This window comes from Sorex fumeus, unplaced genomic scaffold, assembly GCF_029834395.1.
Source record: "Sorex fumeus unplaced genomic scaffold, SorFum_2.1 ptg000169l, whole genome shotgun sequence".
In the NCBI taxonomy this organism is placed as follows: domain Eukaryota; kingdom Metazoa; phylum Chordata; class Mammalia; order Eulipotyphla; family Soricidae; genus Sorex; species Sorex fumeus.
Genome location: NW_026606226.1, coordinates 12,062,558 through 12,134,646, shown reverse-complemented (window position 1 = coordinate 12,134,646; position 72,089 = coordinate 12,062,558). Strand labels below are relative to the sequence as shown.

Sequence of the window (72,089 nt, the reverse complement as noted above, 5' to 3'; positions counted from 1 at the left end):
AGGCATAGGCTTCCGAGCCCCTGCAGAGTGTGTGAGGGCTAGAGGACCTCTGGGTGGGAATGCATTGGGTAGATCTGCACAAATGTAGTTGCATTTTTGTAGAGTAAACATTAAGTTGCTCTTGCTGGTGGTTTGCATCAAGAGAGACGGATCCCCAAAGTTCCGACACAGCGTGGGTGGTATATTAGGGCCAGACAGTCCTGGCTGTAAGGAAGGTACATGCCTTGTATGTGAAAAAACCCTAGTTTGGTCCCCAGGACCACATGGTACCCTCAATAGCACCAGGTATAGTCTTGGAGGCCCCCAGTGCTGATAGGTTGTCCTTGGGGACTTCAGGAATGGCAGTACCTGAGCAGGATCTTCAGGCCCTCGTGCTTGGTGAGTGGAAAATTGCCTGAGTGAGACCCCTGAGTGCCACTTGAGAGACCCCCATGGACATAAAGACGCTGAGGGTCCCATTCCTTAAACACTGCTGTCTTGTTGTTGGAGTAAGTCACACAGAAGATGAAAGGATCAGGTCCCTTTCCGCGACCCTCTGGGCTCTGACCTCTCATCACCATGTGACTGTGGAAAGGAACCCAGGTTCTTGGATCTTTGTTAGTTTCCAACAGGAAACTAATTCCTGTTCTTCCTGAGGGGCCGCAGGATTCCAACCTGGGGCCCCGCAGGTCTGAGTTAGGAGAAAGCAGCATTGTGAGTCCTCTTTGCTCTAGCAATAGGAAAGGGCCCAGCACAGCCTCCCTTTGATATTCAGGACAGCTCCAAATAATGAGGTGCTATTTCAGTTCCAGCCTTTCTTTGTTCTAAAGATAGAAGTCAAGGTCCCCCTTGGACATTAATCTTCATTACTCTCCGGAGAGGTCTGCAAAGGCCTAATTGGGGACTTGAGACATGAATGTGTAAACAATTAGCAGAGACTTATCCAAGGTCACCCTGTGAGTGAGTGGGGGAGGAAGCTCTCGATATGGCACCGGCCCGCAGGTAGCAGTGGGGAAGTGCTGGCAGGACGGGCGTGTGCAAGAGCATCTGTGTTTTCGAGCCCATGGTCTACCCCTGTCGCCTATCTATTCCTATCTGCTTTCATTATGCGGCTCGGGCTCCAGTGTGATAAGGCCTCCCATATGGTACTTGTATTAACATTAAAGAATGGCCATTGTATTGTGTATACTATCACCGTCGAAATATTTACTTAGCTGAACGCAGATGCCTGGTCAAGCACGGTGATTGAAAACAAGCTAATCATAAAAACCATTCAGGCTCGAGTCTATTTATAAAATCTGTTTCACTTGTGCCAGTTAAGTAGAGGCTTTGTTCCAAACAAACACACGCAGGCCCTCTGCACACCCGGAGACATGAAAGACGCCCCCACTGCCCCCTCCTCCTCTGCAGAGAGCAGGGTCCAGGGAGGGGAACCGGAGAAATGTCAGGTCTGCTTTGTGGGGGTTTTTGGTTTTCTCTCCCACCTGACTTCTTTGGGGCCCCCCAGGCCTCAGCATCTTACACCGTGGGTGTGCTCACAAGGAGATGTGTGTGTGTGTGTGTGTGTGTGTGTGTGTGTGTGTGTGTGTGTGTGTGTATGCGTGATGCATGTCTCTGTGTATAAATGTAGTTCCCAGCCCTGTGATGCAGATTCTTTTGTAGAATTAAGGAGTGAGCTAAGATTTCGAAAGACCTGGGATGCTCTGTAGACCCCTGAGAAATCACTGAGAAATGACCCCTGGACTAGTCTGGACTCCCTGAGGTTTCCCTGTCTCCTGCTCCTCCTTCCTCGGGAGTTAAGGTTGAGGTTGCTGCTTCGTGGCCTTGAATGTTGCTGAGTGCACCTCATTCAATTTCTGTGAATGGACACGGCTCAGGGGCTGCAAGCACTTGGCTTGGTGCATCTGGGCTCTCAAGAGTTTGCATCTGTCTCTGCAATGGAAGAATCACAGAGCCTGGTGCGAATCACGTCCAGCACCCAGCCACCACCCCACCCCACCTGCACACGCACCCCTGACCTGTGACATGAGAAAGTACCGGCACCTGAGTCTGAGTGGATATGGATGGTGGCCTGTGAAGGGCTCGGCCTTCACTCCCCGTGGTTCAGATATCTATTTCAGAAGGGAAGTCTTTGCCTAGACTTGCAGATTGAGGTGATGGGGTGAGAGAATCACCAGGGGTCATGTAGTGCAGTGGAGAGGGCACTGTGATGGATGGTCTCAAGGAATGCTTGTCTCAGCTCCCAAAGGTGAGGGACATTGAGTTAGTCCCTGTCTGTTTCTAGAAGGATCTGTAATGTGTTATCTGTGACAGGAGATGTAGAGTCTTAGTGTGCAAACATGGTGAACAGGAGTCCTTTTGTATAATATTATTTGCTTGGCAAGTCTTTTTTGGAGACCCCTAGAGAGTCTCTTTGGCATTCATCTTAAATGCCAGCATCTCACTATTTATTGGCATGTTTGTATGTGTGTATGAGTGTGTGAGTGTGTGTGTGTGTGTGTGTGTGTGTGTGTGTGTGACCTTTCCAGATGTGCCCCTGTCCTCCTGCAACTTTAAACAAGGAACCCAGGCACTCAACTCCTAGTGCCAGATTCTCATGCTTCTAAGGTTGTGGGCACACACACACCATCACTGAGTTTTTATCATCCAGTGCTGGCCTGTGTGGGAGCTTTCAATGGGAAAATGGGAAGGGGAGGGAGAGGCAAAATCAACCTTTATCTTAGTATTTATTTTCAATTTTTACATCTTTGTGTTGTACCAAGTTGGACTAGAAACAACATTAAAATACTCAACTCTCTGTCTCACACACACACAAAGCCTGGGTACTCATAGACTACTCCTTATTCTCTGCTCAAGGATCACTCCTCAAAGAACTTAAAGGACCATATGTGATGCCAGGAATGGAAGTCAGAATCTCTGTGTGCAAAGCAAGAGTCCTATCCACTGTACTATCTCTCAAGCCCCACAAGTCCTTTTGACTATTAAACACTCCTTGAATTTGTACCAGCAGTGCTTAGTGACGGGCTTCTTCAGATTCTGGAATTGCAAGCATGCATTTATCTCTATTCATTTGTAACAGCAGATAATGTTTGGGGTGGGGAGGGGCGAATTGCCCCAACTCTCCAGTTATGGGAGTGAGGATCTCCTGCAAAGGGGGCCTGCTGGTGCAGAGGGATCTCTCTTGATATTGATCTGTCTCTTGCAGAGGGGTGGGTCTGGAAGACCCAGTTGTGAAATAGATTCCCATGGGTGATGCTGAAATCACGTTGGATGGGGCATGAGAGAGCCTCTTTCTTGCCTTAGCTCCTGATCTGAAAGCAAGTTACTTAAAAATGAAGTAACAGGATTGAGCATTTGACATTATAATCAGGTCTTTGTGCAATAGTCCCCAAGCCTCTTCTTCTATGGCTCGGGAGGTGTCTCAGGGGACCTTTGCCAGGCCTGTCTAGAGAACCACATTCATGGCCCTATTTGCAGACCCCTGGTCTCTGTGTTAAGAGTTCTGGATCTAAGAAGGGCAGCTTGTCCTGGGCTGCGGGCTCAGTCCCTCTGCCCCGTTGCCCCTTTCTCTCCCTCTGCTTTCTCTTTTCTCTGCCCTGGGCATTTGATCAAACCTGGGGCTCAGGTTGAGACTGTGGCTACATCCCTTCATTGTTCCAATCTTCAGTTTTGTTTCATATAGAAGGAGATCAGACCCCAGCCCTGAGCACCTCAGCCCCCACCTCTGCAGTTAGAGCCTAATGAATCCTGAAGAAATAATAGCTCTCCATTTAGCTTGACTTGCAAAACATTCTCCCCCGCAAGCCCAAATAAACACTCTGTGGCAGCTTAAGAACCAGTCAAGCATGTTTGTGTGACACTGAAGCTGTGTCTGGTGGGCAGAATTCTGTGCTCCTCTCCCTGAAGGCCAATATTGTCCCCATAGTAGACAAACAGGGGCTGGGGCAGTAGCACAGTAGGCAGTACATTTGGCTTTGCACGATCTAGACCTGGATTCTATTCCCAGCATCCCAGGCAGTCCCCTAGCACTGTCAGAAGTGACTCTTGAGTGCGGAGCCAGCAGTGAGCCCTGAGCATCATTGGCTGTCACCCCAAAAGCCAAAATAAATAAATAAATAAATAAAAATCATAGTGGACAAACAGCACATTTTTCCTTATGCCTGGCAGGGGCATGATGTGAGAGCGTGTGATGGCAGTGAAGGTGTGAAACAGGGATTTCTTTTTTTTTTTTAGCAATTCAATATATATATTTTTAAATTTTTATTAGTGAGACACCATGAGGTACAGTTGTAGACTTAAATATTTTGTGCTTGGGTTTCAATTATACAATGATCAAATACCCATCCCTCCACCAGTGCCCATTCTCTCCCTCCACCAGTCCCAGTATCCCTCCCACCCCCCCATCCCCCTATCCCACCCTGCCTCTGTGGCAGGGCATTCCCCTCTGAAACAGGGATTTCTGAGCTACAGAGGAGTCGGATGCAAGACAGGGAAAAAAGTTTCCCCTGCCATGAACCTAATGGTGCTGTCCTTTGTGTTTGCCTTGGGTGGCCTCTTGTGTTAGTGCAGACAGAATTCTGAGCATGGGACAGCATCTATGGAGCGAGAAAACAGACAACCTCACTCTTGGTTTTCCTCTTGGATTTGCCCTTCTTTATCACGGGGCACTGCCCCGGAGAAGATAGCCAAGATTTCGTATGGGTGGACTGAGTAGACGGAAGTCGCCATGTTGCCTGTTGTGTAAGTACATGTGTCACTTCCTGCTTCCTGTGGGCTCTGAGTTCTTACAGTCCCTCCAATTATTCCTCTTGGAGAGGGTCTTCTAAGGGCCACAGAACTCGAGTAAGAACCACTCCCTGGGCTGTGTCCTTGGGGGAGAAGTCAGTAGTAAGAGGTGTTTCAGATGGATGGCGGTTATGCACCCCCACTCTCTGAGAGTGGAAACCTTGTGGGGGGCCTTGATGAGCACCTCTGATTCCTTTCCCCGTGCTCTGGAAGCAGGCAAGGGGCTCCTGGAACCTCCTGGCCCCTCTGACATGTCCTGCCTGGGGCAGAACCAATGGAGAAAGGCAGGGAACCGGCCTCTCCAAGGCCAAGTGGTTACATTCGGGATTGGGGTTCTGTTTATTGATGGGGTCACGGCCTCTCCTGGTTATGACCCCCGAGGGACCTGGGCATGGAAACGGGATTTGTAACGTAACACTAACAATAACATAAGAGAGAGAGCCGTGACAGGGCCGCTGCCCCTACGAGCCGCAGCTGGCTCCCCGGGAGGCCACAGGACGGCCAGCGGACAGACAGGCGGGAGAACAGGAGACAAAGGAGCAGGGGAGCCCATGATGGCGCTGGGGTTCCCAAGACCCGAGTTGTTTAGGTTCCTGACGCTTTCGGCACGTGAAGACCATGGCCCTGGATGGCTGCTGGCCTGGAAGTCCACACCCTGATGCCCTTGCCAACCCACTCCACAGAGCCAAGGCATCTTGTTCGCAATGGCACCCCCAGCCCTGCAATCCTCCCCCCGCCCTCGGCACCATCCTTCGTTTGCAAATGCTGATTTGTCATTCTTGAGGACGGAAGGGGTGAGAAGTGGCAAGGAGGCAGAAACCCTGAGCGATGGCCATACTGCTGTTGAGAATTTTCCAGACCAGGAGCCAGAGGGCGGGTACAGGGGAAAGGTGCTGACCTTCCTTGCAGCTAACTCTATCTCCAGCACCCCATGCGGTCCTCTGAGCCCCCATCAGGAAAGATCCCTGAGCACAGAGCTGAGAGTAAGCCCTGAGCGTTTCTAGGTGTGGTCCCAAAACTCAAAAAGTGTAAAAGTCTGCTGAGCCTTGTAGCGTATCCCCTCCCAGGGGGCTCTGAGATGCTTCTGGCAGGGCCTTAGGGGTCCCTGAAATCTTGTTCTTCCTGATTTGTGTCAGGCTCCGGGAAGGGGCATGTGTAAGTGTGTGTGTGTGTGTGTGTGTGTGTGTGTGTGTGTGACAGGGGTGGGGGCGGTTTTCCACTGACCCCTGGCTCCAAACCGCCTTGGCCGCCTGAGTTTCCTTTCACCTTTGCTGTCCTGTAGGCAAGGAGCCATGTGGGGGAAAATTCTAGAACAGCCCGGCCCTCACTCAGGGTGATTTCCAAAGGAAACGGTGAACAATCTTTTCTCCAGCAGGAGCTCTGGACGAGTCTGCATCCCTGAAGTGGGTCCAAACGCTCTGCTGCCTTGTGGGCTGCACCCTGCAGGACCCCCCCGGGACCCTCCCGCCTCTCCCGGTTCCCACTAGCTCTCTTCAGAGGCCAGTGGAGAGGTGAGCCAGGGTGCCCTGGGGACCTGCAGGTCCAGCGTTTCTCTCACTGGCCAGGTGTCCCCTGCATGGGGAATCTGAACTCTCATGCCTGGCCTCCTGCTCAAGCCAAAAGCCTTGAGCTGCACTTTCAGTGAGACCCCCGATCGCAGATGTGCCTTGCTGACCTGCTGGACCCAAGTCCTGGAGTTTTGGGGAACGAGGCCCCCAGGGCCTGTGTCTCCTGCCCTTGACCAGCTAGAGGAGGAGGTGCTGAGGTGAGAATCTTTGCCCTCTGAGGCTTCCTTTAAGGTTTGCTTCAGAAAACGTGCCCCTCTGGGCACCTCTTGGCCCCTCAGCCTCAGTACCTGCTGCCTCCTTCACCGGCTTGTTGTCCACACTCGGAGCTGGTGGGTGCCGGCTGTGTCCACAGGGTCTTTGCTCCACAGAGCACAGTGTATGTGCCGGATCCCATCTTTGTACTTTGGCTCCGGTGGTCTCTCATGGGTGCCCACGGGTCCACCCTGGCTCATTCTCAGGCCGATTTCTGCTCCTTCCAGCCCAGGGTCACCGGGAGCAGCATGATGCCAGAAGGTCAGGATGGTCCAAAAGAAGCCAGCACTGGAGACCTCCCCAGGACTTTAGCTCGGGTCTGAGTGAAGCCTGCATTGCGAAGCCTGCATCGGGAAGGTCCCACTGGGATCCATCTCTGTCTTCTCTATCTCCCTCCCCACCCCAACTGCCTCCCCTCTCTCCGTCTTGTGCAAATGCAGAGCAAAAGTCACCGGAGGTCTCCATTGTCAGACTTCAAAGTCTCTGTTCCACACTTGACATTAGGCAGTGCCCCCCTCCCTGTCCTGCACCTCGTCCCGCCCCTGCTTGGGCTCGGCCCCAGAGATAACCATGTGAGGCAGAGCCATGACACCCTCCCTCCCAGCCAGCTTCCTCCCACAGGCGCTCCACGCCCCTGAGCTGGCCCTGCACGTTAGTCCTACTGCTCTTGGAGGTCTTCCAGAGGGAGGCCGGGTCCTCTAGGGCTGGGGAGGCCTTCACATCCCCCCAGGCAGAAATCATGGACGACTACATGAGGAAGCAGCTTCCCTGTCAGGGAAGATACCAAGAGGCCCTGGTGGGGACATGCTCTCGGGCTCAGAAAGGGTTCCACTGCACGGGGTGGGCCGGCAGGCAGGCTTATCCAGGACCAGGTACACCAGGTTCCCTGGGTTCTCAGCAGGGCACTTGGCCCTGTCTCTGGGGTCCCGGGAGCTGCCTTCTCCCCGTCTGGGGTCTGGGTGCAGCTGGGCTGTGTGTGTGTGTGTGTGTGTGTGTGTGTGTGTGTGTGTGGGTGGGTGCAGGTTCTCCCCTGCTGCTCTGTCACCCAAAATGTGACTATGAGGCCAGTTCCCAGCCCACTAAGGCAGGTGAGGTGGGCCGAGGGCTGGGTGTCTGAAGGAAGGGACGCAGCTCTGGGGTGTGTGTGTGTGTGTGTGTGTGTGTGTGTGTGTGTGTGTGTGTGTGTGTGAGTGCAGGTTCTCCCCTGCTGCTCTGTCACCCAGAATGTGACTATGAGGCCAGTTCCCAGCCCACTAAGGCAGGTGAGGTGGGCCGAGGGCTGGGTGTCTGAAGGAAGGGACGCAGCTCTGGGGTGTGTGTGTGTGTGTGTGTGTGTGTGTGTGTGTGTGTGTGTGTGTGAGAGAGAGAGAGAGAGAGAGAGAGAGAGAGAGAGAGAGAGAGAGAGAGAGAGAAATACACACTCACTAACCCATAGAGAGAACCCCAGGCTGGAAACTTTTTACTAGAGGCTGAAGGGGAATGAGAAGGACTCTTAGACAAATAAAGGTGCCCATGAAAGGCAGTCATGGTCAGGACTGGGAGGTTGGACCGGGACAAGACTTGGAGGGAACCGTCCCCTGAAAAGAGGCCTTAAACTCCTGGCTCTCTCCTCTCTCCACCTGCCTATGGCCTCCGTTTCTGTAGGATGACCTTGGTTTGTCCTTCCTCCCTTGCCACGAGGAACTCAGGTTCATTACAGTGCTCCTGAGGCACTTCCATTCCGTTGTGTTTTTGTGTCTGGCTCTGCCGCTGTCTCCCCATAGCCTGACCAGGCCTCACTCACATGCCACCATGTGTCTAAAGCACATCTTGTCCCAGAGCTGAGCCCCTGTGTGTGTTGTTGGTCTCTATTTATGCGTGTGTGAGTCTGTGTGGGACTGTGAGTCTGTGTGTGAATTGGTGGTTGTGAATGTGTGTCTGTGCATGTGAGAGAGGGTGAGAATGTGTAACTGTGTGTGAGCGAGTATGAGTGTGTGTGTGTGTCTGTGTGTATAAGTAAGTCTGAGTGTGGCTGTGAGCCTGTGTGTGAGTGGGTGGGAGAGTGTGTGTATGCACGAGTGTGTCTGCGCGTACATGTCTCTGTGTATGTGTGTGCCTGCATGCATGTCTTTATGTGTGTGCGTTAGTATTTCTGTGTCTGTATGAATGTGAAAGGGTGTATATCTGTTCGAGTGTGTTGCTGTGCGTGTGTTTGTGTGTATTTGTGAGTGTGCGCGTGTCTGTGGGCATGTGTTTGTATGTATCTATTTTTGTGTCATGCATGTTTCTTTGTGTATGTGTGTGCATGTGTCTGTGCGTGACCCATAGGCTGTTGCTCATTTAGGACACAGCAGGAACTCAGAGATGCTCATGGCTCTGATATTCCTTTGCTGTGAGGGGTTGGCTGCTGTGACCTGCCCAGACTCCTGGGCACCTGTGGTCTCTCATGAGACCAGGTGGTTCTTATCCTCCGGCCCCAGGTATCTCGGGGGCAGGAGAACCTCCCACCTGTTCATCACCCGCCTCTGTGCTTCCCAGCCAGCGAAGGCAATTTTTCAGAAAACTATTTTTAGAACTAGTAACCTCAGAATAAACACAGTGCACCAGATGCTGGTGTTTTTCTGGGGCAACTGAGCAGAGGATCATTTGTTTAAAGAGAAAGGTGAGCCCGGTCCTGGCCATGTCAGGCGGCTGATCGCTGGGTTTGACTCCCCCCAGTGGTACAATTGTAGAAGACCATCACAAGCCGTAGTTCAGACTTCAGCCACCAAACTGTTCTACCGAATCAGCAGAAATATATTTTCTCCTAATCTTATGATTACAGCACGTGCTAAGACTATTGGAGCGATTCTTCATCTTTTCCTTTCATGCGAAAGAAAAAAAATCACTAAATAAAACTACACTTTGAAAATGAATTTGCTGGCTGTTCTTGTTTTCACGCTGTCTGTTCCCTAGAGGGAACCTGCAGGCAGTATCCGGTGCCCTGACCCAAACCCCAAATCCCAGACACGTCTCTCCTGAGTCAGGACCCGCAGCTCTGCCAGCTCCACAGAGATGATGTGAAAGGAATGAATTTGAGCAAGACTCTGCCAGTCTAGTGTTACAGAGAAAGCACAACAGAAAGGCAGAAAAACTGCCTGGTAGAAGTCATGAGAGAGACAGACCCTTGCCCAGGGGCACCAGCAGGGACCCTCCTAGCTTTAATCAGGTGAGCTTGGTGCAGTTTGCAGACAGACAATGGGAAGACACGGAATGCCTTCGGGTGGGTCTCCCCATTGGGGGCCGGAACAAAGGTCAGTGGGTGGGACTGGTCTCCAGGGGCTCACAGAGAGCTCGGTCCTCAGATCAGAAATGCTGATGAGCATGGAAATTAGCCAGTGGACAGTGGGCTAGCACCTTTCTGAGTGACTGTGTTTCTCCCGCAGCCTGACTGTGGCTTACTCATGTCTGGGTATCAGAATAAAACCAAAATGACTGTGGTTGACAGAAGGGAAAACACGTGCAGCGATCGATCAGTCAAATCATGCTTTGCAGCCGGTTTTGAGTCAGACTGTGACAATTATGAACTGCATTCATTCATTCATTCATTCAACAGAAAGCATTCCATTCACAAAGAGATGGGCGCAACTGACAATGGATTCATTATGAGTTCTTCTGCTGAAGGCCCGGCTGGTTTTCCAGGAAAACAGCCTGCCCTTTTCTCTCCATTCATACTCAAGAATGTTCAGCCAAGTACGAGGCAGGGGACCCAGAGTATTAGAGAGACAGAACTGGGAGGGCTCTGGTAGATGCAGAGGTGTGGAGGGCAGCTGGGAAAGTGAAGGAATGGGGAAGGAGAACAGGAAGGACAGAAAGAGCGAGGAACCTTGGGCCTTTGTGAGGAGTTGGGGTGGATTTTCCTCAGAGTTGGAGAGAAGGAGGCCTGAGATCAATGTCAGAAAACGTGCCGTGCTCATCAACCATGTGCTTGGTCCTTAGGGGTTATGAAACGTGAGCATTCCCTGCCTGCGGGAGTGACGGATGCCAGGAGAGTAAAGGACAGGAACAGACAGTGACAAAGCAGGGAGCAGAGATCAGATGACCTGTGCCCCACATGTGGAGCAGAAGATAAGGCCCTGGGGGAAAAGCCTTTCAGCCAAGACTCCCATGATGAGGAGGGGGCTGAGTTCCCTAAAAGCTCCTGCTCTCAGAGTAGGGGAGGGGATAGAAAGAGAAAAGCTTTGGGGGGAATTGGATAAGGGTGCCACAACAGGTGACATCACTGGTCTCCATGATGTCAGAGAAGTGGGTTCCCCAGAAGGGAAGGATGGGCTGAAAATGAAGAAGAATTCTCCATTTGGGCCACATGACTGTTGGGACCAACCGTAGTGGTCTTGAGAGTGGAACCATGCTGGGTTGGACGACAGCACAAGGGTCGGGACCACAGAATGAACCCCCATATCTAAAGACAGATGACAAAGATGTGATGGTCTGTATAAGTGATAGAGTATGATGTTGCTTGCAAGAAAAGGTGAAATTGTGAGGGTTGCTGCAGGAGGGATGGAGCTAGAGGCATCAGGCTGAGTGAGTAGGTCAGAGGGAGAAGGACAGATGTTGAATGATGCGGTGTGCCCAGAGAAAACACAAGAGAAAAGAGTTTCAAACCAGGACAAGTCCTTGCAGATTCTCAAGCAGGGGGTGAGAGTGAGGAGAAAGGAAGAGATGGGCTAGAGGCACTTTGGCGGTGGTGAAGGAACAGTCACTTTGTACTCCAGAACCTTAAACATTGACACCACTGTACCCATGTCTCTAATAAAATTAATTTTAAAAAATGAGTCAAGGGCTGGAGAGTTTGGTCCCAATGAGTTTGGTCCCTGGCACCACATCGGAGTGATTGATCCCTGATAAAGTGCCAGGAGTAAACCCTGAGAGGCGCTGAGTGTACCCCCAAACCAAACAGAAATAAATCATAAAAAATTGGTCAGTCACCCAAAAGTGGAATTTCTGGGTCATATGGTACCTGTCCAGATGGCAGGCTGGGGCTAGGGGGCAGAGCACAAGAAGGAACCTGGGAAATTCTTGTTTTCTGGGAAAAAAAAGTAAGAATTGATCTGAAAGATTGTCTTTAGTGTCAATGTTGTGAGGGTGACCGAGAGATGGAGAAAATGGGCGGAGGGGGCAGGCACTTAGGCACTTATATGCCCGGGACCCAGGCCCATTTCTAGATGGTGTCAGTAAGCTTTAGTGGTCACGGTCACGGTCATGGTCCTCCCGTTGTTCCTCGATTTGCTAGAGCGGGCCCAGTGATGTCTCCATTGGAGACTTTGTTATTACTGTGTTTGGCTTATCGAATACATCACGGGTACCTTGCAAGGCTCTGAGCTTTAGCGGATGACAGAGAAATGAGTGTGTGTGTGAGTGTGTGTGTGTGTGTGTGTGTGTGGTGGGGAAGGGTCAGATAGAGACAGAAACAGTTGAAAAACAATCACTGACTGGAGACTAACTATATTTTCTTGACATTATAACAATATTTTATCAATTAAGACGACATGCTCATAGCATAGGATGCATAAAAATAATTAGAATGTAGGAGTATTGTATGCCAACATAGGCATACAATGTAGGCAAATATTGGCAGTATTGTTGTCTCATTAAGTAGAGCAATCTATAGGACGGAGGATTAAGAGATATCTGCAGGATTGATGAATGCAGTCAGAGCAGGAAGTTGTCTGAAATCTAATAACAAACTTGCAGTTTTGAACTGTTATTTTCATTGTGTGTGTGTGTGTGTGTGTGTGTGTGTGTGTCCTCAGCACAGTTTTTGGCTACTATTTCTCTCAGCAAGCATGCAATTCTAATGAAATTTGCTGAATTTCAAGCAGTCACACGTGTATGGAAGTTGTACAAGCAGGGTATTTGTGGAATGCTGATTTTCCACACATATCAATATTCAGTAATTATCATCAGATCTATTCATGCCAGTTTAAAAGTGGAAATAAAATGGAGAGAGCTTCAATCGGGACCTCAGATGACCTACTGGGCAACCCTACAAAGTAATGAGCCTCCCTAGGAACTGACAGCCCTGGGCCCAAAGCTCTGGCTTCTTGGAGCTCAGCTCCCTCCCAAAATTTTAAGCGGGACAGCGCCTGCCTCTTGCTTGAAATCCACACAGACACTGGGGGTGCTCATGACCTCGCAAACAAGCACATTAGAATGAGCAGACTACAAAACTGTGTTGGGATTAGAAAGATCTAATGATCCATTTTGTGTGGCCTGTTTACGTTGTCTTTTTACCTCTCTCAAAGGCCTATACATGGACTTTAAACAAGAATGCCCCATGTAGCCTAAAAGCACCGAACACCCGGTAACCGTGTGTTTCTGTGGCTCCAGGATCTGGAGGTGGTTTGGCCACCTGGTTCTGCCACAGCCTCTCTCAGGAAGTCCTCCCTAAGGTGGTGTAAGGGTCCAAGACCTTGGACTTTGGGGCCTAACTTTTCTAAGACTGCTCATGAGCTGGTGGAGTCCCATGTTCCCGGGCATGAGACCTCTTTTCAGGGCTCTTTGGGGCACGGTGACTGGCATCTCCAAGATGATGTGATCCCAGAGAGAGGAGAGAGTCCTGTCTCCCATGAGAGAGATGGGAGTGCCATCTCCTTACAATCAAATCTTGGCGGGAACAGCCCACCCCAGCGACAACACTCATACCCCTGAAAGCAAACCAGTAACTCCTCCCAGCCCTAAAGGTAAAGAACACAGGAAATGATGATGGAAAGGGAACCAGTTAGCCAACTGTCCACTATATATGTCTGCCATGCTGCCTCGAGACCATTGGGGAAACGGTCACTCTGTGAGGATTTTAATGGACTCATATCCACATGTCACACCAGTGGAGCAACAATGAAGATAAACGAGTTCAAAAGATGTCCACTATAAGATTAGTAACCCATGTATACAAAGGAGGGGCTGGAGTCATAGCACAACGGTAGGGCGTTTGCCTTGCACGCAGCCAACAAGGCCAACCCGAGTTCGATTCCTCCGCCCTTCTCAGAGAGCCCGGCAAGCTATCAAGAGTATCTCACCTGCATGGCAGAGCCTGGCAAGCTACGCGTGATGTATTCGATATGCCAAACACAGTAACAACAAAGTCTCCAATAGAGACGTTATTGGGCCTGCTCGAGCAAATTGATGAACAACGGGAGGACAGTGACAGTATACAAAGGAATCTCAAGACTCAATGATGGGGGGAGGGGCATGCAGAGCTACAGTACAGCAGGTGCTTGCTTTGCATGTGGCCAACCTGGTTAAATCCCCAGCATCCCTTATAGCGCCCTCTAGTCTGCTAAGAGCCATCTCTGAGCTCAAAGTTAAGAGTAAGCCTTGAACACAGTCAGGTGTGTCCTTCCTCCCTAAAAAAGACTCAATGATAGGACAAAAGACTACTCAATTATAAAGGAAGTCAAAGACCTTAGCTGCAAGATGATGAATAACATAGGACGACAGGTTCCACAGTCATCAGGGAAATGTAAATTAAGGCAACCCTAAGAGACCACTTCACACCCAGTAGAATCCAGAATCCAGAACACAGACATCCCCAAAATGGCAAAAGAGGAGATGGAAGTAAGGGGAACTCAGATTCATTGTGGGGGTTTGGGTGGCAGTGCCAAATGGTATGGTCACTTAGGAACACATCCATTTGCTGCCTACAAAACTCTTACCACACAAGATAGCAACAGTGCATCTTGGTAATTATCCCCCAAGAGCCAAAAGCTTGATCACTGGTACTGTGTGTGAATATGGGGGGTGGGGAACAAGCCCAGACACCTGTCTGAGGAGTGAGGGAGGGGTGGTTTGCATTCAGAACCAATTGTGGGTTGACCCTCTTTGTAACCCTTCTCCCCAACAACGGGTGGGGATCAAACTCATTAAAACCATCTGTGAGAGAAGCAGTCTTGGTGCAAACGAATGTGGAAAAACTTCTCTGAATGTCTGGGAGGCTCCTGGGGCCCGGGATCCCCTTTTTAAAGGATTTATTACGATAAAACTGACGGGCTCAAAGTCAGAGATGAGGCCAAGAGAGTTACATCAATTGGAACAAGTTCCAAAGCTGCTCAGCACTGCAGCCTGCTTTGCTCTTTAGGGCATCTGAACAACATTTTTTTGATAGCCTTTTTCCAGCAAAATCAGCCTCTGACTAAAGAGGATACAACCGTGGTTGAAGCTATAGGAAAACAAGAATGAAGTCAAATCCCAGAGTCCCCAGTGGTAGCCTGGAAGAGGAAGAAAAACACAAAGATAATGAGTGATTTAGGAGATCTGGAGGGGGAAAAAAACCAAACCAAACCAAACCAAAAAACAACACTCAGATCCGTTAGTAGTTCAAATAAAGCCTGGGAAAGCAGAAATGGATAGGCAAGTACCTTGCATTTACTAAAGGCAAGTTAGCTGAACTCAATAAAAACAAGAAAAGTTTTGCAATGACTGATTGGAATCAAGGAAAGAGAAGTGCAAGGACTCAGCAATTACCCTGTGTTTAAAAATCATATGGACATTTCCAGATTGTGAATACGTATGGACCACTCTCCAGGCCTGCAGGAAATCCAGGGTCAAGTCACAAATCAAACTGACGCACCATGGTGATAATGGCCAACCTGGGAAGGACCGTGATGGACGGTTGAGTTCACTTTCCCTGGCAGCCTGTGGTCTGACGCCAAGAGATGTGTGCTGGGGAATCAAAACACATGAGGATACAATCCTTGAATTGGAAGCCATCGCTCCTGAAGAGTTTTCCTCTGTGAACTTTTCTGGAAAATGAGGAACAGCTTCAACTACCCCAACAGAATTCTGCAGAGGCCGAACTGGATGTGAAAAAGAGGACAGGAAATCCTGGGAAACAGAATCTCGGGCAACTCACCCCCAGCTGTGTGCAGGCTCAAAGCTGTAGCCCACCCAGTGGATGGTCTGTGGATGACAGCAATGTGGCAATGCAGACTCCTGTGTAACACATGTACCTTCCACTGGGAGAAACTCACCATAGGGAAACTGTGTCTGTGGCAAAGGGAAGTACAGTTAGTCTCCACATCTTCCTTTTAATTTCACCAGGAACCAATCACTGCTCTAAAAATAATAGTATTGGAGGTCAACCACACGTACGTACTAGGGGAAAAGGGAGCTCAGATAGAGAAGGGAACACCAAATAAAGGTGTTGGGAGGATCCTCCCAGGATGGGAGAAGCATGCGGAAAGTAGACTATAGACTAAACATGATTGTCACCCATTGCCTCTTTTGCAAACCACAACACCCAATAAGAGAGAGAGAACAAAAGGAAATGCCCTGCCACAGAGGCAGGGTGGGAGGGGGGGTGGGAGGAATACTGGGATCCTTGGTGGTGGGAAATGGGCACTGGTGGAGGGATGGGTAGTTGATCATTGTATAATTGAAACCCAAGCACAAAAATGTGTAAGTCTGCAACTGTACCTCATGATGTCTCACTATTAAAAAATTTTTAATATGAAAAATAAATAAAAAAATAAAAAGATGCTTACACTAAAAAGGCAAAAGATTCAATGCAAATGCGGATTAAGTGTATTTCCAAGATCCATGTTTTCCCCCAATCCAACAAGGTATTATATTGATAGTCATATTAAATTGTACTACACTATTGAAGATAGTTCCACACAGTTGTGAAGATAGCTCTGGAGTCTACTTCTATAGGTCTTTATTCATCCACTAAACATTTCTGTAGATTAAGTCATAAACCATCAGAGTAACCAACCAATGTGACAATGCCTGCCATTTAGTTCCTAATTTAACAGGGAGAACAAACTATGCCCAGTTAATAACAATACAATAAATTTATAGAACATAGAAATTGATAGCGCCTGAGACCCAGAAAGATTATTTAACAACTAGATTATTCAATATAAGATATTAGCAAGATAAGATTCATTAAGAACATATGTAGGAGCACACACAAGAAGGATTGAATGAATATGAGCAGGACCCATGAAGGACTAAGAGAAAATGTAAATGCAGTCAGAGAAAAAGCTGCATTAGCTAAATGAGGGCAGTAAGAATGATTGTAGAAATACGTTGTAGAGAATAGAGTGAGTCAAAAGGCAACAACACAGATTTTTAAAGAGCTGGGAGAATAGCCCTTATAATTAGTTCTGTCACTGTCACTGTCCTCCCATTGTTCATCCATTTGCCCGAGCGGGCGCAGTAACGTCTCCATTTTTGAGACTTGTTGTTACTGTGTTTGGCATATTGAATACATCACGGGTAGCTTGCCAGGCTTTGCCGCGTGGACGAGATACTCTCGGTAGCTTGCCGGGCTCTCCAAGAAGGGCAGAGGAATTGAACCCGGCTAGGCCAGGCTGGCTTCCTGCAAGGCAAACGCCCTACCGCTGTGCTATCGCTGCAAACCGATTAGTTCTATACCCAGTGAAAACTACATTTTAAAAAGGCAAAATAAAGAGATCTTAGACCAAAAAACCCACAGAGAAAGTCCATTCCTAGCAGGAATAATTCTTCCAGCTAAAGGCAAGTGACCCTAAGTGGAAACACAGATTTACGTGAAGGAATGAGGAGTTCTAGGATTGAAAAGCCACGGTGTGGCTCTAAACTTGATCACACCATCAAGGATAAATGGCTCACGCAGGAATTACTCTCCACTTCGTGTTCTCATGCTGGACAGAGGGGAGACTGAGAGAGAGTCAGGGTCACCCTAAATCCTGATTGATTCCAACAAGTAAAATCAACTGTGAAGACAAGACTCAGGGCCCCCTCTGCTCACTAGTGCTTAGACCACCCTGGGGTCCCATCGCTGCAACATTTGTCTAAACATGACCCACTTAACAGAAGTGAGATAATATGTAATTACAACTTATTTGAAGCACCATGACCCTAATGAAGCTGACAGCTATTCAAATATTTATTAGCCATTTGCTGCTACTTCTAAAAATGAAAGTTTCTCTCTTTAGTTCAATTTTTCTACTGGTCTATTTGTGTTTTTTACTGAATGACTTACAGGAATTATTGTTATTATTTTGGGTATTTTTTGGGGGGCCAATCTCAAAGGTGCTCAGAGTTCACTCCTCATTCTGTATCGGGAATCACTCCTGGCATTGCTCAGGGGGCCATATGGGCTGCCAAGGACTGAACATGAATCAGCATCATGGAAGGCAAATGCCCTGCCTGCTTTACTTTTGCTCTGGCCCCAGGAATTATTTTTCTTTGACTTTCTCATGAGAAATTTTAATGCCAGCATTCTACCATGTTTTCCAAATGAAAGTGACAATCTCACATGACTGAATGAAGTTTATTTTGGAAAATGTCTTGTTAGCCATGCATATTAAAATATTTTCTCGTCACACTGCTGGCCGAGCAAGTGAAAACAGAGATAGACAAATGGGACTATCTTAAACTAAGAAGCTTCTGCACCTCAAAAGAAACAGTGACCAAAACACAAAGACAGTCTACTGAATGGGAAAGGATATTCGCCAAATACACATCCGATAAGGGGTTGATATAAAGGATATACAAAGTACTGGTTGAACTCCACAAAAAGAAAACATCCAACCCCATCAAAAAATGGGGAGATGAAATGAATAGAAACTTTCACAAAGAAGAAATCTGAATGGCTAAAAGGCACATGAGAAAATGCTCCACATCATTAATCATCAGGGAGATGCAGATCAAAACCACAATGAGATATCATTTCACACCACAGAGACTGGCCCATATCCACAAGAACAAAAGCAACCGGTGCTGGCGCGGATGTGGTGAGAAAGGGACACTCCTTCACTGTTGGTGGGAATGCCAACTTGTTCATCCTTTTTGGAAAACAGTATGGACGATTCTCCAAAAATTAGAAATTGAGCTCCCATTTGATCCAGCAATACCACTCCCGGGAATATATCCCAGAGAGGCAAAAAAGTATAGTCGAAGTGACATTTGCATTTGTTTGTTCATTGCAGCACTCTTTACAGTAGCCAGAATCTGGAAAAAAACTGAGTGCCCGAGAACAGATGACTGGTTAAAGAAACTTTGGTATATTTACACAATGGAGTACTATGTAGCTGTTAGAAAAGATGAAGTCATGAAATTTACACACAAGTGGTACTACATGGAAAGTATCATGTTAAGCAAAATGACTCAGAAAGAAAGGGATAGACATAGAAAGATTGCATTCATCTGGGGAACATAAAGTAACAAAATAGGAGACTAACACCCAAGAATGGCTGAGATTAGTACCAGGAATTTTACTCCATGGCTTAGAGGCCAACAACACATGCTAGGAGAGAAGGAAGCTCAGATAGAGAAGGGAACACCAAATAAAGGGTGTTGGGAGGATCCTCCCAGGATGGGAGATGCATGCTGAAAGTAGACTATAGACCAAACATGATTTTCACCCATTGCCTCTTTTGCAAACCAGAACACCCAATAAGATAGAGAGAACAAAAAGGAGTGCTCTGCCACAGAGGCAGGGTGGAATGGGAGATATGGAGGGTGGAAGGGATACTGGGATCATTGGTGGTGGGAAATGGGCACTGGTGGAGGGACGGGCTTTTGATCATTGTATAATTGAAACCCAAGCACAAAAATTTGTAAGTGTGCAACTGTACCTCATGATGTCTCACTAATAAAAATAAAAAAAAAATATATTCCCTTCATGGATTGTAGTTTCACTGCATTACGACTTCTTTCATTAATATATTTTAAATTGTAGCATAGTAAAAAGTATTCATATTTGGGTTGTAAGTTTTGTAGTATATGTGTGTGTCTTATTTAAGAAACTTTCCAATGATGTGGTCATAAGGCTATTCTCTGATCTTTTTATGTAAAAAGTGTGGCTCACTTTTGAGCCTCACTTTGAAACACAAACTTTCCTCAATGATGTTCAAAAATATATTATATGTATGTCCTTAAATAAGCATGGATCTCTTTTGGGCTTCTTATTCTGTTCCACTATTTATTCCTTGGGCAAGTATCTTAATTATTTGGAATTATATCTGACTCTAACAGAAAGAATAAGTTTCCCAATCTTATTTCCTCTGAAAAATTGTCTTCTGCATTTTTGGCTTTTAATCTTCCAAGTCACTGCACAGTAGCACTGTCATCCCACTGTTCATCGATTTGCTAGAGCGGGCACCAGTAATGCCTCCATTGTGAGAATTGTTACTGTTTTTGGCATATCAAATATACCACAGGAGCTTTCCAGGCTCTGCTGTGCGGGTAGAATACTCTTGGTAACTTCCCGGGCTCTCCGAGAGGGACGGAGGAATCAAACTCGGGTCGGCCAGGTCGGCCACATGCAAGGCAAATGGTCTACACACAGTGCTATCATTCCAGCCCTAAAGTACAATATTAGAAAATAGAAATAGGCACATTAAATTGTCAGTAATGCTTGCCTATGGGTAGCGCACTGGGATTGGTCTGGTTCATTCTGGCCGCGTGCAGAGCAAATGCCCTACCTGCTGTGCTATCGCTCCAGCCCATTTCAAATCATTAAAAAAATAAAACAAAATTCCACCAGATATTTATTGGTATTCATGTAGGACTCCATTAATTCATTAGATATTTGGGACATGATAAAATTTATGATCACTTAATCACTTAATCCCCGTTATTCATTGATTTATTCGAGCAGGTGCCAATAACGTCTCCATTCATTCCTGTTGCGTGCTAGCGTAGCCCAATGGTATCTGTTCGTTCTAGGAACATGCAGAGCCTCAAACCGATCATTTAGGGTCTTGACGAAGAAGTCTGACCATCTTATAGGTGGGTGTCCACGTGGTCTTTTGATGTCCCGTGGAATCCAATCAGTAATGGCTCTAGTCCAGCAGTTGTCTGTAAACCTCATTATGTGTCCAGCCCATCTGATTTTTGATGTCTTGGCAAATGAGACAGCGTCCCTGATTCTTGAGCATTGACGAAGATCAGAACTCCGGATTCTATCTCTCATTTGAGTGAATCGTGATATTCCAAGCATAGTTCTTTCGATTCCTCTTTGAGAGACCCGAATAGCGTTCTCATCCAGTTTTCATAGGGTCCAGGTCTCTGAGGCATATGTTAATGCAGGAAGAATAGTGGAATCAAAGAGATGTGCTCGTAGCTGGAGGTTCTTTGTCCTTTTAGTTATTTCTTCAATGCTCTTGAAGGCATTCCAAGCCACTCTCTTCCTCCTGCGCAACTCAGGTGCCAGGTCATTCATCATGTTGATTTCTCGACCTAGGTATATATAACTGTTGCATTCGGAGATGGTGGTTCCGTTGAGAGCGAATGGAGCATCAGGAACAAGGCTGTTTCTCATAAACATTGTCTTCGCAAGATTCAGCTGTAGTCCGACCTTTCCACATTCATGGTCAAAGTCATTCAGCATTTGTGCCGCTTGGCTGATGTTTGGTGTTATTAGAACGATGTCATCAGCAAAGCGGAGGTGGTGTAGTTGCCGACCATCTATCTTCACTCCCATGTTTTCCCATTCCAGCCGTCGCATGATGTTCTCAAGGGTGGCACTGAAGAGTTTTGGTGAAATGGTATCACCCTGCCGAACCCCTCTCTTGATATGGATGATTACTTCTTTGTAGAATGGTGAGATCTTGGTAGTGAATCCGCAATAGAGCTCACGAAGGATCCTGATGTATTGAGTTTGTACGCCCTGATTGGCTAGGGCTTCCATGACCGCTTCCGTCTCAACAGAATCAAAGGCCTTCTTTAAATCAATGAATGTTAGACAGAGCGGCATCTTGAACTCCCGAGATACCTCAATGAGCTTGGTTATTGTGTGGATATGGTCGATGGTACTGAATCCTTTTCGGAATCCAGCTTGTTCACATGGTTGTCCTTCATCTAGTGTTCTGCTAATCCTATTCAGGATGACTCGAGTGAATAGTTTGTAGATGACAGACAATAGGCAGATTGGGCGATAGTTGCCAATGTCATGGATGTCTCCTTTCTTGTATAGTAGTACAGTCCTGCTGATTTTCCATTGGGATGGAACCTTGTATTCAGACAGGTAGCATGTGAAGAGTCGAGCCAATGTATTGATGAGTACTGATGGTAAGTTCTTCAGGTGTTCAGGTCTGATCTTGTCTGGGCCAGGTGCTCTTTGTTTCTTTACCGACGAGATGGCATGTTGGATTTCGGAAGGGAGAACATTGGGAACGACATATCCATCATGTGGTATGTGGTATGTGGGCAAGTGGATGTGGCTATTAAAGAGATCTGAGTAGAAGTCATGAATAATCTTCTCCATTGCCCTTCTGGAAGATGTGATAGATCCATCATGATGTCGGAGGGCAGTCATCTTGGTTTTGTAGTTGGTGAAGGACAGGCGGGCATTACAAATGTTTTTCCCAGCTTCTGCTGCATCTACCAGTACTGCTGCTCTCCTGTTTTTGAGGTCATCCTTGATGGCTTCTCTGCACTGTTTTGCCAGTTCGGATGTTCGCTTGTGGTTGCCTGAGGCATGTGCCAAGCCACGTTGGCGAATAAGTTCAAGAGTGTTCGAAGAAAGATGGTTTTTTGTGGTTATCTCTCTCTTGGCATTCCTTGCACAATCATGGAGGTCCTGAATCATTCGATCGTATTCCTCATCAATGTTGTCAATGACGGCATCTTCCCATGTTGCCGCAATTGAGCCAAAGAGCTCCCAGTTGGTGGTTGTTCTGGGAGTCCTCTTCTTAAATCTTGCATTCTTTTCTCCTCGTTCTGTGAGGTAGAATTTTGCACGAAGAAGACGGTGGTCTGATCCCGTTTGGAATTTTGGGACAACAGCAACATCGGTTAGGCAAAACTGCCGATTGAATATGATGTGGTCTATTTCATTGTGGAACCGTCCATCGGGAGACTCCCATGTCCAACGTTTAGATTCAGCCTTTTGGAATTGTGAGTTACCATGGAAGGTTTTGGTTGACATGATGAACTCAGACAGTCTGTCACCATGTTCGTTCCATTCCAGGCCATGGGTTCCGATGTGGAGTTCATCGACTGATCTTCTTGGTCCTATCTTGGCATTAAAATCACCAACAATGGTCTTGTAGAAGGTGTGATCTTCTTTATAGAACTTCTCCAGCTCCATGTAGAATTTCTCAGTTTCTCTTTCACCATAACTGGATGTTGGTGCATAGACAACAAAGATAGAAACTGCCGGTAGTGAGCCACATTTATTCAAGTGTAATCGTCCGATTCGGGTTGTTAGGCATTCGAATGAATCAATGCTCGTGACTAAGTTTGTGTTGACAAGGATACCGACACCACCGATGCCTCTTTTATCACATGTTCCAAGGAACAGTTCTTCTCCAGTGTCGAAAACAGCATGATGGGATTGATGTCTTCTCGTTTCGGTCAGACCAATGATGTCGTACTTGATCTTTCGCGCTTGTACCATAAGGTCTTCAATGGATGCAGTAGATGCCAGCGTACGAGCATTAAAAGTACAGACAATCATTTTTGTTTTTCTGCGTTTTGGCAGCCTATGTCTGCCTTGGTGTTTTATCAGCCTCTCCTTCCATATCCTTCTCGACTCTGCATATTCAGGGTTAGGGAAATGAGATCCATTTATTACTGAATTTGGCATATCAATTTGGTCTATTTGGCATAGACCACGGATAGCTTGCCAGGCTCTGCAATTTATGATACTGAAAATTATTTAAAGGATTCATTTAAAACCTGAAATATTAATTCTACTAATTTACTTGGATATTGTTTGAAATACTGACATATTCCTGTTGAAATGACCCTTTTATCATTACCAAAATCCCTCTGAATCTGTTTTATTCTAAAGTCTACCGTCTCACTCATTTTTGAAGTTTTCCTTTGTAAAGGGTGAAATGTTCACCTTTCCAGGAAACAGAGATACATAATGATGTCTCTCATATGTGGGAGTTAAAGATGCACAACAAGGAAGGCAAAGACAACTGAATGGGAGAACTGCTCCACACAATTGAGTTGGATGGAGGTGGGGGTGAGGGTGGGAGTGAGTGGGAAGTATTTAGGGTCGTTGGGAAAGGGTGGTCAGCATACTGGTGACGGATGTAGTGCTGGAATTGTGAGCATGAAAACCATTATTAACAGTATCTCAAGTCACAGAATCTCAATCAATAAAAAAATTAAAGAAATGGAGTCGCTCAGCCACCTCGGAGCAGAAAAGAGCGCCAGTTCCAGCGGACCGATCCACCGCACGCGCCGCGGTCCAGGTTCTAGCTACCTCACCATGACAAGGAGACGGAAGCAAGTTCTTTGCTTATTATTTGCCCTTCTCAGACTGAGTCTTGCAGAGACAGGGAGATGTCCAGCAGGAACCTGTCTTGCGAAAAATGGAAGTTGTGTAGACTGTATCTTCGGGACTTTTACTAATGGCAGTAATTCCCTTGATGCCTGTTTACCCTGTCATGTCTGTGAATCAGGTCAAATAGTAGTCAGTACGTGTACATGCACCCAAGACACAGTGTGTGGATGCAAAGTTGGCGAATGCTTTGATGAAGATTCTCCTGAACATTGTGTGCCATGTAAAAGCCGCAACAAACAGTCCAATGGAACTCAGAATATTTGGATTGCAGTTGGAGTTTCAGTTTGTGTCCTGCTGGTGCTGTTGGCCTTGCTGGCATCATGTGTAATTTATTGTTACATAAAGAAAAAGTCTCAAGCTTTTCCGGACTGCTTGAAGAACTTATGGTATTTGGTCTTGGCGAGGTGCAGAAGACATCCCCAGACAGCATCTGAGACCCGGCAAAATGACCTCAACGAGAGGGAGAACCCCACTGAGGTTGGGAACGACGATGAGAGTGAGGGCCAGGATGGATTTCTGCAGGACATAATGGACTGTGAACAACAGTTCGAAAGCCAAGCACAGGCTCCACTCACAGCTGGGACCGTGCAGGCCCAGGGAGATACCATTCAGGTGCCCACAGGAGCTGGACAATCTCAGGAGAGGAGGAGGCGTCTTGTTCCAGTGGAAGGCACCAATGGCGCTGAAAGCCTCCGGTTGTTCTTTAATGATATTCCAAGTATTGTGTCTATTCACTGCTGGAAACCAGTTATGCGACGCCTGGGCCTTACAGAAAATGAGATCAGTGCAGCCGAATGGGAATGCCCAAAAATACATGAACAGATGTATAAAATGCTGGTGACATGGCAGGAAAAGCAAGGGATGGAGGCCTCACCCAACACCCTGCTAGATGCCTTGGAAGCTCAGGGGCAAAGAGGGACCAAGGAGATAATGCAAGACAGACTGGTGAACTCTGGAAAATTCATCTATGAAGATGATGGGGCTGGCTCTGTTGTGTCCCATTGATGTAGGCAGGTAGATAGGGAAAGGCTCTCTGCAATGAAACAAAGTCTCATAGAAGAAGAATGCTAGGACCAACCCACCCTGTGGAGACAGAGAATAAGGACTTGATAAGACCATCCCCAGACCCTGAAGATATGGGCCTCCTCCCCATGAAATTCCTCCTTTCCGAGAACCCCCCTTTCAATCCGGTTGACTCCAGCGACCCAGCCCCAAGGAGATTCCAGGACATTCCAAGTCAGATGATTCTCGAACCCCCTTTCAATCCGGTTAACTCCAGCGACCCACCCCAAGGAGATTCCAGGACATTCCAAGTCAGATGATTCTCGAACCCCCTTTCAATCCGGTTGACTCCAGTGACCCAGCCCCAAGGAGATTCCAGAACATTCCGAGTCAGAAGGATCTATAAGGCCATATTTACAGCATTCAGCTGAAGAGAAGAACAACATGGAGGGCGGGATCCACAGATCCCGAAGAAAGAAAAAGAAAAAAAACAGGTTCCAAAAAGAGCCGAGATCATCGGGAAGCCCCAGATGGGGTAGGTACCGCATCCCGCCTCCCCCAGATGGAACCCCGGTGACCAGAAGCCTCTACAACCACAGCTCGAGTATGCGGGAACTTGGACTTTTCCTCAAATGTGCCGGGACTGCAACTCCCAGATAACCTCAGATTCCGGAAGTCACGCCCACAGCCCGCCCCCCAGCGCCATATTTACAGCATTCAGCTGAAGAGAAGAACAACATGGAGGGCGGGATCCACAGATCCCGAAGAAAGAAAAAAAAAAAAAAAGGTTCCAAAAAGAGCCGAGATCATCGGGAAGCCCCAGATGGGGTAGGTACCGCATCCCGCCTCCCCCAGATGGAACCCCGGTGACCAGAAGCCTCTACAACCACAGCTCGAGTATGCGGGAACTTGGACTTTTCCTCAAAACCGCGCGGCCGCTCACGCGGCCGCACAACATCTCTCTATATACAAAGTAAACCTTGGGAAGTAAACCACCCAACGTTTCTCTCTGAAAATCATAGTTAAGTTTGGAGCACGGCCACAGCCCCAGAAACACAAGGACTTAATGCAGAACCCAGCAGCTTGGAGCAGAAAAGTGAACGGGCTATGCGTTAATCCAGGCCATCATGACTGTTCGGAGGGGAAAGGGTGTTGCCCCATTCGCCCTCTCCTCTCTGGAAAGAAAGATGGCGGCCACATGGGAGCCTTGTGGACAGCAGGTATGAGCCCGGGGTGTGGGGGGCAACTAAAACCTCATGGGAAGGGGGGCGTTCCGGTCCGTCCTTCACGCCCTACCGAGGTCACCAGTTGCCCCCCACTAACGGCTCTCCAGCACGGCCACTGCCCCAGAAGCACAAGGACTTAATGCAGAACCCGGAAGCTTGGAGCAGAAAAGTGAACGGACCATGCGTTAATCCAGGCCATCAGGTCTGTCCGGAGGGGAAAGGGTGTTGCCCCAGTCGCCTTCTCCTCTCTGGAAAGAAAGATGGCGGCCGCATGGGAGCCTTGTGGACAGCAGGTATGAGCCGGGTATGTGGGGGCGACTAAAACCTCATGGGAAGGGGGGCGTTCTGGTCCGTCCTTCACGCCCTACCGAGGTCACCAGTTGCCCCCCGCGAGCGGCTCTCCAGCCCGGCCACAGCCCCAGAAGCACAAGGACTTAATGCAGAACCCAGCAGCTTGGAGCAGAAAAGTGAAAGGACTATGCGTTAATCCAGGCCATCAGGTCTGCCCGGAGGGGAAAGGGTGTTGGTCCCTTCCGCCCTCCTCCCTCTGGAAAGAAAGATGGCGGCCACATGGGAGCCTTGTGGACAGCAGGTATGAGCCGGGGGTGTGGGGGCGACTAAAACCTCATGGGAAGGGGGGCGTTCCGGTCCGTCCTTCACGCCCTACCGAGGTCACCAGTTGCCTCCCGTGAGCGGCTCTCCAGCACGGCCACGGCCCCAGAAGCACAAGGACTTAATGCAGAACCCGGCAGCTTGGAGCAGAAAAGTGAATGGACTATGCGTTAATCCAGGCCATCAGGTCTGTCCGGAGGGGAAAGGGTGTTGCCCCAGTCGCCTTCTCCTCTCTGGAAAGAAAGATGGCGGCCGCATGGGAGCCTTGTGGACAGCAGGTATGAGCCGGGTATGTGGGGGCGACTAAAACCTCATGGGAAGGGGGGCGTTCCAGTCTGTCCGTCACGCCCTACCGAGGTCACCAGTTGCCCCCCACTAGCGGCTCTCCAGCCCGGCCACAGCCCCAGAAGCACAAGGACTTAATGCAGAACCCAGCAGCTTGGAGCAGAAAAGTGAAAGGACTATGCGTTAATCCAGGCCATCATGTCTGCCCGGAGGGGAAAGGGTGTTGGTCCCTTCCGCCCTCCTCCCTCTGGAAAGAAAGATGGCGGCCACATGGGAGCCTTGTGGACAGCAGGTATGAGCCGGGGGTGTGGGGGCGACTAAAACCTCATGGGAAGGGGGGCGTTCCGGTCCGTCCTTCACGCCCTACCGAGGTCACCAGTTGCCCCCCGCGAGCAGCTCTCCAGCATGTCCACGGCCCCAGAAGCACAAGGACTTAATGCAGAACCCAGCAGCTTGGAGCAGAAAAGTGAACGGACTATGCGTTAATCCAGGCCATCAGGTCTGTCCGGAGGGGAAAGGGTGTTGCCCCAGTCGCCTTCTCCTCTCTGGAAAGAAAGATGGCGGCCTCATGGGAGCCTTGTGGACAGCAGGTATGAGCCGGGTATGTGGGGGCGACTAAAACCTCATGGGAATGGGGGCGTTCCGGTCCGTCCTTCACGCCCTACCGAGGTCACCAGTTGCCCCCCGCGAGCGGCTCTCCAGCATGGCCACGGCCCCAGAAGCACAAGGACTTAATGCAGAACCCGGCAGCTTGGAGCAGAAAAGTGAACGGACTATGCGTTGATCCAGGCCATCAGGTCTGCCCGGAGGGGAAAGGGTGTTGCCCCAGTCGCCTTCTCCTCTCTGGAAAGAAAGATGGCGGCCACATGGGAGCCTTGTGGACAGCAGGTATGAGCCGGGTATGTGGGGGCGACTAAAACCTCATGGGAAGGGGGGCGTTCTGGTCCGTCCTTCACGCCCTACCGAGGTCACCAGTTGCCCCCCACTAGCGGCTCTCCAGCCCGGCCACAGCCCCAGAAGCACAAGGACTTAATGCAGAACCCAGCAGCTTGGAGCAGAAAAGTGAAAGGACTATGCGTTAATCCAGGCCATCATGTCTGCCCGGAGGGGAAAGGGTGTTGGTCCCTTCCGCCCTCCTCCCTCTGGAAAGAAAGATGGCGGCCACATGGGAGCCTTGTGGACAGCAGGTATGAGCCGGGGGTGTGGGGGCGACTAAAACCTCATGGGAAGGGGGGCGTTCCGGTCCGTCCTTCACGCCCTACCGAGGTCACCAGTTGCCCCCCGCGAGCAGCTCTCCAGCATGTCCACGGCCCCAGAAGCACAAGGACTTAATGCAGAACCCAGCAGCTTGGAGCAGAAAAGTGAACGGACTATGCGTTAATCCAGGCCATCAGGTCTGTCCGGAGGGGAAAGGGTGTTGCCCCAGTCGCCTTCTCCTCTCTGGAAAGAAAGATGGCGGCCTCATGGGAGCCTTGTGGACAGCAGGTATGAGCCGGGTATGTGGGGGCGACTAAAACCTCATGGGAATGGGGGCGTTCCGGTCCGTCCTTCACGCCCTACCGAGGTCACCAGTTGCCCCCCGCGAGCGGCTCTCCAGCATGGCCACGGCCCCAGAAGCACAAGGACTTAATGCAGAACCCGGCAGCTTGGAGCAGAAAAGTGAACGGACTATGCGTTGATCCAGGCCATCAGGTCTGCCCGGAGGGGAAAGGGTGTTGCCCCAGTCGCCTTCTCCTCTCTGGAAAGAAAGATGGCGGCCACATGGGAGCCTTGTGGACAGCAGGTATGAGCCGGGTATGTGGGGGCGACTAAAACCTCATGGGAAGGGGGGCGTTCTGGTCCGTCCTTCACGCCCTACCGAGGTCACCAGTTGTCCCCCGCGAGCGGCTCTCCAGCACGGCCATGGCCCCAGAAGCACAAGGACTTAATGCAGAACCCAGCAGCTTGGAGCAGAAAAGTGAAAGGACTATGCGTTAATCCAGGCCATCATGTCTGCCCGGAGGGGAAAGGGTGTTGGTCCCTTCCGCCCTCCTCCCTCTGGAAAGAAAGATGGCGGCCACATGGGAGCCTTGTGGACAGCAGGTATGAGCCGGGGGACTGGGGGCGACTAAAACCTCATGGGAAGGGGGGCGTTTCGGTCCGCCCTTCGCGCCCTACCGAGGCCACCAGTTGCCCCCCAATAGCGGCTCTCCAGCACGGCCACGACTCCAGAGCACAGAAACCAATTTCTTAACTATCTGACTTTCAGTAGAAATACTTCCAGGGTCAATAAGTAAAATAGCAGAAATCCAAAACCAACATATAATTCTTGAACCCAGCTGTAGAAAGCAAATCACTTCACAATGCTTTGTCAGCATGTCTGATTCGGGGGTGGGGGGGTAAACTCTAAATAATAGTGGTGAATCTTTTATTGAAACAATGAATCTAATCAAAGCAGATAGAGTGTTAACTAGAATTCATCTGCCCCAGCCCCACAGGGACTGGGAGGGGTGGGGAGTGGGGTTTTATTGGGGTTCTTCATGGTAAAAAATAAGTTTTGGTAAAGGGAAATGTGCTTGATATTTGCATGACTGAGACCTAAACCTGAAAGCTTTGTAACCTTTCCCATGGTGATTCAATAAATAAATAAATAAATTTAAAAAAAAATTAAAGAAATGTTCACCCTTCTAATTAGAATTATATTTAACCATATCTCACTTACTAGCAAATGGCTGGCTTTCCTTTATTTTTCTTAATTTTATTATGTTGCTTATTATCTTTTAGCACAAGGGTTAGTCCCATTATATGCAATATAACTACAAGGAATTGGCATATTCCATCACTCCTTTTGGTCTACAATTTCTATTTTCCTTTGTTCCTTCACTTAAAAAAATTTGTTGTGACTATTTACTACTTGACTGTTTTTTACTCGAAATTATTCATAAACTCAGTGATTATTATTTTATTTCATTGTGCTGGTGATTACAATATTATTCTTGTGCCTTAAAATTAATATCACACCACTTCTTCTCACTCACAATAATATTCCCTCACTCAGTGCTCTTGGTATATTATTCTTTTTGTTGTACCTCCTGAAAGTTTGGAGATTGTCTTAAATTCTTTTAATGAGTGAGCACAATTTTGTTTTGCATTTACTGCCACATTTGTCACTGTAAGTGCTCATTATTTGTTTCTGAACTTGTGTGTCCTTTAGTCTGTGCTATTAATTGCTTCATCCCATCACTGTTCTCTCTTCCAGGATTCTAAGTGGTCTGTATCTCAGACAGTGTCACCCATTTTGCTTCTTTTCAGGTTGGATTTAGATCTACTTTTAACTCTCAGGGCTTCAGTTAATATCATTGTTTGTCACTTTATTGAATCCTCCTTGGCATAACCAATAAGTTCTAATATCTGATACTGCCACTTTTCTAGAAGACTTATTGGATGATTTTTAGAGACCCAGTCTCTCTGCTGATATTAATCATATTTGCTTCTGTTTTCTTCTATTTTACTTAATACACATATAGTACGTTGGAGTAATTCATGAGATCAGAGCCAGGAGTAACCTCTGAGCATTGCCGGATGTGACTCAAAGAAGCCAAAAAAATATTAATACACATTATAATACTTAAAAAATAATATCTGGTTTTCAATATTGGCAGTTGTTTATATTCTTTATCATGGATTATAGATTGTTGCTCTCTGGTTTGTCTCATGGTATTTTATTTTATGGCAGACATGACATGTGTCTCTTGTGAAATAAATATCTATGACATGAAATAAAATAAAATATAAAACATAGTGTGTAGGCATTTTTCCTTTGAGAGAGAATTCATTTATCAACCATATGACAGCTAGGGCAAAGACTGATCTCTTTGATCCAATTAGGACTTGAACCATGTCGGATATAGGTTGCCAGATAACTACATTTTAATTTACTTTGGGTTTCAGATGACAGATGGGTAGGACCTGTTTCATTGGATCCTGCAGGTCTGTGAGCACTGATATACTCCGGAACTCTGGATCTGCCTGGCCAGTTCCGTTTCCAATCTTTTGAGCCGCTTTACCCCATGGGAATAAAAACACTTGGGAGAAAAGCAGAGAGATGTGGAAAACTGGATGGTCTCCTTGAATGCTGATCTGTATGACAGGAATCTATAGGACCTCTGGTTCCTGAGTAGATTCCTCCTGACTATGGCAAACCCAAGTCATGGGCTGGAGGAGAGTAGAAGAGTCATTAATCCTCACCTACAAAGGGCTTCTTTGTATCCCAACACCATTCTTTTCGAGTTACTTTCCCCAGAATTCTCTCTGAAATGATATATTTTCTATTTGTAGATTAATTTTTTTAATTATCAGGGTTGTGTTCAGAAAATAACTAGGTATTGTCCCTCCAATTATTAAGTATATACTTCACCCCATAAATCCACTTTAAGGAATTCGTTCTCTAGTACAAATGTATACAAGGAATGTTCTCAGCATATTTTACAACCAAATCAGAAAACAACCTTGAAGAGAGGAGAGCTTAGATAGTTACAGAAGCTTTGCACTTGGGTAAAAAATAAGTGACCATTGAGAAGGAGACAGATGAGAAGAAATTAAAGTTATTTTCAGTTGACAAGGACAAGACTATAATTCCGATTGTGAAATGTGAAAATATTTGTGACTGTATTTGCATAAACATATATATGTGCATTTGTGTAGGAGAGAGACAGAGACTAGAGGAAACAGAGACATTTTGTGTTAAAAATAGAAATAGGAGGGCTGAAGCAATAGTATAGCAGGTAAGGCCTTGCATGTGGTCAACTGTGGTTTAGTCCCTGGCATCCCATATGGTTCCTCCATACCCCACCAGGGCTAATTCTTGAGTGCAGAGCCAGGAGAACCCTGAGTATTATTGGGTGTTGCCCAAAAAGAAAATAGTAAACCAACTGAATTTCTAAGGTCAGATGAATGGATACAGAAGCTGTGCAATAGCACAAATATAAAATTACAAAGTGAATATTACACAATAATAAGCAAAAGATAAAATCCTGCAACTTATTGCAGCCTGGATAAAACTGGAGACTATGGTGTAAAGTGAAATAAGTCAGGGAGAAAAGGACATATATCAGATGATCTTACTCATCTGTGACACACTGACACGAAAGAAGGCAATGACAATATGGATGAATGAATGACTAACCCTTGGCTTTGGAGCACAAAACTGAAATCACTGAGTAGTTGTTGGGGGCTTGAGGAGGGATGGAGGAAGAGGAGACTAGAGGTTATGTAGAACAGGGAGGAGGGCATTGGGCACTTTGTTGGTGGTGAAGATGTAGTAATCTTCTCCAAAAACCATGAAAGTTATGAAAATTCTTCCTATTATAACTGCTACCTAAAGTACTGGGTAGCTCCGTCCTACCGTTGTTCATCGATTTGCTCGAGCAGGCCCAGTAACCTCTCCATTGTGAGACTTCGTTGTTAACTGTGTTTGGCATATTGAATATGTCACGAGTAGCTTGCCAGGCTTTGCCATGCGGACGAGATACTCTCAGTAGCTTGCCGGGCTCTCCGAGAGGGGCGGAGGAATCAAACTCGGGTAGGCCAGGTCGGCCACATGCAAGGCAAATGGTCTACACACAGTGCTATCATTCCAGCCCTAAAGTACAATATTAGAAAATAGAAATAGGCACATTAAATTGTCAGTAATGCTTGCCTATGGTTAGCGCACTGGGATTGGTCTGGTTCATGAAATACTTTGATATTTTATTCTATACTCATAACTTGAACTTTTCGGTTAAAAATTTCTTGTGGAAAGTAAGCTATATCAAAATGAAAAAAATATTGAAAAAAAACAAACATTCAATTTTTCAAGAAAAAGTTTTAATTTGGGAAATAATTTAGGAAATTTCAAAGAAATGAAATGGTTATATGGTTGAAAGCTAGCCCTTGTGAAAAAAAATTTTAAAAGTCAAAATGACATTAACAAAAGTTATGAAAATCACACATAACTTAGTAATAATTTGAAAAAGAAATTAGGATTCTTATAAACAAGCAAGCTTGTAAATGGACAATTTTGTCTCCATCACGTATACATAAAATCTGAATTAACAGTATATTTATTAAAATTCTCAGTATTGCTTAGTTGACCTGATTATTATTATTGAGGCTGATATTAAAATAACTTGCTATCACTTAAAAATGTAAACTGGAAGCGTTTGCCTAGACCTAGAAAGCTTACGATAAGTTTTGACATCCTACTCTCATACTGGGTATTCTGTTCAAATAAAGCCTTTCAAGAAATTGGGAAAACAATTTACATTTATATAATGAAATAGATATATTCTATTTCAGAATTATTTACAGCAAAATGCTCAATAATGGATAATCCCTTACATTGGCACATACATAATTCATTTAAAATTGTACCTGCAGAATATAAAAACATTCTTTTTCATTTTAGAACTTTTTGAAATCAGCAGCTTAGTTCTCATCCACATTGACTGTCTGCAGATTTTTGAAAGTGGTGATGGACACATAGGCAACCCACGTATAAAGTTGGTTTGGTGAATCTTCATCCTCATTCCCCTTTCTGGACAAACGTGCTTGAATTCGATATGGGACATTCTTTATTCCTTTGGTCCAGACAGCTTTGTTGAGCCTGGTGTTAATGCACACATCAGGGGTGCTCATCTTCATGACAAACTTCCAGACCTCTTTGAATACCTGAGGTGCACGCTTCTTGAAATCCACTCCATGGATGCACTTGTGGATGCTGATGGCGTATTCTTGGGTCATCATCTCATTGATGGCAGAGCAACCCTTCTTATCTTCGAAGCCCTTTGCGGGAGCCCTTCTGCCTGGCACAGGAGAGAAAGGCTAAAAGCATTTTAAAACAACATTTCAAAATGTAGGGTGAGGGGCTGGAGCAATAGCACAGCGGGTAGGGCGTTTGCCTTGCACGTGGCCAACCCGGGTTCGATTCCCAGCATTCCATATGGTCTCCTGAGCACCGCCAGGGGTAATTCCTGAGCGCAGAGCCAGGAGTAACCCCTGTGCATTGCCGGGTGTGACCCAAAAAGCAAAAAAAAAAAAAGTAGGGTGACTATCTAAATGTGCCAAAAAAAAAAAAAAGAAAAGAAAGAAAAATCTGACTAAAGGTAAAGGAACAGAATGAATAAAATTGGGAGAATTCCTATTATTAGGAGGCTTGTTTTTTCTTTCTTTAAAGTGTATTTAATACTTAGATAATCACAGTCTTAGGGTTTCTACATAGGGATTCATTTTAGCTTTTTTCCATGTATAGTGTTTGTATTGTGAGATTGAGATATACGTTTAATATCGCAGAATTTAAGTTTCTTGCTTTGGGAAGTGCCACTACTGTTTTAAAATTCTTTCTAATTTTTCACCATAAGGTTAAGAGGCTGAATCTCACCAATTACACCTCCGAAGGCTTTCTATTTTCTGGGAAGTTTCTAGAATCTGATTCTAGAATCTGTTTCTTGATCTTTTTTTATTTAGAATTTAAATATTTTATCCTTTTTGGTTTTATGATTTTAATTTTATAAAACTTACAATTTTCAGTTTGAGCACCCCTCATCTGGAAACACAGTTATTTATGTCTTTTTGCCTTTTCTTTGTCATCTGATAACATTGTCTCCTTACTCTCAACTAGTTACTATCCGTATCCATCTTCCTGTTCCAAATATATCTTGAAAAGCCCTTTTTGTTTCCTTTGGCCTCAACCTTCCTGATTCTATTGTTATCAGCTCCTGACACGACATCATCTGCGTTTTTTCAACCCTCTTTATTGTCAGTGAGAAGAGTTTTTAATTCAACATTCTCATAAAGTGACTTCTACACGCATATCCAGTCTTGCTCCTCTTTTTAATCATGTTCCAACTGCTACACTCAAGGCATTCTTGACCTCTCTTTAAAAATAAAATTTCAGGCATTAATATCAGGTCCAGTTACAAATGTTTTTGGAAAAGAGCTCCCGTAGAGAAAGAAAGAAATGGGAAATATGTCTATTTTTAATTAAAATGTTTTTTTTTTCCTGCAGAATGAAATGACAGTGACATTTCTGCAGAAATGACAGCCTTCTTTACTAAAAGAAGGCCTTATTTAAGCATAATAATTGAGGAGGCCAACTCTTCCTAGCAAATTTTAAAAATGCTTGAGACACAATGTTGCAAAGGGAACCCACAGGTGACCGAAAATATGCAGGGGACTGTGTCCCTGTGGACTAGATGGCTTTTTATTTTCATGGCATTAATTTCCCACTGCATTTCTAATTTCCAAATAATTTTTTGCTGGAGTAAAACCTGCTTGTGTAGGTGATTCTTGTCAGCATCTCTGGCAGGTACCCATAAAACAGGCTGGTTAAAAGTCAAACGATGTTATGTGAAAGTTCTTTTGTTTACAAATGTTTAATATGCTGGAAAAAAAAGATACAGCATTTGGTTATGAGGCATGTGCTTTGAGTCTGTTCAAAGAACAATGAAACTGGCTTTTGCTTTGTTTTGTTTTCTGTCTGCCTCCAACATCTTTGTCTTCCTTCAATAAACGTTCAGCTTAGTTCAAAATAAAAAGCTCTGGTGAGCATAACATTGATTCTAGTTTTGGTGTTTGAAGAGCTCACTCCCAGGGAACAGTTTACAACACTTCTGCTCCTAATACAAACACTGAATTTCTCCTTTATGGAATGGTACACATTTTGGAATAGAAACATTTTTATAGAAGGAATTTCATGATGTTTGGCCACTCTGTAGGGCATTTGATCTGTCAAACCTAGTGAAATTGAAATGTCACATGACTTCAACATAAACCCCTCGGCAGACTTTCGTGGTTTGGTACTATGTGTTCTGATGAAAATGCAGTGAGTCATGGCACATTTTCCACCTCTCTGCCCAAATTCCAAGCTAAATTCAGATTTTGGTGGTCAGAGAGGATTTCCCCCATTTTCCACTGGTAGACAATGGGGAAATTATCTGAATTGCAGTATTACTATTTAGGTGAGTACTGAGATGTTTTTTGTGAATCTGTTCGTGGAGGGGATGATGAATAGTAGGGTGGCATTCTAAGAGTTAAACAGAGACTTACACTCATAGACACATGAGCACTTACAAGATGAGAAATATACGCATATCACCGATTTATATGGCTGGTTCTCTAGTTATCACTATAAAAATATTTATATCCATGGGCATCGATGACTAGTTTCATCTTTCTGAAAGCAAGCCAGGAATGACTGCTACTGATAGAAATAGAAAAACAATAACATTAGCACTGTTTTGCACCATCGACCAGGGAAGAAAGGGGACAAAAACTTGTTGACTCTTGTTATCTAGCTTTTTGGTGTCACTGCAATTTTTTTTTCTCCCATTACCCTGTGGGAGGTAAGAGAAGCAGGCAGAGTTTCACGCTTGTCAGAGGAACCAAGGGGCAGGAGGACGGGAGGTGAAAATGAAGTTCACCTCCAAAGTGCTCGCGGAACTTTTTCTAAATGAAAAAAGAAAGAAGAGTACAGGAGTGACTCCTTGCTTTAAACTAGTATTTCCAAAAGTGTTCAATAATGGCCCATTACCCTTGGGGGTATGATGAAAAAAATCCAGGGGGGCGTGGTAGTAACCTTGGGTGCAACTGGGTGGGTGGGTGGGAGGGAGGCACTTTCTCTTTGTGTCTTAAAGAAAGCAGATTTCTAGGGGTTTGTGGGGAATTTATTTTCTGAAGAGGGGACACTAGACCAAATAAGTCTGGGAACCCACCTCTGCAACTCTAAGCACATTAAGAGGCCTTCCTGTTAAGTCTGAGTGGCTTTAAGAGAATCAGTCACTGGGCTGACTCACGGGCCTAACTGGCCCACAGTGTGACAATGTTGTTCTAGGTGATTTTCTTTCCTGGGCTTCTAATTCCATGAATTGTCCTAATTTCCAAATTTGGGTTAATGTTACAGAATATGAATTTGGTGATGTCTCCATGGTTTTATTTCCTGAAACTGTATAAACAGTTAAATGATCAATTTAATTTTTAATTTTTTTGAGTCTCCATGAGATACACAGTTACAGAGTTGTTTGTGATTGAGTTTGAGTCATAGAATGTTCCAATACACATCCCTTCACCAGTGCACGTTTCCCACCACCAATGTCCCCAGTCTTTCTCCCGCCACCACCCCATCCCCACCCCTGTCCCAGCTTGCCTTTATCTGATTCCTCCATTCATAGATGCATAATCTCTAAGGGAAATTGGCCTTCAGGAGCAGATTTTCTTCAATTCAGCATTTTTAGAGAAGATAAAACCTTGTTCCAATTTGGCAAGCATCATATTATAAATTGATTTAGCAGATCCAACTTGCAAGAGAATTGACTGGACATAACTGAGGATGAAAGTTTCAGGTAGGAAAGGAAGAAGTAATCAGGAGTGGGATGACTTTAGTGTTTATGATCCTACCCAAGAAGATTAGACCCTGAGTGTGGTACTTGGGTTAGGAGACTTCGTGTAATTAACAGAAAACATGTGAAACCATCAAGAACTATTTCCAGGGAATTGGAAAATTTTTATAATAATATCTGCTTTATCCAAGTTTTTAAATGAAAAATTATTAAAGGACCAGAAGAGTTAGACTTTCTCATTCTCCCTTAGGTTGGTAAAGCCAAGTCTGGAACTCAATTCACTTGTTTCTCAGTCTAGATATTTTGATACAACACATTCTTTCTCTGTATATACAACCAAAAACTAACTCCTTTCCAGTGAGAACTGAAATACGAATATAAACCCCAGGACTATTTAAATGAATTCTTCTACAAACAAACATACATCCAGATACTAAAAGGTGATACCCTTTGTAAGGGGGGAGATAATTCACACAGTACTCATTTGTGCTAGAGAACTAAGCCCATCTGAGTAGAGAAGATACAGCAGAAACAATGAATTGCTAAGCAACAGAGATCCTGTTTACATACAAATATTGGTAGTAATAACAAAAAAGAAACAGAGTGTAAGAATAACACAGGAAATATGATCTGAAAGCAAAATTGCCTATAATAAAATATTTGGTTTTCTTTTAGAGTGGTTTGGTTTACTACAAGTCAATAGCTATTTATGTTGACACCATCTGAATTAATCAGCGCCAAAGCTAACCTGACATTTAATAATCTGCCATCTGTCTAGGAAGGAAGTTGGTTTTGATAAAGATGAATTCCAAAAAGGTGTTTGTTTATCAGTTTTATCTTTTCAAAGGCCTTAACTTAACTTTAGAAGACCAGTTTTATGGTTCAGGCCTTTCTTGTTAATTTTAAATCTAAGAAACACTGAGCATGAAATGTTTTTACTAGGATTTTGGCCCGGTAAGGCATACTGCTTTGTTCTTTTTAAGAGGATGACTTTCCCCCATCCAGTGGAATTCACAGAGGCTACGTCATTCATCTTAAATAAATGTATGTATTCATTTCAGAGTAACCCTACTTTCCTAAACTAAGACAACTACAGAGAACTCCAATAAAGAGATCCTAATAAAGGACATTTAATGTACCAGCAAGACATGTGCTAGTATTTAAATTTGTGACTAAGTCCTTCTGACTCAGTTCACTCTTGAATCTTCATGAATTTAGCAGTATTTTTATTACCTGACTTGCATCAAAATTTAAAAAAAATGGTTTTTCTTTGTTTTGGGTCTTCAAAGTGGTACTCTGGAGACCAAGAGCCCTTCCTGATGATTCTTGGCCCAGCAGGCTCGGGGGCGGGGGGTGAGGGGGGTGTCTATGTCAGGGCCCAATAATGAGGCAGGGGTAGCCCTTGTTGTCTTGGGCATTATTAGGGTCAGTCCAGCTCTGAGGTCTCCAGGACTGCACCCAGGAATGAACCGGGACTATATAGTTCCAGCAGCAGAACTAGCACCAGACACATGCAAAGCAAGCGCCTTAACTCTGTAGTAACCCTCTCCAGCTCCAAAGAAGAAAACTTAATAAAGAAGAATGCTAAAAATTATAATTACTGATTTTTTTTTTAATTATTTTGGTGTTTGGGCCATAGCTGTCAGTGCTCCGGGTTTACTCCCAGCTCTGCACTCAGGGACTGCTTCTGGCAGGGCTTTGGGTACCATAGGGGTACTGAGGATCAAATATGGGTCAGGGATGTGAAGGACAAGAGAGTTATCCACTGTACTATCTCTCCGGATGAAAATGTTAGCTGTGTAATCACAAAAGGGGCAGCAGCACTCTATTTCTCTCACTGCCTGCGTTAGTTCGTAGTCTCACGCTGGCTTCCCCCACCCCAGGGAGATTGATGGCAATGGGGAGGTGAAGGAAGGAATAAGGGTCAGGCATGTTTGTCTCAATTGCTGTTTTTCCCAATCTCATCTCCATTCAATCCTGACTCTCCCTCGCTTCTCCCTCTCCCCAAGCTACTTCATTCTCCTTCTCAATCTCTCATCAATCTCCTTCTGCCTCCTCATTCTCCTTCTCCTCCAGGCTCTGGATCCCCCAGGCCCCTCTTACAACCTAGTGGAATCCCCAAGCATGAGGGGTTGGGGCTTACACACAGGTGTGGTCACAATCAATAGGGGTAAAGTTCTTTCCCTCAGGGAAAGTTGCTTCTAGGACAGAATCTCTTTCAGCAGGATGACCCACCCAAGAGTGAATCCCAGAATCCCATGGGTGTGTTTCTCCTCTTCTTGTCCAACAAACACATCAGCATTCATAATATTAATCATTTTGTATGGGCATAGTAAGAGATACACTAAGCTTATAGAATTGCTCTCCTGGGGTCATTGCGATCTCAGACTACTGTGCCAGATTAGTCTTTCCTATCCCTAGCAGGGTCCTAATCTCATGGTTACTTTTGGATCATGACAGCATTTTGTCCATGACCATGATCTCATCTTATAGTTGAATATCATGGCACTTTGGCCTGGTCCATTTCGATGTCAGTGGAGCTCACAGCTTGCCCTGGGTCCATCCATGTCGGGACTCTGCTTTTGAGGTGCTAGGAACTAAGGACAACTGAGGCTTACGTCAAGAAAGCAGATGCCCAGGAGGGAATATTATTTGGAGTCTTGACTCCCAAGTTACAAAAGCATAGTATAACTGTCTTCCTGTGTCTATACAAAAAGAACATTGCTTTAAAGTAGCACTGTAGCACTGTCCTCCCCTTGTTCATTGATTTCTTCCGGCAGGCCCAGTAACATCTCCATTTTGAGACTTGTTGTTACTGTGTTTGGCATATTGAATACGTCACGGGTAGCTTGCCAGGTTTGCCGTGCAGGCGAGATACTCTCAATAGCTTGCCAGGCTCTCCGAGAGGGGTGGAGGAATCGAACCCGGCTCTGCCGGGCTAGCTGAGCGCAAGGCAAACCCCCTACCACTGTACTATCGCTCCAGCCCTGCTTTAAAGTAAACTATTCAAATGATATAAAGAGAGGAGAAAGGCAATATTAACTTATAATACAAGTTCAGTGTCCTAGAAAGATCTGACCTTACAAATTAACAGAACCTGATTAGGGGGGAAAGCTGATTAACTGATTGGGGAAGAGAGCATAGGGAAGTGGTGACAGATAAAGAAATGGGAGTGACTTGGGAACACTGTGATGGGTGTAACCCCATAAACCTAAGCTCTCTGTGGCAAGGGAGAAAGGACAAACCGATGTTATCCTACAGTTAGCTTTCTCTCTCTCCCTCTTTTTTTTGGGGGGGGGCGAGGGGGGTCACACTGGTAGGACCTGAGGGTTAATCTTGGCTCTGAGTTTAGGGATCATTGCTTAGGGCCTCAAACATGGTTCTGGGGATGACATCTAAGTCGGCTGCATGCAAAGCAAGCTTCTTAGTCGCTGTACTATCTCTATTGCCCTGCTAAAAATTATCTTTAATAAATTCTATTGCCATGCATTGAAAATGACTGGAACATAATAATGATTTGTTGAATAAGTCACAGTTTAGTCAACTAACCTCCTGGTGTTTAAAGAATGCTGTGTTTCATTCATACTTTTATTTATAAGTTCAGCAAGTACTTATACCTACTATGAACCCAACAATGCTTTTATTGAGAGGATTAAGCAAATAACAATTATTCATGATGGGTGTTAATTGCAAGTTATTTTGAAAGCACATTACAGATATATAAGGAAAATAAAAGAGTTATCTAGGCTAAGAACTAAAGAATAAATGCAAGTTATTGATTCTAGGAGAATAGGAGAAACACCTAATATTCAGAGAAAAAGATTAACTTAATGAAAGAAGATGGGAGAAGATGTTATGAAAATACAGGAAACAATCATATGATATCAGGACCACCATACTAACACCAGAAAGACTTTAAAATAAAAATTCCGTTAGAGATATGTCTTGTAACAAAACATATTAATTGGGAGGACATAACAATTACCAATACACACTCATCCAATAACTGAGCACCAAAACAGATGAAGTACAAAAATTGACAGAAATAAAGGGAAAATAGATAAATTAATAACAATGATTTGCAACTTTGATGGAACAATTTAATAAAAATAGTAAGGAAAACAAAAGAAGGCTTAAATAATATTACAAACCAAATATCTATCAAGTCATTCTAGAGCACTCAAACAACAGAATTATTTGCTTTGAAAGACTGCAATTATTTTAAACATGAATTTTTCTCCAGAATATACCATATACTATATCATAAGCCATATACCTAAATAAATTTAAAAGAATGAAAATTAATTTTGGTGGATCATAAATATGTGCAAATGGAATTATTATTTTAAATCCTAAATAGACAGTAAAGAAATATTAGGCAAATCAGAAAATAGTTGTAATATATTAAAATGAATAAATGTTAGGATGCAGCTAAAGTATTAAATAAAGGGATAATCATAGCTGTGAACATAAATATTATAAAGACAGCTGCTTTGTGAATAAGCTGATTTTCCACATTAAACACTTCATATAGAAGAGCTAAGTAAACATAAAGCAAATATATATATTTAAATTTAAGGCAGAAATTAATGTAAAAATATTTAAATGATACAAAAAATAATGAAGTAAAAAAACTTTTTCTGATGTCAGAACAGTTGAGAAACATTTACCCACTTTGACTTAGAAAAATTCATATTACCAAAATAAAGAGAAAAATATATTTTGACTTCAGACGATAAAGAGGACTATAAAGTATCCTATGAATAATTTTATTCCAATATAATGGTTAAATTTGACAAAATGAAAAATTCTTTATAGAAGAATTACCAAAATGAACTCAAGAAAAAATGAAATCTTAATGGACCTATAAAAAGTGAAAATATTGAAATATTAGAAAAGAAAAAGTACTCGTAAATTTAATCCCTGGCCCAAATAAATTTATCATCAAAGTCTACCAAACATTAAGAGAGGAATTAATTCTGCAAAACTCTTCAAATACTTGAAAGAGAACATAAAACTTCCTAATTCATTCTATCTAATGAATCTTCAGACTCAAACCAGCCAAAGGTATCACAAGAAAATTACAGAACATAATAGTTTATTAATATGAAGGTGGAATTCCTAAATGTGTGAAAGTAAATTCAACATCATAAAAATAAATATTCATGATGATCAAGGAGAGCTTGTTAGTGAATCAAGATAGATTTATCATCTGAAAACCCTATTTATATAATACATTTTTACCGACAGAATAAAAATGCATCAGACCATGGGGCCAGAGTGATAGTACAGTGGGTAGGATATTTTCCTTGCATGAGGCTGAGCTGGGTTCGATTCTCAGCACCCCGTATAGTCCCCCAAGTCTTTCAGGAATGATCCCTGAGTGTAGAGCCAGGAATAAGCACAGTTGGGTGTGCCCCCCCCCAAAAAAAAAACAACCAAACAAAAAGAGTAACAGATCATTTGTATAGTTGTAGAGAAAGATTTAACAAAACTTAAACTCTTTCATGATAAAAATAAATGAACAATTCAATGGTGAGACACTGGATGATTTATCTCTCAGATTAAAAATAAGATAAAGATACGTGCTTTTATAGCTTCTTCTAACATTATGCTGAAGTTTCAGCCAGATATGTTAGGTGTGAAGATAAATGAAAGGTATATAACTTGTAAATAAAAGAAATGAAACTATCTCCACCCACAGATGGCCTAATATTGCATATAGAAAATTCTAAAGAGCCCACAAAACCTATTAGATCTCATAAAAATGTTCCCATAAGTAGCAAGAGATAGGACAATATAAAATATTTTATGTAGTTGAACAATAAATTAAAATAAATTAAGAGTAATTAAATTTTAACAAAGGTACCCAAAAGAATAAAATATGTAGGAATTATTTAACAAACGTGAAAAATACATGTTCTGAAAACTCTCATACGTTCTTTAAGTTAGCTGAGCTCTGGAAAAAATGTTAGCACAACCCATCCTGATAGACCAGAAGATTTAGTAATGTTTTAAAGGTAAGCACTCCTTGAACTGAACTTTCGACTCAGCATCATTTCCACTATCATCACTGTTGATTTCTTTGTATAAATTGACAAGCTGATTCTAAAATCCGTTTGGAATTAGGAGACACAAAGAAACGTCAAAATAGCATTGAATCTGAGGGATGAAGCAGGAGGAACCACATTTCCTGATTACAAAATCAAACAAAGGAATAGTAATATAGATGGTGTTGTGATGTATGATGAGATTACAGATTAGTTTAAGAGAATTTGGAGTCCAGAAATAGACGTGTACATCTGTGGTCAACTAATTTTCAGCAAAACTGTCAAGGTCACTTAATGTTGAATGAATAGTATTCCAACAAACAGTGCTGGGAAAACTGGACAGTCACAAATAAAACAATGACCCTTATTGACAATAGATGCAAAAGTGACACAAAATTAATTCGACATGTACCAAACACTGAAAGGTAAGAATAAAATCTATAAACACAGAGAAAGTAGATGGTCTTGAATTTGCTAAGGATTTTTAGATCTGGCATCAAAAGCATAAGCAACAAAAGAAAGAAAATAGATAAAGTAGAATCAATCAAAACCAAATGTGCATTTTAAAAGATATTACTAAGAGAGTTAAGTAACAAACCACAAAATGGGAGAAAATATTTGTAGACCATCCACCTGATAAAAACTTATATCTAAAAATTGAAAAATCTTTTACAAACCAGTAATAAAAAGTCAAGGTACCCCCATTTAAATGTTCAAAGGATCTGAATGGGCATTTCTCCTAGAAAGACAGGCAAATGGCCAATAAGCAAACGCAAAGATGTTCAATATGAGTAGTTACCAGAAAAAAATGCAAAGCAAAACCACAATGATTCACTTTACATTCACTCAGTTGGGCAGACTAAAACTGAAACTTCAAGACATGATGCAAAGTGAAAAAATAAGTCACTACAGAATAGACTACATGATCTTGTTTTTATGAAAATTCAGAAGAGGGAAATTTATAGAGAAAGCTTCACCTGGAGTTGTTTAGGGCTGAAGGAGGTAGATAAAAGGGTGATATGCTATGGGTTTTTGTTTAGGGAACAGAATGCTCAAAATTGACTGTGGTGATGACTGTACGTATTTATAATAGGCTAAAAATTAGAAGAAAGCATAGTGGGAAAACTCCTTGGCACTGGGCTTGGTAATGAGGTCACAGGTAACGAAAGGAAAAATAAATACCTAGGATTACATCAGACTAAAAGAATCTTCACAGCAAAAGAGCCCATCAACAAAATGAAAAAGATAGCACAGCAGTAGGGCGTTTGTTTTGCATGCAGCTGGTCAAGCCAGGTTCAATTCTCCACCCCTCTCGAGAGCCCAGCAAGCTACCGAGAGTATCGCGCCTGCACGGCAAAGCCTGGCAAGCTACCTGTGACGTATTTGATATGCCAAAAACACAGTAACAACAAGTCTCACAATGGAGATGTTACTGGGCCCACTTGAGCAAATCCATGAACAATGGGAGGACAGTGACAGACAGTGACGGTGACCCTATAGCATGAAAAATGCTATTTTCAAACCATATATCTGATAAGGAGTTAATGTCTAAAATATAAAAAGAACTCATATAAACCAATCCACTGTTCACTGTCCTCCCATTGTTCATCGATTTTCTCGAGTGGGCACCAGTAACGTCTCCATTGTGAGACTTGTTGTTACTGTTTTTGGCATATCGAATATGGGTAGCTTGCCAGTTCTGCCATGTGGGCAGCATACTCTCGGTAGCTTGCCGGGCTTTCCAAGAGGGACGGAGGAATAGAACCCAACAACTCAGATATCCCAACGTTAAAAATAAAAATGTTTCACATCTTAAGTATATGTAAGTGTTGTCAATTATCCTTTTCAATAGAACTAAAAAAATTTTTTTAAAATGATGACTAAGGAGAAAGGACAAATGATGAAGCTATAAAATGAATATGGGAGAGGAGAAAAGTATGGAAAAAAAAGATGTTTGAGATAGTAAATAAAAATATATTTTTTTGATTCTCAGAATGACATTCTCTCTCTGTTTCAAAATTAGGTGCTTGAATTTGAATTTTACCAGCCTTAATTTATTTTCTGTCTTCCTCTGTCATAAGGACATCCAAGCTTATTTTAGGAAGAAAGGTTAATTAGAGTCAGTTTCTTCAAAGCACAGCTCAAAGATACTTGCTGGTCCGTGGAGACTTGGAACACCATATTTCAAAGTGAAAGTGATGATATTTTGAATTTTTCAAACATAACAGTTGTACTGGATGGAAGATCTGGGTCAGTGGGTTTGGTATCCTGGGGAATCCAACTATGCCCCATATGTGAAGGCCATCTATACAGGATGTGCTATGTGGAATGCTAAGTTATAGACCGCTTGTATGGCTGGAGTCTTTCAAAAACAGGTTCACAGTCATGGTCCTACCGTTGTGCATCGATTTGCTCGAGTGGGCCCAGTAACGTCTCCATCATGAGACTTGTTGTTACTGTGTTTGGCATATCGAATACATCACGGGTAGCTTGCCAGGCTCTGCTGTGCGGGCGAGATACTCTCGGTAGCTTGCCAGGCTCTCCGAGCTGGAAATATCAAAGACAATTCCAGAATAAGAATTTGTCAAGAAATTCTAAAACCAAACCAAACAACAACCCAATACAAGGAATTTGTCCTCCATCTGCTTTGGCCTCATAAACATGACAAACACAGATTGGTGGTTGGAAGGGAGAGCAGGGTGACTTCCCTGAGGATACTCATTGCTATCTTGACGAAGAATGGAAACTAAACAAAGCTAGGTTTGAATGCATCGTTTAGCTCCTATGCAACACAGCTCTGCCCTTTGGGAAGATTTTGAGGGAGCTGATGAAACATTTTATTGGAAATGTATGCCTTCAATGAATTCTGTGTTCTACTTACCTACCTCAAGAACCAAAGCAGAGCTTTGAAGCCTTTTCCCATATTTCCAGGCCTTCTAATGCCCTTCCCAAGCAATTCCCATAGATGAGACAAAAATACTTTGGCCCATGGCAACCATTCTAGGAGTCCAAAGAACATGAAACCACAGATTTGAGGGAACCACTTACCTTGCAAACTCCAAACAAGAACTTAATAAATTCTTAAACACATGTTTATAGGCAATTGTGTTTCTTCTCTTCCTTTCCCCCATTCTTTTTAACTTGACTAAAGTCAGCTCTCACCCACACAGAGGCCAGTGATGTTGCTTTTCAGGGACTATGTTTCTACCGACTTTAAAACAAATCTGTTAGTATAAAAAGGTGCCAAGTCCAGATCCAAGGGATAAAGAGACAAGGAGCCCCCTAAGATAGGCAGAAGCACTGGGTATACAAGTGCTGACTAAAGCACTGTGCCCAGGTGTGATGATATTAAAATCTTATTTCACTTTAAAAGGGAAGGGTTGGAAAGGGACTTTGGGGGAGAGCGCTGGAGGCATGGGACTTCATTTGGACTAGCCCACTTAGCTAGGAAGGCTCACAACAATGAAATTGTCTCTGAGCAGTTGGGTGCTTGATAAACCTCAAGAGTAGAACAGCTGGAGCATAGGTAGCGAAGGAGGGAGGTCAGCCCTTGGTCCTGAAGACTGAGCTCTTGTTAGTGACCCTTGTAAATCAACAGTTGAGAGTTGCTTCAGGATGTGCCAAAGTCCTTGATCTCAGCAGAAAACCCAGAGCATTGCTATGTTCTGTTGGCATTGATCAGAATCACCAACAATTTTCTTTCCCCGCATGATGCTGTCCTAGTATTATTTCAAGCTTCCTTAAAGAATCTGAGGTTTGTTCCTGAGGAACAAGCCTCAAATTTGCAGAAGCAATTCTAATTTGATATTTTAGTGGACCTTGCTATAAGATCTGAGTGCAGTGACTGTAAATTTATACTGAAATAAGCAATCTGATGTTTTGATATCCAGGTATATCTCTAAATTATCACCCTGACCAAGAGGCTTCAAAATATCCTGAGCAGTGCCTCATCCTGCCTCCTCCAGATGGAACCCCGGTGACCATGAGCCTCTACAAGCACGGCTCGAGCATGCAGGAACAGGATTTTCACGCCAAACTGCCGGGACTGACCGGGCTCCCAGGTAACCTCTGATTCCGGAAGTCAGAGACTTCTCCTTATCTAGAAAGTGATCTATGGAAAATAAATTATCCAACGTTTCTCCCTGAAAATCAGGCTTAACTCTTTTACAAACCACAACACCCAATAGGAAAGAGAGAACAAAAGGATGAGGGGGATGGGGGGTGGGAGGGTTACTGGGATCCGTGGTGGTGGGAAATGGTTACTGGTGGAGGGATGGGTATTACAAATAAATAAATTTAAAAAATAAAAAAAATATCCTGGGCAATACAGACTTGTCCCTGAGTCTTTCTAATCTCAGCCTATTTCCCTTTGCTTCATATGTCCATCTCACCATGGGATTCTGGGGAACCACTGAAGTATTTTCTTTTTCTCCCCCCACGGTCACAGTCACAGTCATGGTCCTCCCATTGTTCATCGATTTGCTCAAGCGGGCCCAGTAATGTCTCCATCATGAGACTTGTTGTTACTGTGTTTGGCATATAGAATAGGTAGCTTGCCAGGCTCTGCTGTGAGGGCGAGATATTCTCGGTAGCTTGCCGGGCTCTCCGAGAGGGGCGGAGGAATCGAACTAGGGTCGGCCATGTTGGCCGCTTGTAAGGCAAACGCCCTACCGCTGTGCTCTCGCTCCAGCCCACATTTAAAAAAAAATATTTTATTGAATCACTGAAAGATACAGTTACAAGCTTTCATGCTTTTTTTTTTCATTTTTTATAGTTTTATTTAGTGAATCACCGTGAGAGCAATTACAAAGCTTTTGGGTCTAAATCTCAGTCATACAATGAAACACCCGTGCCATCACAAGTGCCCATTCTCTACCCCAAAAAAACCCAGTATACCACCATCCCACACCCTCCCTCTACCTGTGGGGCAGATGATTTCCACATTACTTTCTCTCAACTTTGATCACATTCAGGATTTTGAAACTAGACCCACCATTATTATTTGAGATTTTTCCCCAACACTCAGATCTGCTGAAAAGGCAACAGTAGACAATTTGTCATCTATTGCTGGTTATGAATAATATATGATGTCACGTGGCTGCAGTAGTGGCCGCATGATTTTGGAATTCCTAAATTTTAACACTTAAATCTGGAGGGATTTCTACCAAAACCTGCTGGGTTCTGAGATTTGCTCCTGAGTCTCTGGGAACATGCCCGTTAAGCAGCTTGATAAGGAGCCAGAAAGGCCATTTGTGGGCGATGACTTGGGGTCTCGTTGGGGTAGGGAGGACAGGACCAGCTCCACCCCCATCCCGGGAGGCCCAAAATGTCCCGTCACTGCGGGCCCAAGCCTGACTGTCCAGTAGCCTCTGGATGATGACGGCCACCGAGCCGCCAGGGGAAAGCAGGTGGAGGGACAATACCCTTTTCCCCTGGTGTGGCCTGGTGACAGTAACCTACTGCGGGGTCCAGACGCATTTCTGCCAAAAGTCGCTGGGTTTTGAGATTTGTTTCTGAGTCTCTGGGATCATGATCGTTAAGCAGCTTGATCAGGAGCCAGAGAGGCCATTCGTGGGTGATGATTTGGGGTCTTGTTGGGATGGGGAGGACAGGACTGGCTTCACCCCCATTCCGTGAGGCCCAACAAGTTTCGTCACTGTGGGCCCAAGCCTGACTGTCCAGTGGCCTCTGGATGATGATGGCCACCAAGCTGCCAAGGGGGAGCAGGTGGAGGGACAACACCCTTTCCCCCCTGGGGTGGCCCAGTAACAGTAACCTACTGTGGGGTCCGGACGCATTTCTGCCAAAAGTTGCTGGGTTTCGAGATTTGTTTCTGAGTCTCTGGGATCATGGCCGTTAAACAGCTTGGTCAGGAGCCAGAGAGGCCATTAGTGGGCGATGACTTGGGGTCTTGTTGGGGTGGAGAGGAAAGGACAAGCTCCACCACATCCCTTGAGGCCCTGAGTGTCTTGTCACTGCGGGCCCAAACCTGACTGTCTAGTGGCCTCTGGAAGATGGTGGGCACTGGGCCGCCAGGGGGAACAGGCCAAGGTATGAAACCTATTCCCACCTGGGTTGGCCCAGCACCGGTAACCTACTGCAGGGACCGGACGCATTTCTGCCCAAAGTCACTGGGTTTTGAGATTTGTTTCTGAGTCTCTGGGATCATGGCCATTAAGCAGTTCAATAAGGAACCAGAGAGGCCATACCTCCAATTCTATAGCTGAGCCCGAGGTGGTTTGTGAGTGTGCTTCCCACATACCTAACTTTTGGCCGTTTACTTTCTTGGTAAACTTTGCCCCAAGTTTTTGGGGTCTGGCCAAAGGCACAGCAGCAATTTTGGGGTATTTGGAAGTCTGAAGACGCCATCAGGCTGCTGATGCACTCACCTCACAGGTATAGATTGACCTGCTGGCGGCACCATACTCCCACAAGCTTTCATGCTTGAGTACAATCATACAATATTCAAACACCCATCCCTCCACCAGTGCACATTCCCCACTACCAATGTCCACAGTATACACCCCTTTCCCACCCTCCCACTGCCTCTCTGGCAGACAATTTCCCCATACTCTCTACTTTGGGGCATTATGGTTTGCAACACAGATACAGAGAGGCCATCACTTTTGGTCCTTTATCTACTTTCAGCACACATCTCCCATCCAGACCGATCCTTCCAACCATCATTTTCTTAGTGATCCCCTCCTCATTCCAGCTGCCTTCTCCCCACTTCCCCCCCTCCACCCTCGCTCACGAGGCAGGCTTCCAACTATGGGGTAATATTCCTGGCGCTTGTGTCTACTGTCCTTAAGCGTCAGTCTCATGCTATTTTATACTCCACAAATGAGTGCAGTCCTTCTATGTCTGTCCCTATCTGACTCATTTCACTTAGCATGATACTCTCCATATCTATCCACTTATAAGCAAATTTCATAACTTAGTCTCTCCTAACAGCCACATAGTATTCCATTGTGTAGATGTACCCAAGTTTCTTTAACCAGCCGTCTGTTTTTGGGCTCTCGTGTTGTTTCCAGATTCTGGCTGTTGTGCTGCAATGAACATAGAGATGCAAATGTCATCTTTCCTATGCTTTTTTGCATCCTCGGGATATATTCCCAGAAGTGGTATTGCAGGGTCATATGGAAGCTTAATTTCTAGTTTTTGAAAGAATGTCCAAATTGTTTTCCAGATTGAAATATTTTCAATGGTTTGTACCTCCTAGAATTTCTTATGAGTGAAATCAGAAAGCATGCTATCTAAATTTTTTGAATGAACACACTTACTTTGAGATTCACACATTGCCTTCAATGCATCAGTAGTAAATAATTATGTTGCTGAGCTGTGTGATTTTGTGTTAACCATGGTCTCTTTAACCACTCATCTGTTATCTGTCAAAATTTAGGTTGAAGTCAGTATCGGGCTATAAAAAATAAAGTCACTATAAACACTTGTGAACATATCTTGTCAAGGCTTATGCTTTCAGTTCTTCCGAGTGAACTCTTTTGGCAGGAATAGCTTTAGGAATACATAACTATGAGGAAATTACCACTCTGTATTCTGAAATAGATGTATCATTCTCCAACAGGAAACAAAAATTTTAGTTTATCTATATCTTTGCCAATACTTAGGATGGTTAGGATTTTAGTTTTAGTCATTTTAATAGTTATGTAATGATCATTTCATTATAGCTGTAATATTTTCATTTACTTAATTATTTGGGCTGGAGCAATAGCACAGTGGGTAGGGCCTTGCATGCAGCCAACATGGCCGACCCGAGTTCGATTCCTGCGCCCCTCTCGGAGAATCCGGCAAGCTACCGAGAGTATCTCGCCAGCATGGTAAAGCCTGTCAAGCTACCCGTGACGTATTCGATATGCCAAACACAGTAACAAGTCTCACGATGTTACTGGGCCCGCTCGAGCAAATCGATGAACAATGGAAGGACAATGACAGTGACTTAATTATTTACTTAATGGAGTTGAATGTCTTCTCTGTGCTTATTTATACTATTTGGAGCAATTTACAGTCACTTCTTTAAACTTTTACCTTTGTTTTGTTTGGGGGCCATACGCAGCAGTTCTCAGAACTTACTCCTATGCTCAGAGATCATTCCTGGTGGGGTTCAGGGGACCATATATAGTGCTGGGGATCAAATCTGTGTCATGCACATTGCAAAGGAATGTGCCAGTCACTCTGGGCTCCAGTTTCAGTATTTTTATTGGATTTTTTGTTTCATTGTTATTGGATATCATTATATTTAGGTATATTTATACTCAGAATACAAAAATTTTATCGATGGATGATTGGCAAATATTTCTACCCATCTGAGAGGCTTGTCTTTTAATTCTTAACATTTAATTATTAATTTTAATGGTGTCTTTCAAAACGCTTTTAACTTTGGTGCAGCCTAATTTATCAATTTATTACTTTGGGAATTGTATTATTTTACATATCTATGAAATATCTAACATGATCACAAAGATTCCCTCCATTGGTTTTGTTGAAGGATTTGTATAATTTCAGATCTCAACTTTGGTCTATCATTTATTTGAGATAAATTTTATCTGATATAAGGTCCTCCCTTCCTCTAACCCCTTTCCTTTGCTTCTATCTTGCTACCTTTTCTTTTTGTTACATTAATTTAATTAAATCTGTCTAAATCATTATCATTTCCCTATTGTTTTCTTTGAACCTTTGTTGAAAATCAGCTATCCAAGCTGGGTTTATTTCTGTGGATTTATTTTAAACTCAACTGTTTCTACTTCATTGTTCGATGTCTTGGTTGCAATACTTTATAGTCTTTAAATTAAGTTAAATTAAGTTTCCCAGCTTTTCAAGACTCATTCTAAATCTTTATATTTTATATGAATTTTTGTATCAGCTTAGGCTTGGGGAAAACATTAAATTTTAAAAGTATTGAGTCCCTGGCTACAAGTTGTTACTATTTAGCTGGGAATCTTTGATTTCTTTCAACAATGTTTTTGAGATTTTTATGAACAAGTCTTGCTGTTTTGTTGTTGGTAGTGGTGGTTTTTGGGCCACATCCAGTGATACTCAGGATTTACTCCTGGATCTGCACTTAGGAATTATCCTGGCAATGCTCAGGGGATACTGAGGATTGAATATAATTTGGCCATGTGCAAGGCTAGGTTCCTACCTGTTGTACTATCACTCTGGCCCCAACAAAGCTTGCCTTTTGGAGCACTTTATCTAGAAATATTTAATACATTTGATGGCATTGTAAATAGTATTTCTTTAATTTTTTTCTTTTACTGATGACTTGTTGCTGGCACACAGAAATAGAATCCATCTTTTCGTGTCTGTATTGAACAAACAACTTTTTGAAGGGCTGGTCTCCCACGTGATGCTTGGGATATACAGAGCCCTTCTGGGGGATTCACAGACTACTGGGTCAATGGTCCTATGCTAAGGCCTGAGAATAGGAAACTACTTGGGCACTTGGGTGCTGGGGATCACCCTGGCTAACCAGGCAATAGTTGGCAGATGCAAGGGTTATGCTCAGAGGTGCCTACACTGAGATCTGGCAATATGTTGATGACAGTGTAGGTTTTCCTGCACCCTTACTAGTTCCTGAATGTCCACCCCAGAGTTTCTGCACTGGTAAGCTGTGCTTCCCAGTCATATGGGGCTGGCTGCCTATTTTTGGAGTAACAATTTGTTCTATTCTTTCCCTTCTTTTATTGATCCAAGAAGAGTTGTTTAATTTTTCATCTCTTCAGCTTTTTATTTGTTAGAGAATGATCACTTTCTTTCACATTGAATCAAATACAATTTCTTTTTTCCTGAATTCTAAATTTTTCAGTTTTTAAATCTTTTGCAAGTTAATTCATTACAATATATAACACTATATATATACACAAATATATATAGAATATATATACATACAGATGTATATATGTATATATATAGACTCACTTGGAGCGCACTTGAATATCTGCTTTAATTTTCTTCTTTCTTAGGAAGAGGTCAAACTATCATTATTTGCAGACAATATGATACTATACTTAGAAAACCCTAAAGACTCTACAGAAAAGCTCCTAGAAACAATAGGTTGGTTTAGTAAAGTGGCAGGCTACAAAATCAACACCCAAAAGTTCATGGCTTTCTTATAAACAAATACAGAAAGAGAAGAAATAGACATTTTTAAAAAATCCTGTTCACAATAGTATCTCAGAAAATCAAGTACCTCAAAATCAGCTTAACCAAAGAGGTGAAAGACCTATACAAGGAAAATTACAAATACTACTTCAAGAAATAAAAGAGGATACTAGGAAATGGAGACACATCCCCTGCTCATGGATAGAGAGGATTAACATTATCAAGGGAGGATTAACATTATCAAAATTGCAATACTGCCCAAAGCACTATACAAATTCAATGTGGTCCCTATCAGGATACCCATGACATTTTTCAAAGAAATAGACAGAACACTCCTGAAATTGATATGGAATAATAAATCCCCACAAATACCTAAAGCAATCCTTGGGAAAAAGAAGATGGGTGGCGTCTCCCTCCCCAACTTCAAACTGTACTACAAAGCAGTAGTAATTAAGACAGCATGGTACTGGGCTAGAAACAGACCTGCAGACCAATGGAACAGAGTTGAATATTCTGTCACAGACCCCCAAATATAAGACCACTTAATCTTTGACAAAGGAGCAAGAAATGTGAAGTGGAACAAGGAAAGCCTCTTCAACAAGTGGTGCTGGGAAAACTGGATAGCTATCTGTAAAAAAATGAACTCTGACCTCTGTCTAATGCCAGGCACAAAAGTCAGATCAAAGTGTATTAAAGATCTTAATATCAGACATGAATCCATAAGGTACATAGAGGAAAATGTAGGCAGAACTCTCCATGAGATTGAAGCTAAAACATCTTTAAGGATGAAACAGCACTGACCATGCAAGTGGAAGCAAACATATACAAATGGGACTACATCAAACTAAGAAGCTTCTACACTTCAAAAGAAACAGTGACCAAAATACAGAAAGATCCCACAGAATGGGAAAGAATATTTACCTAATACCCAACTGATAAGGGATTAATATCCAGGATATACAAGACACTAGTACAAGGAAAAAACCTCCAACCTCATAAAAAAATGGAGAAAAGAAATGAACAGAAGTTTCCTCAAAAAAGAAATACAAATGGCCAAAAGGCACATGAAAAAATGCTCCACACTGCTAGCCATCAGGGAGATGCAAATCAAAACAACAATGAGATATCATCTCACACCACAGATACTGGCACACATTCAAAAGAACAAAAGCAACCAGTGCTGGCGTGGATGTGGGGAAAAAGGGACACTCTTTCACTGTTGGTAGGAATGCCCACTAGTCCAGCCTTTCTGGAAAACAATATGGACAGTCCTTCAAAACTAGAAATTGAGCTTTCATATGACCACTTCTGGGAATATATCCCAAGGGTGCAAAAAAGCACAGTAGAAGTGACATCTGTACCTATATGTTCATTGCAGCACTGTTCACAATAGCCAAAATCTGGAAATAACCCAAGTGCCCTATAATGGATGACTGGTTACAGAAAATTTGGTATATCTACACAATGGAACACTATGGAGCTTTCAGGAGAGCTGAAGTCATGAACTTTGCTTATAAATGGATAGACATGGAGAGTATTGTGCTAAGTGAAATGAGTCAGAAAGAGAGGGACAGACATAGAAGGAATTCACTCATTTGTGGAGAATAAAACAACATAACATGAGGCAGACACATAAGGATAGTAGATACACGGGACAGATAGATTGTTCCGTAGCTGGAAGTCTGCCTCATGAGCAAAGGGGAGAAGGCAGCTGGAATAGAGAAGGGATCACTAGGAAAATGATGACTGGAGAAATTGGTCGGGATGGGAGATGTGTGCAGAAAGTAGATAAAGGACCAAACATGATAACCTCTCAGGGTCTGTATTGCAAACCATAATGCCCAAAAGTAGAGAGAGATTATGGGGAATATTATCTGCCATGGAGTCAGGGGGAGGGTGGCAAAGGGGGGGTATACAGGGGATATTGGTGGTAGGGAATGTTCACTGGTGGAGGGATGGGTGTTTGATCATTGTGTGATTGTAACCCAAACATGAAAGCTTGTAACTATCTCATGGTGATTCAATAAAATTTTAAAAAAAAAGAAATTTTTTTTTCTTTCTTCTTAAGTCATCTGGGTTATCTTGAAACAGTTTTTCTGATTTTTCTATATGTTGAGAAAGATGCTCTGTGTCTTGTATTGGAAATGTGCTATTGTATACTCTATGGATCATGATATGCTTGAAAAGTGAAAAAAAATACTTACCAAGCAATTAACTCGGTGGACCAAGACTGTAGAATTTGCCTGTTGGTATTTGGCTCAAATAGCAGCTGGGTTATTTTATCACAAACGGAAGTGCTTGCTCTTCACACTGCATATGTATATTTAAAGGGCAAACCAAAGCCTTGACAGTTAATACAGAACATTTGAGGTTTTCTCTGTTTAGCTCTTTATTTTCTCTCTCGCTCTCTCTTTTTTTTAAACCTCCCACTTTAAAGTAGCTCTGTTGCCATAATTCTGTCTTCTTGTCTTTAGGTCAGAAAACATTAGGTTTGCTGTAGGTGTCTAAGTTCCCTCAAACATCATCAATACAGATAAGTAAAACCACTCTGCCCTGGGCCAGTCTTTCAAATTTGAACTCCGTTTCCAATTCTGCTTTCAGGCTGTTGCGTCCCCTTGAATTTTAAGGGTGTACGTTGGTCTGTTTGGTAATAATAAAAACAGAATTTAAATGTGAATTGTTTAAAAGCATGAGGAGTATCCTTGTCTTGTAATTAGAAAGTATAAGCAAGTTACTTAAATCAGGTTCCAGTTAACTTCAGTGTCTCTGAGTTCTTGGTGGAAGCTATGCTACTTACCCTGCTTAGGGTTTTTGATGAGCCTCAGCCAAACAGAGATATATTCCAGGCATTGTCTATTGATATGTAAAATAATATCAGTCAACTTCCCATACTAGTTCTAGAATACTGGATCAGTAGTGTCAGGTTACAGTGGAAAGTTTACCTTGGGAAAATTGAGGACTAGGGTCTTTTTTTATCCAGTCAATCTAAGAAGAAGACTGCATTGGTCTCATCCGGGAGCTGGATTTTATAGTCTCTGAGTCTTGGCCGTTGATGGGATTACACGGCCGCCAGGGGGCCAGGTGGTGGGTGTGACCCCCGCCTACTGGAATTTGGAGGATCTGGGTGGAAGATGCTCGACTCCAATCCGAGTAGGCTTGGAGATCTCGGCCCCGGAACCCGCGTGTCTTCTGCCCCCGCACCTGGCTGTTCCTCGCAGAAGCCCCTTGGAGGGGAGCGGGTTGAGCTTTCCTCCCCGCCCTGACCAGGGCTCCGGCAGCCAAAGACCTCCAGGACCAGCCACCACCATGCCGAGACCACTCTCCGCACACATGAAGGTACTGGCAGAGGGACAAAGCCATGTGGGTTCCGGGGCCGAGATCTCCAAGCCTACTCGGATTGGAGTCGAGCATCTTCCACCCAGATCCTCCAAATTCCAGTAGGCAGGGGTCACACCCACCACCTGGCCCCCTGGCGCCGTGTAATCCCATCAACGGCCAAGACTCAGAGACTATAAAATCCAGCTCCCGGAACTGCACGGCCGCATTCGCGGCCGCACGACGTCTTATCAGGACATCTTTTTATGACATCTTATTATCTCATTCCTACTTTGGACAAACTTGCAGGCTACCGAATGTAGCCTGCCCACAGGGCAGAGTCTGGCAAACTCCCCGTGGCGTACCCAATATGCCAAATACCAGTAACAATGATGGGTCTCGTTCTCCTAAAGAGCCTTGAATATAATCTCAGGGCTAGGATGAAAGAGACGTTACTGGGGCCTGCTCGAGGCAATCGACGAATAACAGGATGATGAAAATGAAAAATGAAAATCTAAGAAAGTGAGGTTGAAAGGAATTGCCTTTTCCCAACTACTTCTTGTCAGAACTTATACTGATAAAAATGTTGATTGGGGTATTTTCCTACATCTAACATTTTCTTCCAGCTCTGAAGTTACTCTGCCCATATAATTTAAGGTCGTCTAAGTTATATGGGCCCAGGGGCTGGAGAGATAGCACAGCGGGTAGGGCTTTTTTCTTGCAGGCCGACCTGAGTTCGATTCCTCTGCCCCTCTTGGAGAGCCCGGCAAGCTACCGAGAGTATCTCGCCTGCACTGCAAAGCCTGGCAAGCTACCCATGACGTATTTGATATGCCAAACACAGTAACAACAAGTCTCATGAAGGAGACGTTACTGGGCCCGCTTGAGCAAATTGATGAACAACGGGAGGACCGTGATTATTAAGTTATATAGTCTTGATGTACATAGTCTGTTGTCTATAAGTGTATCTCACAGTTACATAATTCTAATTATATGTAGCCTTGTCATGAAATGGCCAGTGTTACTAGTTGACTTCAAATTTAGGTCTTTCTGGGACCAGATTGATAATACATTAATTTAGATGCTTGCCTTTACATGGTTGACATAATTTTGATCCCTGGCACCATATATGATACCCCATGCCCTGCCAGGAGTCATCGCTAAGCACAGAGCCAGGAGGTATTTCCCTCAAACCAAAAACAAGACCAAACCAACCAACCAACCAACCAAAAAAAAACACTTTCTTTGGTTCTTTCTTTCTAACTCACTCATTTTCCAAGTAAACTCCATATTTCTGTGTGTAAAGTCCGAACGGTTTTTTATATGGATCAGGATCTAGTAGAGAAGGTTTATTGGATAATGATTGAAAGAAAGCGTTCTAAGCAGATATCTTTTCTAGGCTTATGGTATAAAATCAGTACCCCTTCCAGTCTACAAACTGCCTAGCAAGATGAAAGGCCCTCCCGTTGATCGTCAATTTGCTCGAGCGGGCCCAGTAACGTCTCCATTGGAGACTTTGTTGTTACTGTGTCTGGCATATCGAATACTCTCGATAGCTTGCCGGGCTCTCCGAGAGGGGCGGAGGAATCGAACTCGGGTCGGCCATGTTGGCCGCGTGTAAGGCGAACGCCCTACCCGCTGTGCTATCGCTCCAGCCCAGCAAGATGAAAGTATTAAATTAGAGTCTCAGGTCACAGCCAGTTTATGAATCATTGGCAGTGTCTGTACAGTTTACAGACTTCATGGAGAGATGTTAGCGTGGAGCCAGCCTACACGCTCAGCTCTCCAGCCATCTTTCTCCATGGTAGTATCTTGTCCTCTATGGGACTTTTCATCGACAAACAAAGGTGTCACTTAGAGTGAATCTGAACAGGGTAATCCATGTGCTTGGGCAAATACCAAACCTTATCGATCACTCCAAGATTAATATAACTCATGGAATTGACTACATTGGTCCCCTATGGAATAATCTCTTAGAAAAGGAAAATGGGGTATGATTTGACGTTTCTGCTAAGTTCAGGCCATGTCCCTATATAGAGTAAATTGTTTCAGTGAAAAAGTACCGCAGAGATCTTATCCATTACTGACTTTCTAGGAATCTCGGAACAACTTAGATCTGTTTTGAGGAAGAAAAGATCAGACTGTCTCAATCACTTCTTCACCCGTTTGTAAATTATCCATGTATTTTACAATTGAACATACCTGTTTTGATCTTTCAAATGGAAAGAAAGCATTCTAAACAGCATTCCAATCTTTATCAAAAGATCTTTTGGGATTTGGGGAAGACAATCACATTTCAAGATCCTTAAGTTTAAGCATAAGCTGAAGGATCAGGTTGGTTTCACTTCAACACTCTTGGATCATCAGAGTGAAAGTAAGAAGCATCCATGGAAAGAAATTTTCCAGGTTGAAGGCGAGTGAGTCCCAACATTTAGAGGTAGAAACATGGATCAAATGCTTGATCGACATCCAGGAGTCAAGAGTAACAACAGCTCTGTGAGCAGAGGAGAGAGGAGGTTGGCAGGATCTCAGATAATGTATCAGTACCAGTCCTACCGCTTGATAAAAAACACCAGTCACTGGAGTGGAGATAGTTTACTATAAATAAATCATATGGTCAAAATAGAAGTTTATTATGCGTTAGTGTGAATCATAATAGGAGATTAGAATAACAGTGAAGCAAAGGCTAGAGAATGCTAATGAAGACAGAAACCACAGATGTGAGAAGGAGCTACTCTCCCCAGGGCTGAGAGGGAACAAATCCCTAAGAAACACATCCAGGAGCTCCCATTGATTCGCAGCAGTGTTTCTAGAATGTTCCTCGGTCCCATCAGTACCATTGGTTCACATCTTAAAGTGTCCTCCCCATTTCTTAAATGGAGTCATTCAATGAGGTCCAAGAGATGAAGAGAATCAGATTTCTCTGCATTCCACACTACAGTGTCATTCTTTTAACAGTCCCAACACTTAAATATCTTAAACAAGATATGTAAGCTCTTCATGCTCTGTCACCTTATCTATAAAGGAGAGGGCTCATATTTAATCCCATAGGGTCATCACTGCAAGAATTAATAAGTTGATACCTACAAAGCACTCTGAGCAATGTCTGGAATCTAATAAGCATTTATTAGGTGCTAACATTGGTCATTAACATTATTTGACAAATCTCACATGATGTTTGTACTCACGAAAACGAACGGATGTTTTTACGGTCACTCCTACTTTATTAGTTATGATGAATTTGTTCAGAAAGAAATCTTCCTCGTTAAGTCAAGAAGCTGGGACAAGTTCAGCTCCATGCAGAGTTGATAGAAAACAGTTGTTCCCTCCCCAAAACAATAATGGGTAATGAGAACGAGAGTCTTCTGGGAGACTTCCTCATGCAAACACTCCCCTAAATACCTTCCAGGCATGGCTTCAAGAATGCCGGTGACCACCCTTACCCACTGGGTTTGAAAGGGAGAAAACAGTGGGATGGCAAGCCCTTGTGTCATTGGGTATGTGCTATGAAATAATATCTACTCCAGAAAGAGAATGGCTGCACAGTCATGAACCCAGGGTTGAGCCTCTTAAAAGGAATAAACACTGAACCCAAGTGCATTAGCCCTACTTCATGCCTTTCCAATCAGTACTGCAGAAATAAACAGTTTATACATCCAAAGTAACCCTAGAGTACCCTCACCAATTATTTTATAAGTACTCCTTGGAAACCAAACACATTATCCTTGCTGCTCTATCCATGGCAGCAGCTCATCTGCCATGAACTTTCAGAGTGGGAGAAGAATCTGCATTCCCAGGATCTTGAGGCCAGATTTGTTCTGAGGAATAAGAAGGGTGTTGGAACATGCTCCCCCACCCTATTCCTCGCCCCATGCTTCTTCCATGCTCTGCCTGCCCACCTGTCCACCTACCTCAGTCTCAATAGATTGGGGATTTTTATTGTTGGAATACTGGGGTCTTGGTGGTTGTCCAGGGAAGCAGATGATATTGGAGGCTCATGAAACAGTGATAGAGCTAATACTAGAATATCTTCTCTTCTCTGGTTCACAGGTCACAGTCACGGTCCTCCTGTTGTTCATCGATTTGCTCAAGCAGGCCCAGTAACGTTTCCATTGGAGACTTTGTAGTTACTGTGTTTGGCATATTGAATACATCACGGGGGCTTGCCAGGCTCTGCCGTGCGGGCGAGATACTCTCGGTAGCTTGCCGGGCTCTCCGAGAGGGGCGGAGGAATCGAACTCGGGTCGGCCATGTTGGCTGCGTGCAAGGCAAACGCCCTACCGCTGTGCTAGTGCTCCAGCCCACAGGAACAATGAAAAAATTTTATCTTAGGAAGGCTTCTCTGGGGTTCAGGTCAGGGACTGGGCTGGACAATCAGGCCCAGATCCTGATGTCCCTCCCTGGCTCTAGGCTGCCTCTTGGAAATAACCCAGTGTCCAAGAACAGATGAATGTATAAAGAAATGATGGCACATAGGGCTGGAGAGATAGCACAATAGGAAGGTATTTGCCTTGCATGCCGCTCACCCAGGTTTGATCCCTGGTATCCTGTGTGGTCCCCTGAGCCCTGCCAGGAGTGATAGGTGAGTTTAGATCCAGGAGTGTAGATCCTGATTCATACCTGAGCATAGCCAGGTGTGGCCCCCAAACTAACAAATGAAACAATGATACAAACACTGAGCTAGAAGAAAAGACAAAATCATGTAATTTGTTGCTAAGTGAATGGATCTGGAGAGTACCACGCTGAATGAAGTTAGTCAGAGGAGAGAGACAGAAGCAGAATGATCTCTCTCCTTTGTGGGATTAAAGAAGCATAGTGAGAAAACAACAAAGGTCTAAAGGCAACAGAAACTGAGAACTGGGCCTTGGTAGGAAGCATGTCACTGCAGGGTACTGGGGAACGGACACTGGAACCATGGTGGAGGGAAGTGAACACTCTATTAGAGAGTGTAGGGTTGGAACTGTTTCATGCATGAGACCTTGTAATTACCAATCTTGTAAATCACAGTGCTGAAAACAAATTCAAGAAAAGAAACACCTCTATGCAGTAGATACAGATCAGGGATGTTATCATTTTGGCCTAATCCATTTCTGTGTAATGCCTGTGGGGATTATCCGCCTTTCTTTCAATGGAGTCAGCTGGACCGGAATTTGTACAGCAAGTCATGCCTCTGATATGCTTGAACCTTACACCTCTGGGCATAAGGAAAAACAGCACTCATTATGTAGACAGCATTCATTCTGCAGCTTATGTGCTGGGTGGGGGTATCAAGAGACTCATGAGCACATTTCCAAGTCATTATAAAGAGTCACTGACCAGCACCCACCAGATAGGGAAGCTACAGCTCCTTGCCCCAAACACGTCACCCACTGTGACATCACTAGAATAACCTGGCATATCTGATATGTGAACTCAGGTCTCTTCCAAAGCACACATGCTGTCCATTTCTTACTGCTGCTTAGGACTCAGGTCACTCATCTTATTCCATCTGATATCATCTTCTCAGTCCTACTATGGTCAATAGGTGTGGATCTGAGCATTCAGGCTTATTTTCCAAACTTAATATGGTCTTTTTTCTTCACTCATGGAGATGGCTCAAAGGGCTGGAGTGCATTCTTTGCATGCAGGACCTCTGAGTTTGATCCTAGCACTTCCAGGTCATCAGAACTATGCCAGGAGTAGCTCCTGAACTCGGAACAGCTCTCCCACAAGCACAAATGCCCCCCCCCAAACCTCCCCCTCCCTCTCTATATATGCATATGCACACTTATATACATATATATGTATGTGTGTATATGAACTTGCTTCCCCGCATTTTTCTCCCTTGTTAATCTGGCAATCATCTCTTTTTAGTGATATCTTCTTTTACTTAAAAGGTATTTTATGGAAGCGTCTTCCTTTAAAGAACTTGTTAGATAATTTCTGTTTCTTCAAGGACAGTCTGTCCCTCTGTAAGAGATATTTCTATAGGTCAAAGATATAGCACAGCAGGTAAGGTACTTTCCTTGCATGCAGCTGACCTGGGTTTGATCCTGAGCATCCCATACGGTCCTCACAGTGTCACCAAGAGTAATGCCTCAGCGATCAGCCAGGAGCATCTCTGAAGGTGGCCCCCAAACCCAACAAACAAACAAACAAACAAAAATGTATATACATGAGAGATGGAGAGAAAGAGAGAGAGACTTTTCAAATATATTTTTATTAGTGAGACATCATGAGGTACAGTTGTAGACTTACAAATTTTTGTGCTTGGGTTTCAATTATACAATGATCAAATACCCGTCCCTCCACCAGTGCCCATTTCCCACCACCACGGATCCCAGTATTCCTCCCACCCCTCATCCCCCCATCCCACCCTGCCTCTGTGGCAGGGCATTCCCTTTTGTTGTCTCTCTCTTATTGGGTGTTGTGGTTTGCAAAAGAGGCAATGGGTGACAATCATGTTTGGTCTATAGTCTACTTTCAGCATGCTTCAAGAGAGAGAGATTTTTAAAGTTCTGCAGGGTTTCTTAGTTTTATGAGTGTTCACGTTTAGGATGTTCTTTTTTTAAATTACCTTTGGACTATGCATTAATTTTGAAATAGCATGCTTGAGGCTCTAACAGGCCCTAGGTCTGGATAGACACTTTGTTTCTCATCTGAAAACAGTTGTACTCTTTACTTTGCTGTTCACTTCCAAATTTAAGTGAGCTTTGGAAGAAGGTTTGCGATTCTTTCTAAATAAAATTACATTGTCTATGAGAGTTAGCTGAAAAGTGATAAAGAGGAAGTAGAGATAGTTATGGAAAATAAACTCACATATACTCTTTTTAAAGAGAAAAAGATTTGATTTGATTTGAGCCAAGTACTAAGCAAAGAGTAGATCATGGTTATAGAGAGCTTCAAGAATACTTAGGATTCACTGGTACTAACCTAATGTTAGGTCAATGACTTTAGAGTTGACCTCAACATAAAATTCTTCTTGTAGCATATTACGGTTTGTTGTGGAAGTAATAAATCTAGTGCATAATAAATACCAACCCTTTCCACCTTCCCTCAAAACCTACTAATATTGGGTGAGAAACAAACTATTCATACCGTAGGATGGATGTGAACCAGTTTAAACATAAAGGAAGTTGATAATAGTACTGGTGATTATAATCAAATCAGGGATTGCTAAATTTTCTTTTTAGCTAGTAGGGATCCTTTCTTGAATGCTGCAGGAAAAGAGTCCAGGGCTAAAATGAAAGCATTTTATCTACTTATCCAACAGTGAGCCCCTCCTTTGACCTGACTGACCCCTTGTTTTATTACTTGTCTTCCCCACTGGATTATAACCCAGTGTTGCCCAGATCAAGCTGCCTACGAGGGAACATTTATCAAACACTAATCACATGCATGTTCTTTTAAGCACTTTTCAAGAATCGGTTTATTAAAATCTCTAAGACCTCTATCTTTTGCATAATGTAATTATATTTATTTTATGTGTGAGGATATCATGTCCCAGAAAGGTTAAGAAACGTATAAGATCATACAATGGCTGAGTGTTTGTAAATAAGATTTGAAGTTAGAAAATCTGATACTAGATGCAAAATCTAAACTTTTCATTTCATTTCATTTCATTTCATCATCCTGTTAATCGTCGATTGCCTCGAGCAGGCCCCAGTAACGTCTCTTTCATCCTAGCCCTGAGATTATATTCACGGCTCTTTAGGAGAATGAGACCCATCAAAATCTAAACTACTAAACTGTATTTCAAGAAATAGATGTTTAATGAATAACTATAGCATATTGCATTTGTGTGTTTGTATGCAGCAATGAAGTATACTTGGATATATTGATAACATATATAAAAATTATATGCTAGCTATAGTTTTTTGTATTTAAGTTGGTAATATAATATGCTGTTAATGTTGAATAAATATGGATGTGTAAGTATATATACATTATATAGGATAACTGAATTACAAAGTATTTATCACGGTCAATTGTTATATGTAAGATCCTAACACATTAAGATTGCATTCTTAACATACATGTGAGAATACTGAGTCAATACTAATATTTCTTTAATGAGTGAAAAAGTGAGTGAATGAATGAATGAATGAATGGATCATCCTTATGGTTATCATAGGCTGGATTGTCCCTTACCTCTCTCTCTTGCCTTCTAGGCCTGTGACTCTGGGGTTGACCAGCTGACTCAAGGGCAAGCAGTGTTAGGTTGTTTGTAGAGAAGTGAAGAAATGGAATTAATTCCTCAAAGAACAAATGCTCCTTACCATGGTAACATCCTATCACTAGGCTTCCTTAGTTATGATGGCAAAGCCAAACTTGTTTCTCTAACAGTTTCTGGCCTTCAGGGCTTTTTAAATTTTTTTTTTATTCTCCCAAGACTTAGCAGGAGCATGCGAGGCATCTACAACACCTTCTGAAATGTGGCCAAATGCACTTTTCAGGAGGGAGCAGATGTTGGCTGAGAAGCATCACTCCCTGCAGATAATTTGCCTCAACTGGAAAGCAGCTACCTGCCTTTTCTGATTGGATTGTGTATTTTGTATTTTGTATTTTGTATTGTATTTTGGCCACAAGACGAGAAAGGGGAAAATGACAAGAACACTTCCCCACAATACACACACACACACACACACACACACACACACACACACACACACACATGGACATGCTCATGCTTGCACACATATACACACACACACACATACATTTTTAAGTGGAAAAAAAACTAAGTTTTGGTTAGGAAATAAACCAAAGACTCAGAAAAGGGCCCAGGGAACATCCACTCTGTTGATTAAACTGTGGAATTCAGGCAACATTCCCAGATTGGAAATTGGGCAAGAGATGGCCATCAGGCCTAAGTATGGAGGAATTAAGCATCCGTGATTGTATGTTGCTTCATTCACGACTTAGTGGCAGACAGATCTTGAATGCAGTAACTCCAGCTTGGTAGGAAGGGATGGGTCTTGCTCTCTCTAGAGATGCATTGCTTTGTTGGTCAAATCAAGTTTTGTGCATGTGTTTTGTTTGTTTTGTGCATTTATGCTGTTGCTTTAAGACCCCAGCCTTCAGTGAGAGCTTCCATTTTCCCAGAGCAGTTCAAATGAACACGGAATTGAAAACAGATGTGGGCTCCAGCATGTTATTGCATGAGGGCGAATGGGGCATAGGGAGGGAACTGAGGGGGAGGTGGCAGGGACCCCGTGAAGGGACCTTCGCAGCCCCAGGACTCTCATCACTCGAGGGGGGCTGGACTCCAAATTCCACCAGCCGGCACTCTCAAAATGAACTCCTAACAGAAACCAGATGGGAGTGGGCTTCTAGCTGGGGGAGGCGACAGGGAGGGAGAGAGAGGAGCAGAAGGTTAGGGAGGAGGCAAGTCAGAAAGGTGGGGACTTGCGTTTATGCGCATGCCTGTGGAAGGAAGCAGAACGTGTTGAGGAGAGCTGATGGGAGTCAGGGCTCAAACAAGCTCAGGCCACCTGAGTCTCCTGCAGGAAGAATTCCCATTGTTTCTGCCCTGCAGACAAGAACCCATGACATTAAGATGTTCCAAGAGCAGGAAGAATCAAGCCAGATTCCACACCACCACCACCCCCTCCATTTTTTTTTTTTTTTAGCCTGGGAAACATCTCATCCAAACAGACCACTTGCTTTTGCAAATGCCAGTAGTCCTGATAAATCAAACTCGCTGGAGTCAGCACAGTCCTCGAGTTTCTTTCCATAAGGGCTTTGTCTGAGCAGAAGCTTGCCAAGGCGCGTCTGGGGTGGGGGAGGAGGGGTCGGGCCAGTGCAGCGTCTGGACAGCAATACCTCCTAGGTCTCTGCATCCTGGGAACCAGAGCTCATTCACCTCTGTTTTCTTGGACCAGTTTATCAGAGATTTGACAGCTCTCATATTGGAATGAAACTTTTTAACCTCTCCACAATCTTTTTTTATTTTTATCCAGTTTGAAGAAGAGGGATCTCAGGCTAGGGGACGTCTAAATTGGATGCCATTTTGGGATTTGCTGTGTTGGGTTTCAAGGGCTTATCGAATGCCGCCTGCTTTGGAAGGGAATCTGACTCTTAATGTATGGTTTGGCAATACAGCCTTCAATGTGCTTATGCATACCATGAAACAGAGATTTACAAAGGGCAGTGAATAGGGATTTTATGCTTCTGAGGAGAAGACTATCTATGGCCATATCCAAAGTCAAGGTTGGTGTTCAGAATTGGGGAGAGGGTTATACTATCTTTTCATGGGGGTGGTGAGCAAGGATACAGCTGGATGGTGGTCAAGGATGCAGCCGGATGCCCTACAAGTGGCAGTGTGGGTATGGGCACGTTACCACCAGTCAATTTTCTGACCCAACTGCCAATCAAATCAATCTAGCAAAAAACTCGATGATATGTTTTTTTGTGTGGTTATTGTGCCCATTTGAGGCTAAGGGTGGTAATGGATATATAAAACTTAAAGATAGTTCTTCAATACCCTTTTTAGGTCAGATCTTTAAACCCTAATCCTCTTACCCTAAACATATTGGTGATGCTGAAATAGCAATCACAGCTAGTTATACTGTATTGTACACCATACAGTGCTTTAAGTACAATGCATGTCAATAGTATCCTTGTTTTCATAAATATTTCAAGTGCTAGAGTCCATTATTTTCCAAATTTATATAAGAAAACAATGGAGACCCACATGCCTGAGATCACGCTAGGAAGTGCTGGGCTGGCTCCAGGAATATTTTTAGCCTAAGTCATCTCACAGGGCCCCATGTTCAGAGAGATACAGGCCTGGCTCAGTGCTCTGTCTTGTTGTCTGAAAACACTGATCATTTTCTTTAAACGTGTGTGTTTTGCAATTGAGACTCGTGGTACATGGAGATCTGGAAAAATCCAAGAGCCTGCTGTTTCCTGCTGCTCCATTCACGACAATGATGTCTTGATGTTCATGAATACAGGGTGACAGCGACTTATAACGCGTGAGCTCAGGGGACTCAAGGCATGTTCAAAGCAAGCAGGATGGACCCAAGACTGAGTAACACAGGGATCCATGGCCCCAAGAGGACAAACTGATATTTAAATCCAAACTTTTACCATACACAGAAACGAGGCAGAAAGAAGTCAACAGCATTCTAGGAAACATAAGCTCCTAGAACCCACCCACCACAGCCTTTCCGACTCATGTCACTTTTTGTCTTAGCCAATTTCTTATGTTTGAAATAGTGACACAGAGGGAAAGGGAAAGAGAACAACTCGTGGTTCTTAATCTTCTCACCCTTCCCTGCTCCTCAGGGGGCCCAAGGCAGAAGCAGGGAGAGAACAGTCTCTCTGATAGGGAAATAAAATGTGGGAGCTCTGTTTTCTACACCATATATCCACGATTTGGGGGAGAAATATATATATAGTATATCACTGTCTCACTGCCATCCCGTTGTTCATTGATTTACTTGAGCAGGCGCCAGTAACGTCTCTATTTGTCCCTGTCACGTGCTGGTGTAGCCCATGGCATACTGGGGCCTCTTTCAGGGTCAGAGGAATGAGGATAGCTTGCCAGACTCTGCAGTGTGGGCAGGATACTCTCAGTAGCTTGTCAGGCTCTCTGAGAGGGATGGAGGCTTTTGGGCAGCCTCTAATCACCTTTACAGGTATTCCCAGTCAGGCATATATGCGGACAGGATACTTTTGGTAGCCTGCCGGGTTCTCTGAGAGCAAGAACTAGACAATAAGAGGTCGTGTAGCCACCAATGCAGCAGTGCACTTCCAGGAGCTTGGTTTTATAGTCTCTGGATCTTGGTTGTTGGTGGGATTACACGGCAGTGGTGGGTGTAACTGTCTAGCTACTGGAAGATGGGGGATCTGGGTGGAGGAGGCCCAGTCCCGAACTGAGCAGGCTTGGAGATCTCAGCTCCGGGCCCGTGCAACTGTGTTCCTCTACCTGTTCCTTCATGCATGAGGCTCGTCTGAGTGTGTGGAGAGTGGTTTTAACGTGGCTGTGGCTGGGTTCCAGATGTCTTCAGCTGCTGGGGCTCTGCTCTGGGCGGGGAGGGAAACTCAACCCGCCCCCCCTCCAAGGGGCCCCTGTGAGGACAGCCAGGTGTGGAAGCAGGAGACTCTGCATTGTTCTCTTCCAGAAGCTTGGTTTTATAGTCTAATAAATAAAAGGTAAAGGCCCTCCCGTTGATCATCGATTTGCTCCAGCGGGCCCAGTAACGTCTCCATTGGAGACTTTGTTGTTACTGTGTCTGGCATATGGAATACTCTCGGTAGCTTGCCGGGCTCTCCGAGAGGGGCGGAGGAATCGAACTCGGGTCGGCCATGTTGGCTGCTTGTAAGGTGAACGCCCTACCCGCTGTGCTATCGCTCCAGCCCAATAAATAAATATATATATATATATTTTTGTATCCAACCATGAGGATGCAATTCTAGGGATAAGAGCAAAAGTTTGAGGTCTACAAGACTGGACTTCATATATATATACATATATACATTTATATATATATATTTATGTATACACACAGACATACACACATATATAGTCACGGTCCTCCCGTTGTTCATCGATTTGCTCGAGCGGACCCAGTAACATCTCCATCATGAGACTTGTTGTTACTGTGTTTAGCATATCGAGTACGTCACGGGTAGCTTGCCAGGCTCTGCCGTGCGGGTGAGATACTCTTGGTAGCTTGCCAGGCTCTGCCGTGCGGTTGAGATACTCTTGGTAGCTTGCCAGGCTCTCCGAGAGGGGTGGAGGAATCGAACTTGGGTCGGCCATGTTGGCTGCGTGCAAGGCAAACGCCTTTCCGCTGTGCTATTGCTCCAGCCCACATATAGTCAGTTCCTGTATATGTGTGTGTGTGTGTGTATAAATATATATATGTATGTATGTATATATACATACATATATCACTATCACTGTCCTCCCATTGTTCATCAATTTGCTCGAGCAGACCCAGGAATGTCTGCATTTTGAGACTTGTTACTCAAAATGGTATATTGAATATATTACGGGTAGCTTGCCAGGCTTTGCTGTGTGGGTGAGATACTCTCGGTAGCTTGCCGGGCTCTCCGAGAGGGGCAGAGGAATCGAACCCGGCTTGGCCAGGCTGGCTGCAGGCAAGGCTAACACCCTACTGCTGTGCTATCGCTCCAGTTCACATACATATATATGTATATATAAATATGTGTGCATATATATTCATATAAGAGCAATGGAATTTGAATTGTGTCCTTTCAAATATTCAGCTCACAATTTAGGTACTCCAATATTTGCATTTCAATGATTATCACATATAGAGATGACTGATAATGTTTAGGCTATAATATACATTTTATTTTTTCTTTACTGCCAATAAATAGCAAAGAACTATTCTCTGATAGAGGCAGAGGCTATGGTAGAAAGGAAAATGGGTTTTTGTTTCAGGATTTTTAAAGTAGCCCTTCTGATTTTTGGACACAAGTCCCTGCATATTCATTTAAATGAAGTCTTACAAATCATGTAACTCTCTTGGAGTGGCAGTGAAAATGTAAACCCTGGCAGTGTAGACCTCAAACTCCTCCTCTTATATCTAGAATTGCCATCCTCATGGTTGGATCCAAATATTGAACATAAGCTTGACCTTAAGAAGAAATTGCTATCTCTAACTAGGTGCCAGCCGGAATACGAATGTCGTGTACCTGTTGGCGTGACGAATGTGGGGTCTGTTTCAAATGGCAACTGTTTTTTGTGGATGGTGAGTCTTTCCAAAGGTGATGCTTGCTTAGAACCATGGCCAAACACATCCAACAAACTAAACTCATATGTGCTTCATAACATTAGTGTGTGTTAGCAGTACACTTGGCACTATTCATTGACTGCATTTGATAGTTCAAGTAGACTCTGCTAATGAATCCTTGTGTCCTTGTGATGATGTGATAATGAACCCTGGCAGTGTAGACCTCAAACTCTTGCTCTTATCTCTAGAATTGCCATCATCAAGGTTGGATCCAAATTATATAAAAATATATGTATGTTTATATATATATAATTTCAAATGAATCTTTCCCATGTCTTTAAAGCATATTCAGAGTAAATTATGGAGGTGGTTCTCAAAGAAACTCTGGAGTTCGTATTGTGGAATCTGAATCTGAATAATGTGTACTAAAGCGAAAACTCACTTAATTGCCATCTCACCCATCCCCACTCCCACCCTGCTATAAAGATTTCCATGTTTGGCCATTCTCTGTCAGGCTTTCAGTTGAAAATATTTTATATAAAGAAGTAGAGTATTGCTTAGGGCACTTGTTTGCTTTTTTCAAAAAACTTCTTAGCAAAATGATGACTTTGGAATGCTGCATTTTTCTAAAACACTTTAATTTGTACTATTTGGGATTAAAATAAAGCCTAATGAAGCAATTTATAGAGCCCAAGAGAATTATTCAGCAGCATTTTTTTAACATAAGTACAAATGACCCCACAGTGCTCTCCTCTGAATAATGCACTGTAGCACTGTCCTCCCATTCTTGATTGATTTGCTCGAGCGGGCCCAGTAATGTCTACATCATGAGACTGGTTGTTACTGTGCTTGGCATATTGAATACGTCAGGGGTAGCTTGCCAGGCTTTGCCGTGTGGGCAAGATACTCTCGGTAGCTTGCCGGGCTCTCCGAGAGGGGCAGAGGAATCGAACCCAGCTCTACCGGGTCGGCTGTGCCCAAGGCAAATGCCCTACCACTGTGCTATTGCTCCAGCCCCTCTGAATAATATGGTATATAAAAACCTGTAGTGGAAGAACTCTCAAATATTCCATGTGTTTGAGGCATTTTGATTGTTGGCGATGCCAACCAGTCTTACTCTAAATGCAAAATAAACAAAATAATTGATCATCTGCCTTAAGTCTTTTTAAAATCTCCAGGGAAATCATCAAAGAAAGATGTATTTAGAGATTTTCATCTATTATTTGTATGCTTCAACATTGCTAAAATGACCACGTATGCCTTCAAGGATTATGTTGACAACCTTTGGTGTAGGGCATGTCTTACATCTGTCTCATGTGAATATGTATCCAACAGGTGCAAGCTCAAAGAGTCAGATGATGAGTTCAGTACATGTTCTTCAAACATGAGAGCTTCAGTGAAGGGAAGGACAGTAAACACTGCAACAGTGCACACACACATTAAAGACCGTATTTTTCTTAAGTTTCCAGGAGAGATACATGGAAACAGAAAACCCTTTGGAATATGACTATTTCCTAACAGTGTCCTCTATGTACACTTTATTTGCAGATTATCTCTTTGGCCTTGTTTTAGTTTTGTGTTTATTGGTCAACTTATATAGCAAGC

General features: G+C 43.9%; 1 protein-coding gene across 1 annotated transcript; it reads right to left on the bottom strand.

Annotated features, from left to right (window-relative positions):
• Nucleotides 1–33,401: 33,401 nt before the first annotated feature.
• Nucleotides 33,402–63,763, bottom strand: LOC130016857 (60S ribosomal protein L31-like). The gene is made up of 2 exons (XM_056107553.1): nt 63,706–63,763; nt 33,402–33,778 (listed from the first exon to the last, which is right to left on the bottom strand). The coding sequence occupies exons 1-2, from the start codon at nt 63,761–63,763 to the stop codon at nt 33,402–33,404; spliced, it is 435 nt and encodes a 144-aa protein (XP_055963528.1).
• Between the last annotated feature and the right edge of the window lie 8,326 nt (nt 63,764–72,089).

Bases quoted from the DNA above. Each gene is read 5' to 3' on its own strand.
- LOC130016857 (XM_056107553.1), bottom strand. From the start codon at position 63,763: ATGCTACAAGAAGAATTTTATGTTGAGGTCAACTCTAAAGTCATTGAC. The intron at 33,779-63,705 runs GTTAGTACCAGT...CTCCTGTGCCAG, and splicing joins AGTCATTGACCTAACATTAG to GCAGAAGGGCTCCCGCAAAG.